Below are 60948 nucleotides of genomic sequence, written 5' to 3' on the forward strand. Positions count from 1 at the left end.
CATAGAGGGCTTCCCTGGTAGCTCAGCTGGTAAAGAATCTGCCTGCAATGCAGGAGATCCCGGTTTGATTCCTGGGGTGGGAAGATATGCTGGAGAAGGGATAGGCTACCCCCTCCAGTATTCTTGGGCTTCCCTGGTGGCTCAGACAATAAAGAATCTGCCTGCAATACAGGAGAACTGTTATCAGTTCCTGGGTTGGGAAGATCCCCTAGAGAAAGGAACAGCTACCCACTCCAGTGTTCTGACTTGGAGAATTCCATGGACATGGAGATGGAGAATTCCTGTAGCCTGGCAGACTACAGTCCATGGGGTTGAAAAGAGTCGGACACAACTGAGTGACTTTCACACACACTCTGCATAGAAGTTAAATAAACATTGTGACAATATACAGCCTTGACTTACTCCTTTCTCAACTTCCAACACTAGTTCCATGTGTGGTTCTAACTGTTGCTTCTTGACCCACATACAGGTTTCAGGAGACAGGTAAGGTAATCTGGTATTCCCATCTCTTTAAGAATGTTCCACAATTTATTGTGAGCCACACAGCCAAAGGCTTTAGCATAGTCAGTGAAGCAGAAGTAGATGTTTTCCTGGAATTCCCTTGCTTTCTCTATGATCCAACAGATGTTGGCAATTTGATCTCTGGTTCCTCTGCCTTTTCTAAACACAGCTTGTACATCCAGAAGTTCTCATTTCCCGTACTGTTGAAGCCTTGCAGCATTTTGAGCATTACCTTGGTAGCATGTGAAATGAGTACAATTGTGTGATAGTTTGAACATTCTTTGGCATTGCCTTTCTTTGGGATTGGAATGACAACGGACCTTTTCTAGTCCTGTGGCCACTGCTGAGATTTCCAAATTTGCTGGCATATTGAGTGCAGCACTTTAACAGCATCATCTTTTAGGATTTGAAATAGCTTAGCTGGAATTCCATCACCTCCATTAGCTTTGTTCATAGTAATGCTTCCTAAGGCCCACTTGACTTCAGATTCTAGGATGTCTGGCTCTAGGTGAGTGAACACACCATCGTTGCCATCAGGGAATCTCTAAAGGTTGAATTATATTTCCCTAAAATTTATATGTTGATGTTGTAACCCCTAGCACCTCAGAACATGACCTTATTTGGAAACAGGGTTGTTGCATATGTAAATTAATTAAATGAGGTCATGTTGGAGTTGGGTGGAGCTTCTAGATATGAACACCAGGAGAATTCTATGTGAAGATGAAGGCAGAGATCAGAGTGATGCTACCCTAAACCAAGGTATACCAAACATTGCCACAAAATCACTGGAACAAGTTTAGAGGCATAAAACAGTTCCATAACCCTCAGAAGGAAACAATTCTGTTGACACTGTGATCTCCTTCTAGACTTCAGAAATGCCATGATAAATTTCTGGTTGTTTTTTTTTTTATTTTTTAAATTTTATTTTATTTTTAAACTTTACAAAATTGTATTAGTTTTGCCAAATATAAATTTCTGTTGTTTAAGCCACCCAGTTTTAGGTATTTTCTTCTGGCAGACCTAGAAAACTAATATACCTGTAGCAGTAAAGTGAGCAGATATGTATTCATTTTCTGAGGTAGTCAGTTCTACAAAATATCCTGCCCTGCGGTAAAGCTTCAGGCTACTGGCCATACAACACTTTCAAAATATAAAGGGGGTAGAATCAATAGACTTAGATGCTGCTGAAAATTCATTTGTGTCATCCATCAGTAATACAGTCCTTGTGGCTGATCCATATCAGCTTGATTCCAGCAAGCGATTTTCAATGGTATCAAAAGAAGTCACCCCCTCTATTCATTTTCAAAAACATGTGTCAGTACTCCCTAAAACCCTCACTGATCTCTTTCCAATAGCCTCCCCTGCTTTAAGGACAGAGAGAAGGACCTAGTAAAAGCCAATAAAAAAGATTTGCCATTGACTGGGGCACTTTTCTGGAGGTAACTGAAAGCATCTTATATATCTTCAGTCCATTAGGGTAAGCCACACTTGCCAGAGGCTCATTGGCAATTAAAAGTTACAAGACACTGAAGGTCCCCAGTGAGTCCTGTAAACACACATTGAACTGGAAAAGTGCAGTGCATTATGATGCTCTTCACATCTGATTCAAGGCCATGGTTGAGCTCCATGGCCATTAATACATGTATTGTTTCTACCTGGGACTAGTCTCTTTTGAAGCAGTTTCCTAAAACTGTTCATCATACATAGTACACACTTAGAAAAATCTGATTAAATCAATGGAGGGATAAATAAATAAAACTAATTCCTTAGAAGTAGTTTCTGGATTCACCCATAAGCTGTAAGAGCCTTTTTTAAGAACCTTTGACTGGGTGCTAGCACTGTGTGATCACAATGTCTTACACACTAACAAAATAAAGTTCGTATATCTCCTTACCACAGGCTGCCCTCTTGCTATACCTCTTCTCTATTATTTGTCATCAAGTTGTACCTCATTCCGCAAATTATGTCAAAACTCATGTAGCTCATGATCTGTTTCACAGATATTGCTGACCATGTGTTCACTCAGTTGTAAAAAATAAGTTTTATATGTTGATCAAATTTAGTGACCACATAAGCTGCAGCACGGATTGAAGACAACTAATTTATTGTTTGTTGGGATTTAGATTCATTTAATCTCTCCTGGAGGAGCCCTAGAACCCCTTCAGTTTATGTTATTAATTAACCACTCTAATCATTGCCATATGAGTATTCAGTTATCAGCATAAACATACACACTCAGCATCATTCTCTACACTGAAGCAGTAGTAATGGAGACTGGAATTCAGAACTCACAACTGAGATCCCTAGTAAAAGTGCAGTAGTGGATTAGCAGACATGTAAGGTCAGCAATTTTTGGCTGGTTATTCTACTAAGAAGAGAAGTGAAAGGCAAAAGAGAAAAGGAAAGACATACCCATCTGAATGCAAAGTCACAAAGAATAGCAAGGAGAGATAAGAAAAACTTAAGTGAACAATGCAAAGAAATAGAGAAAAAAATAGAATGGGAAAGACTAGAAATCTCCTCAAGAAAATCAGAGATACCAAAGGAACATTTCATGCAAAGATGGGCCCAATAAAGGACAGAAATAGTATTAACCTAACAGAAGCAGAAGATATTAAGAAGAGGTGGCAAGAATACACAGAAGAACTGTACAAAAAAGATCTTCATGATTGAGACAAGCACAATGGTGTGATCACTCACCTAAAGCCAGACATCCTGGACTGCAAAGTCAAGTGGGCCTTAGGAAGCATCACTACAAACAAAGCTAGTGGGAATGATAGAATTCCAGGTGAGCTATTTCAAACTCTAAAAGATGATGCTTTAGTGCTTCACTCAATATGCCAGCAAATTTGGAAAACTCAGCAGTGGCAACAGGATGAGAAAAGGTCAGTCTTCATTCCGATCCCAAAGAAAGGCAATGCCAAAGAATGTTCAAACTACCACACAATTGTACTCATTTCCCATGCTAGCAAGATAATGCTCAAATTCCTTCAAGTTAGGCCTTAACAGTATGTGAATCAAAAACTTCCATATGTACAAGCTGGATTTAGAAAGGCAGAGGAACCAGAGATTAAATTGCCAACAGCTGTTGGATCATAGAGAAAGTAAGAGAATTCCAAGAAAACATCTACTTCATTGACTATTCTAAAGCCTGTGACAGTGTGGATCACAACAAAGTGCAAAAAATCCTTAAAGGGATATTAATACTCGATCACCTGACCTGCCTCCCAAGAAACCTGTATGCAGGTCAATAAGCAACAGTTAGAACCTTACATGGAACAACTGACTGGTTCAAAATTGGGAAAGGAGTACATCAAGACTGTATATTGTCACCCTGCTTGTTTAACTTATATGCAGAGTACATCATGAGAAATGTCAGGCTGGAATGAAGCACAAGCTGGAATCAAGATTGCTGGGAGAAATATCAATAACCTCAGATATACAGATGAACCACCCTTATGGCAGAAAGTGAAGAGGAACTAAAGAGCTACTTGTTGAAGGTAAAAGAGAAGAGTGAAAAAACTGGCTTAAAATTCAACATTCAAAAACCAAGATCATGGTATCCAGTCCAATCACTTCATGACAAATAAATGGGAAATAAATGGAAATGGTGACAGCCTTTATTTTCTTGGGCTCCAAAATCACTGCAGATGGTGATTGCAGCCATGAAAATAAAAGATGCTTGTTCTTTGGAAGAAAAGCTGTGACCAACCTAGACAGCATATTAAAAAGCAGAGACATCCCTTTGCCAACAAAGGTCTGTATAGTAAAAGCCATGGTTTTTTCAGTAGTCATGAATGGATATGAGAGTTGGACCATGAAGAAGGCTGAGCACTAAAGAAAACTGGTGCTGGAGAAGACTCTTGAGAGTCGCTTGGACTGCAAGGAGATCAAACCAGTCAATCCCAAAGGAAATCAACCCTAAATATTCATTGGAAGGGCTGATGCTGTAGCTCCAATACTTTGGCCACTGGATGCAAAGAGCTGACTCATTGAAAAAGTCCCTGATGCTGGGAAAGATTGACGGCAGGGAGAGAAGGGGATGGCAGAGGACAAGATGGTTGGATGGCATCACTGACTCAATGAACATGAATTTGAGCAAATCTGGGAGATGGTGAAGGACAGGGAAGCCTGGAGTGCTGCAGTCCATGGGGTCGCAAAGAGCTGGACATGACTGAGTGACTGAACAACCGAATAACCAGTTCTATTAAGAAGGCTATGATTAATTGAAATGCATCTGGCTAGTTCCTCTCCTGATCTAGACCGCTGGAATCTTTATAATTGCCTTCTTTGACATTGTGAATGATGATACCTTATCATTTAAAGGACAGAAAGTAACTTAAATTTATAGAAAGACAAAGGTCAAGTCCTGCTAGCCTTTGGGCACAACAAAGATGGCACGGATGACCCATCATCAATGTATCTGTTTACCCTTTTTTATCCAGGGGTCAGGATGGGTTTCTTCTCATCTAGCTTACACATTCTTATTTGGTGTCTTTTTGAACCACACTTTGGATACATAAGGCTCTGGCCTGAATTTGGACAGTGGAAGAGAGTAGGCTTTGGCTCAGAGTTAAGCCAACACAAGGTAAGGATCAACCTTATGGCTTCATCAACATGATGTTCTCATCTGAGGGAAACAAAGAGTAGAGAAACCATGGTTCTCAGAGCCAGACATACCTGGAATCGTATGTCTGCTACTCATAAGCTATGCTTATTGAAGACTTATTTATATTCTCTTAGAAACTCAATTTCCTTTTATTTAAACTCAGGATAGTAATAGAACCTTCCTCCTATATTTGTGTATATATGTGTGTGTATCATGAAATGGCATATGTTAATAGAATAATATATTGGAAAGTATCTGCCACCTTGCCTGGCATCAAGCAGGTGTTCAATTGCTAATCCCCTTTTCTTCTTTCTTTTCAACCAAACCAGGATGCTGGAAATGTTTTCTCTGACTCATATATCCCTGCTTGCAAAACACTGCCCCCTTTTAAATCAGAAACACAAATAAATAAATATCCAATTTGGACAAATTCTTTTTAAATCAATAAACTTCACCTTTATGATCAACAACAAAAACCCAGTTGTTCCATTTTTAGCCAGTCCATAATTGTTACTGCGTGATCTGGAAGAGAGGTGGGTATTTTGCTGAAATACAAATGTTGTAGGTGCTTTGAGTGCATGAATAATACATATCCTGTTACTACCTGTCTGCTAGAAAAATGTCATTTTTAGGATTTGGGGAATAATAAAAAGGTACAGGTATTGATAATGAATAAACCTCTTCCCAATTTGATGTATATCATATGTTCCCTTTTGCTTGATGTTATACATTTTCTTTGTTTGAAAAATAGAGATCATTTTATAGGTAGTAACACTTTGGCACAGTGTTTGTCAAAAGAAGGGGCTTGTTTATGTCTCTTTTGTCTGTATTTAGACAGAAGGCCTTCAAGGATCTTGGGCTATTTTGTAATCTTTCCTCTTACTTAGCATAGTGCTGGTTACACAGGAAGTAAATTTTCAGTGATTAGAACTGAATGAGTCAGAACACAGAATTATGACCAAGAATAAAAGAGCAGGATGAGTCAGAGAGGAGTGAGAGGAGCCAGAGTTTGAATGAGAAAGTAGGAGGAAGAAAAAGGAGAGACTAATGTGTAGAGACTGCAACTGCTCTGGGGGTGGCGGCTGTTTGGAGAAACAGACATCCTGGAATCCAACAATCCATGTCTGAAACATCAGCCAAAAAAATCCTGTCTTATACTGTGCTGTGAAAGTAGAGGAGGACCTCATCCTATACATTTGGCTTTTCATATTAGTCTCCTCACCGCCTTCTGGGCTTTGCTCAAGTATCAAATTACCAATTAGTTCTTCTGTGACAGCCCCACCCCTCAATCTATCCTTGGATTCCCCATAACTTTCATTATTTTTGTTTTTCTCCATGGCACTTATCATCATCCACCATATTAATGTTACTTATTTGTTGGTGTTGTTCAGTTACTCCGTTGTGTCCAACTCTTTGCGACCCCATGAACCACAGCACGCCAGGCCTCCCTGTCCATCACCAACTCCCAGAGTCCATCCAAACCCATGTCCATTGAGTCCATGATGCCATCCAACATCTCATCCTCTATCGTCCCCTTCTCCTCCTGCCCTTAATATTTCCCAGCATCAGGGTCTTTTCAAATGAGTTGGCTCTTTGCATAAGGTGGCGAAAGTATTGGAGTTTCAGCATCAGCATCAGTCTTTCTAATGAACACCCAGGATTGATCTCCTTTAGGATGGACTTGTTGGATCTCCCTGCAGTCCAAGGGACTCTCAAGAGTCTTCTCCAACACCACAGTTCAAAAGCATCAATTCTTCGGTGATCAGCTTTCTTTATAGTCCAACTCTCACATTCATACATGACTACTGGAAAAACCATAGCTTTGACTAGACAGACCTTAGTTAACAAAGTAATGTCTCTGCTTTTTAATATGCTGTCTAGGTTGGTCATAACTTTTCTTCCAAGGAGCAAGCGTCTTTTAATTTCACGGCTGCAATCACCATTTGCAGTGATTTTGGAGCCCAAAAAATAAAGTCAGCCACTGTTTCCACTGTTTCCCCATCTGCCATGAAATGATGGGACCGGATGCCATGATCTTTGTTTTCTGAATGTGGAGCTTTAAGCCAACTTTTTCACTCTCCTCTTTCACTTTCATCAAGAGGCTTTTTAGTTCCTCTTCACTTTCTGCCATGAGGGTGGTGTCATCTGCATATCTGAGGTTATTGATATTTCTCCCGGGCAGTCTCGATTCCAGTGTGCTTCTTCCAGCCTAGCGTTTCTCATGATGTACTCTGCATATAAGTTAAATAAGCAGGGTGACAATATACAGCCTTGACGTACTCCTTTTCCTATTTGGAACCAGTCTGTTGTTCCATGCCCAGTTCTAACTGTTGCTTCCTGACCTGCATACAAGTTTCTCAAGAGACAGGTCAGGTGGTCTGGTATTCCCATCCCTTTCAGAATTTTCCACAATTTATTGTGATCCACACAGTCAAAGGCTTTGGCATAGTCAATCAAGCAGAAATAGATGTTTTTCCCAATTCTGCTTTTTCCATGATCCAGCAGATGTTGGCAATTTGATCTCTGGTTCCTCTGCCTTTTCTAAAACCAGCTTGAACATCTGGAAGTTCACGATTCACATATTGCTGAAGCCTGGCTTGGGGAATTTTGAGCATTACTTTACTCGTGCGTGAGGTGAGTACAATTGTGTAGTAGTTTGAGCATTCTTTGTCATTGCCTTTCTTTGGGATTGGGATGAAAACTGACCTTTTCCAGTCCTGTGGCCACTGCTGAGTTTTCCAAATTTGCTGGCATATTGAGTGTAGCACTTTCACAGCATCATCTTTCAGGATTAGTTGGCTACAGTTCATGGGCTTGCAAGAGTTGGACATGACTAAAAAGACAGCATGCATCCATGCACGCACTGTAAAGATACCAGCTATGTAGAAAAAAGGACATCATCTACTTTGAACCCATGGTGTATTGGAGTCAGCAGTTCAGCTCACAAGAGCCAATTCTTAAACTTTCAGAAATCCTGAGCCAGTTGTTAAACATCCATTACTAAAAATGAAATTATACAAACTTTCAATTAAATATATTGAAACAAAGATGATAAGGATGCCAAACATGTTTTACTGCATTTTGCTATTAGCTCTACTCTTGAGCAGATTTGTATTTATTATCTCTGTGTTGTGGAAACACTTTGGAATGAAGTCATGAACAATCTCTTCCCCAAACCCTGGATTCAATGATGACGTGTTGATAGCTAGATGTCAGCCATGTTTGAAGTATTTACTGCATGGAAATTGGCAGGCACTAGGAATCATGTGGGCTTCCCTGGTGGCTTAGATGGTAGAGAATCCACCTGCAATGCGGGAGAGCTGGATTCAATCCATGGATTGGGAAGATCCCCTCCAGTATTCATGCCTGGAGAATCCCTATGGACAGAGGAGCCTGGTGGGCTACCGTCCATGGGGTCACAAAGAGTCAGACATGACTAAGCACAGCACAGCACAGGAATCATATGCCTCCTGTCCAAAAAGCTAGTCATTAAATGTTTTCTTGCATATCACTGCTTTGAACCCAGAGACCTAATAGTTTGAGGGTCTGAAGGCTGAGTTTGTCAGATTTGGCACACAGAGTAGACCTTCGTCCTAACTGTAGCTACTCAATACATTTTAAATGCTTTTCTTATATTTTGGTAAGTCTCTTAGGTGTATTAGAGTAAAAAATGGCTCTCCCACCTCCCACAACACTAGGCACAGGTATGTGACCTAAGAAGGGGGCGCTGCCTGGACTCTGTCTTACTTGCAGTGTTGGCAGAGTGTGAGGGAGGGGTGTGGAGAGTCAGGGGCAGTGGTGGGGCTGGTCCTATGGTACCCTTCTGGGTCTCCTAGGCTGTGAAAACTGTGCTGTCTGTTGTGCCTTGTGATGGGTAGATCACACATTCAGGGTACTAAACGGGTGATCTGGTTCTCATTCAGGGCTAATCAACCTTGGAGCCGAGCCTCAGCCTGATTTTCTGACTGTGTGCTTCTGGAGATTTTGTGATCTTCCTCTTTCACCCATTTATTTTCAGCATGAAATAACTAGATGGCTTCTGAGGTTTGAAACAAAGGGCCCCTTAATGTAGCAGCTTATTTCTGTTTTAGCACATCATAAATGAAACTATAATTGTTTAAACTTTGACATTATAGAACAAAAATTATGTGGCACAGATTAAAATCTTTATTACAAATTTATTTATATTTTTATAAAAATGTTTAAAAGTGTAAATGCACTTATTACCCATGACTCATCACTACTAACACAAAATTTCTTCCTTTCTCTTTTTGTTCACAGTATACATTCTTTTAAGAGCAAGCTCACACTGTTTATGTTGTCTTGCATTATATGACATTGGTGGCATTAGTCATATGTATTTAATAAGCATTACCTGCATTTGTCTTTCTAAATCAAAATTTTATTATAGACATTCTTTTGAATCTGTTTCTTCTGAAGCTTTGCTAAGGTTTTGATTCAGGGAGAGACGATCATATTCTGGAACAAGCTTGGCCTTTGGAATTCATTTATTCTTGTGTTCATGTATTTAATAATGATTGTTGAGTATACACCATGTACAGGGCACTGCTAATAAGTGATAGAGATACAATAGTGAGCACATTGAAAAAAAAATATCCTTGCCCTCAAGGAGAGTATATTTTGATGGGGAGATAGACAATATAACTAATGAGCATGTACATTAGCCTGTGTGGTAAAGGTGATAAGGTACTATGGAGAAAAATAAAACTGAGCAGGGAAGGTGGGAAATGCTGGGAGTAGGGAAAGTATGTTTAATTCTAAGCAGGGTAGTTAAAGTAGGACTCAATATTTTGCAACTCTACTCCTGGGCATATGTCTGGGCATAATTCAAAAAGATACACACACCCCAGTGTTCACTGAGGCAGTATTTACAATAGCTATAACATGAGGCAACCTAAATGTCCAGCAACAGATGAATGGATAAAAAATGGTACATCTATACAATGAAATATTACTCAACCATGAAAAAGAATGAAATGCCATTTGCAGCAACATGGATGGACCTAGAGATTATCATACCAAGTGAAATAAATCAAACAGAGAAAGACAAATATCATATGATATCACTTATATGTGGAATTAAAAAAAAATGATACAGGTGAACTTATCTATGAAACAGAAATAGACTCAGGGACCTGGAAAACAAACTTGTGGTTACCAAGGGGAAACATGAGGAGGGGGGTAGATTAGTAGGTTGGGATCAACATACAAGTGCGATATATAAAACAGATAATCAACACAGATCTACTGTATAGCATAGGAAACTCTACTCAATACTCTGTGTGTGTTCATCACTGAGTCGTGTTTGACTTTTTGTGATCCCCATGAACTGTAGCCCACCAGGCTCCTCTGTCAATGGGATTCTCCAGGCAAGAATACTGGAGTGGATTTCCATGCCCTCCTCCAGGGGATCTTCCCAACCCAGAGATCGAACCCAAGTCTCTTACATCTCCTGCATTGGCAGGCAGGTTCTTTACCACCTGTGCCACCTGGGAAGCCCACTCAATACTCTGTAATAACCTATATGGGAAAATAATCTGAAAAAGAATGGTACATGTATATGTATAACTGAATCACTTTTTTGTACACCTGAAATTACTACAACATCATAAATCAGTTATAGTCCAACTTAAGATAAAAATATTTTAAATAATAAAATAGGACTTGCTGATAATGTGACAATTAAGTCAGGACTTAAAAGAGTTGCTGAGGAAAAGCCTTCTAGGCAGAGAGAAGCTGGTAGAAAGGCCTGGGGTAGGATCTTGTTTGTTGTATTTGAGGAACACTGAGAAGGCCAGTGTGCCTGAAGTAGAATCAGCAAAGGGGAGAATAGTAGTAAATGAAGGTGAAAGAGAGGATTCAGAGAGTTTGGATCATTTAGGATGGTTGGCCCCTACAAGGAGTACAGCTTTTACACTGAGTGAGTTGGAAAAACAGTTGGATTATTTTGAGCCAGAAGAGAAACATGATTTCAATTGTGTTTTAAAAGCATCACTCTGACTTCTGCTATTCAAAGTGTTGTCTATGAACCAGGAACATGGTCATCACTTGGAGCATGTCAGAAATGGAAACTCTCAGGCCCCACCCCAGATCTTCTTAACCAGCATCTGTCTTTAACAAAATCCCCAGGTGATGTGTATGCATAATACAGCTTGAGAAACAGTAATGCAGACTGAGGAGGGGGGTAAGAGAAATATCCAGTGACCAGTAAGAGGCTCTTGCTAAACTTGTGGAAGAGGATGATAATAGCATGGGCCAGGATAGTGTCAGTAGAGGGGGAGAGAAGAAAAACTGAGTGTGAGTCGTAAGAGAAAGGACAAACCAAGACTGACTTTGTAGTTTTGGGCTGATGCAAGTGGAAGGCTGGAGCTCTCATTACCTGAGTTGGGGAAAGAAAACAAGTAGAGATTTGTCAAATTATGTTTGAGATGCATGAAGGTTAATTACAAGTGCTTACTTGGAGAATGTTTTGGACAAGATTAACATTTAAATTGGCAAACTTTGGATAAAGCAGATTGCCCTTCATAATGTGTGGGCTTCATCCAATCAGTTGAAGGGAATAAAACAAAAGCACTGATTTCCCCCAGCAAGAGGGAACTCTCCAGTAGACTGCCTTCAGACTTTTCTGAACAGTTGACTCAGGATATCTGCCTATCAGCCCACACTGCATATTTGAATTTGCCAGCCTCCATAATCATGTAAGCCAATTTGCCAATTCCTTATAATAAATTTCCTTTTGGTTCTGTTACTCTGGAGAGCCCTAACTAGTACAAGATGTTAAACAGTTCTGTCAGTTTAAATTTTAGGGAAAGAATAGGTCTCTGAACATTAAAAAAATTGAGAATCAGCAGCATAATCTAAAGTCACTGGATTAAATAAAATTACCAAGGAAGTGAGGTAGATAGAAAAGGGAAGAAGTCAAAAGGACTAAATTCTGGGGCCCTTCAATGTTAAGAGGTCAGAGAGGAAAGAAGAAATCAGCAAAAGCTGAAAAGGAGAAAAGTGAAATGTTTCAACAAAGAGGTTGTGAGTAATGTGTCTAATGTTATTGATAAGTGAAGTAAGATGAACACTGAGGATTACACACGTGGAAATGGAGGTCTCGGATGACCCTGATGTGCTGAGTGTCCATGCAGAGGTGGGACCATGGAAAACCCAACTGGAGTGAGTTTAGGGGAGAGTGGGAGAAGGAGTGATTAGTTAAATGTGTGTGTATGAATATTTTATTTATTTTACAATGATTTTTAAAATCAATGACTTTATAACAATAGTGGGTTTTGCAGAAAAATTGAGAAATACAGAAAATTCTATTATACTTAACTCTCATCATTTCTCCTGATAATAACATCTTAAATTAATGTGATATATGTGTTACAATTTATGAACCAATATTGATACATTATTTTTTATAGCATTTTATTCTTTTATTTTTGACTGCACTGGGTCTTCGTTGCTGCACATGGGCTTTTCTTTAGTTGCAATGAGTGGGGGCCTACTCTTCTGTTGCTTCGCTCAGGCTTCTCATTGCGGTGGTTCCTTTTGTTGTGCAGCACAGGCTCTAGGATGTATGGGCTTCAGTAGTTGCTGCATGCAGGCTCAGGAGTTGTGCCTCACAGGCTTAGTTGCCTTAAGGTAAGTGGGATCTTCCCTGACGAGAGACAAAACTGTGTCTCCTCCACTGCAAGGCAGATTCTTAACCTTTGAACCACCATGGAAGCCTCAAAACATTATTCTGAATTAAAGTCCATACTTAACATAGAGGAGAGTGGAAAAATTGGCTTAAAGCTCAACATTCAGAAAACTAAGATCATGGCATCCGGTCCCATCACTTCATGGCAAACAGATGGGGAAATAGTGGAAACAGTGGATGACTTTATTTTGGGGGGCTCCAAAATCACTGTAGATGGTGACTGCAGCCATGAAATTAAAGATGCTTACTCATTGGAAGGAAAGTTATGACCAACCTAGATAGCATATTCAAAAGCAGAGACATTACTTTGCCAACAAAGGTCCATCTAGTCAAGGCTATGGTTTTTCCAGTAGTCATGTATGGATGTGAGAGTTGGACTATAATGAAAGCTGAGTGCCAAAGAATTGATGCTTTTGAACTCTGGTGTTGGAGAAGACTCTTGAGAGTCCCTTGGACTGTGAGGAGATCCAACCAGTCCATCCTAAAGGAGATCAATGCTGGGTGTTCATTGGAAGGACTATGTTGAAGCTGAGACTCCAATACTTTGGCCATCTGATGCAAAGAGCGGACTCATTTGAAAAGACCCTGATGCTGGGAAAGGTTGAGGGCAGGAGGAGAAGGGGACGACAGAGGATGAGATGGTTGGATGGCATCACTGACTCAATGGACATGAGTTTGGGTAAACTCCAGGAGTTGGTGATGGACAGGGAGGCCTGGTGTGCTGTGGTTCATGGGGTTGCAAAGAGTCAGACATGACTGAGTGACTGAAGTGAACTAAACTGAACATTAGGGTTCACTCTGTATAGTATAGTTCCATGAGTTCTGACAAGTGTATAATGGGTCAATCCACGGTTACAATGAAACTTTTGAGTCTTAGATCAAATGCTTACTAAGCTATGTGACCTTGAGTGAGTGACTTCAAACACTGAATCTCTATAAATTATTATGCTTAAATAAGGTAAAATAGATGAAAATGCCTACCATAATTAATGACATCATTAAGTGTTAATACCCTTCCACTCTCTTTTGAATGGAAACCAGGAGGTCTTGCCAAATACTTGCAGTTTTGTTAAAATGCAACATTGCAGTTTTATAATAATGTAAATGTTTCCAGCTTAATGTGACTTTTTTTTCATCTCAGGGCATCCATCTTTCCCATATAACTGTTTAACTACCATAATTGTTAGAATTTGGTCCAGATGAGTGTTGGTTCCAAGTGATGAAGAGGTCAAGTCATCTGTTCATCTTTATATGGGTCAGTTAGTTCTACAATAAGAAATATAGTTACATTGTCACAGATAACACATCTCACCAACCCTGGCCAGCCACCTCTTGTGGACTGACTGGCCTCAGCCTGAGCATGCAGATATCCCAGTGCAATTTTAATCACTTTTAGAAAAACAACTAATGCCATAAGACTTTCAGGTGGTTTAATACATTTTTAAGCAAAAACTATTTCCCATTAGAGGTTTTGGTAGAAGGAGTTTTAACACTGTATGGAAGGTTAATTAGACAAACTGTAAGGACCCTTTCAGCCTGATTCTTAAATTTATTTAAGAGCTAGTAAAATAAGTATGAGATTCTGGAGTCAAAGAACAGTACTCTTATGGGAGAAAAGAGCATAGACTGTTGAAAGGATATCTGTTTGAAAACTTGAAATTTTGATGGGCTTCATAGAGCAGAAGGAAGGTGAATATTTCTCTAAGCTCTACTAGAAGGAGATTTGTTTTTTGTTTTTTGTTTTCTGGAAGGTATAATGATCACTCCATAGAATCAATTTTTTTATAAGATAGTATTTTAGGAAAATATCTAGTTTGTGGAACTAATGACTAAGCTGAGCTGAAATGGATTGGTTCAATAAGAACATAGAAACATTTTTTTCCTCAGTTTTTCTGAAAAGTGCATTAATTATAACCTGTCCTTTGGAATTTTTGGTGGAAGTCTGATGATACTTCTGGAGTCTCAGACTGACAATGAGTTCTGGCATGGAGGTGGAGTTCACTAAGAATGGTGAGTATGTTAGTAAAGGTGGTGGTAGAGGCTCAGAATGAGACATCTACCACGTAGAATAAATTGTCAGCAGCAGTTATTATAGCTGCCCAGAGTGGGACAAGGGAGAATTAAAGTGGGCATAATTTCAGCACTGTGGATTAGAGCTTCAGATAAAGAATAGGTAAGACTTAGGGTCAGGTTAACCAGATCAGGGTAAAGGAAGTCAGGAAAAGCAAAGCCCACGACATGCCAAAGAGAACACAAAGATGAGACCAAACCTTCTGGTTAAGCCGGGTTGTTTCATTTCGAGTGACTGTCCTGGTTTCTGAGACAGAGCCATCGACCAGATAACTCTTTACTGCCCTCACATAATTGTTTCCATTTACTTAATCATTCGTGTAACATCTTCATTAGTTTTAGTGTATTCAACTAACACTATATGATTAGCTGCTTAGTATATTTTTATATAGATTTTAAAAACCATGAACTTTATGTCTGTCTTCTTTAAAAGGGAATTTTTTTAATCACTATTTAAAATGTGGAAACTTTTTGTTATAAAAAGAAAGCCAACTATAAACATAATGGAAACAAAGCAATGTTAATTAAATAACTCATTACTCTTTCCTGCATCTTTCCAGACTCTGATATTGATATCCATTATCTCTTTATTAAATGGAAGATTACCCTAGTATTGGATCACTGATTGAGTAGTATCAAATTGAGTCTTGCTCTCTAGTTGGAAGGGCTGAAGGAAAACAGAAAAAGGCATGATCACTTTTTCACTATTTGATTCAATGTTATTTATTGCCTGTTCTAGGCATGATATGAAACCTTTTAACACAGCACCCCAAATCATCACATTTACAACTCAAATTTATTTTAAATGTCATATTTGGGGAGACACTGTGTGAGTGTGTGTGTGTTAGTCACTCAGTCGTGTCCGACTCTCTGTGACCCCATGGATTGCAGCCCGCCGGGCTCCTCTGTCCGTGGAATTCTCCAGAGAAGAACACTGGAGTGGGTTGCCATTTCCTTCTCCAATGTAAATTCTAATAGTGGTAGTTTTGTCGCTAAGTCGTGTCTGACTCTTGTGACCCCACAGACTGTAGCCTGTCAGGTTCCTGTCCATGGGATTCTCCAGGCAAGAATACTGGAGTGGGTTGCCATTTCCTTCTCCAGGGGAGATACTGCTCTAGAATAAAATTTCTAAAATCTGGAGAACAATTTCCAATTCTTAGTGTATAGACTTCTGTTGATCTATCAAAGGATTGATGATGGCCCATATTGAAATAAAATTTTAAAATAGGGTAATATGTGAATTTTTTCTTAATGCTAAAATTATTCAATTTATGATTGCTATGAGATTAATCTTATTTTTTAATTGTAAAATGTTGATTGATATGAAATGACAATAATGATAGAGGATTAATTTTATTCTGTTTTTATGTTAAAACATATATAAAGACTTATCCTTTCCAATTTCGAGGAAAAAAGTTTCCGATTGGCCAAGACCATAGTTTGGAAGCCTCGGGTCTAGACTTTTACCTTTAAAAGCCTACAGATTCTCTTAGTAGTGTGCCCCTTTTGCTCCATCATCTCAGAATGTGGATCTTATCCTCAAGGTTATCTTCTTGGTTCCAAATGGCTGCTGCTGCTCAACTGCCATATTAAAGTTTCAGGTGAGAAAGAGGAAAAAAGGAGAACACATAAAATTGGTGCCTGATGATTTATGTCCTTTTAAGCAGCCTTTCTGGTTGTCCACACAACACTTTAGCTTACATATCATTGGCCAGAACCTAATCACATGGTTACAACCAGGTGTAAAGACACCGGGAAATGTCTTTTGACTTGGTTTCCATACAAATAGAGTTAGGTTTCTTTTACTAAAGATAAAAAGGAAAATAGATGTTGAGTGGCAACTGGTGTCTGTACCACACTGTCTTTCAGTTCTAGCTCAAGTCATGTGGTTCTTTTTCTGAAACACATTGTCTCTTATAGATTCTCTCACCTAAAATAGAATCTTTGCAGGATTCATTTGTTTTTTTTTTTTTAAATCACATTCCACCTTCCTTGCTTTCTTGTCTTTTCTACCCAACTATATAATAAGCTCTTTACGTGCAGGAGTTATTTTTATACCTCTTTAGAGTTACATGAAGTATCTAACCAGTCTTATATATGCTTGATGATTAATAAATTTTGTCAATTATTTTATTAGGGTATCAAAAATGAGTAAAGAGGCTGGGTTGGAAGGATAATAAGTAAATCTCAACTCTCTGCACCAACGTACCTACCCTCTCCCCAAAGTTTTTCTAGGATTGACCCAGTCTGTACTTCTCATCTGGTGGGTCTTCCATGCAATTGTTACCTTTTCCCAGGGCTACTTCCCCACATGTAAAACTTCCTTTCAGACTTCATTTGTTTGTGTGTGTGATTCATGGCCAAGAGAAAACTCTTCAGGAGTATAGATGGTTCTCTGTGAAGCAGGAGTTGGTAGCCATCCAGCTTCCCTGGGCAGAAATCCACACTACAATCTGTGAGTGTCTAGCTTGGCAAGAATTCTCTGGATTCAGCAGAAAGGACACTACCTGGACAGACAGCAGAATTTGAAGTCCAAATTGCCTTTTCTGGCTTGAGTGACTCCCTAAAGCTCATTGCCAGCAGGGATGAGCTTTGCGTGTTCCACTGACTCTAGACTCTTCATGTCCTGGCCCTCCAGTCAAGAAAGGATTAACCTGGATCTTTCTCCCAGGGCTATATTTTGAAAAAAGAAGAAAAATGAGAAGAGAGCCTTTGTTTCTCAGTCACCTGCAAGTATATCATTATAGTCTAAGAGAAGTAAAACATGGATAGTTTCCTGTAATTATCACCATATATTTACATATATACACATTATATATTTACATATATAAACATTAAAGATGAATGCTAGACTAGGCTGTGTGTCTGTATGTGCATATGTACAAATCAGTATGTTAAATATATCTGGTAAATTTTTTCATGTTTTTTGATCAGTGTGCGTGTGCATGCTAAGTCATTTCAGTCATGTCCAACTCTTTGCGACTCTATGGACTGACTATAGCTCGCCAGGCTCCTCTGTCCATGGTATTATCTAGGCAAGAATACTGGAGTGGGCTGCCATGCCCTCCTCCATGGGAACTTCCCGACCCAAGGATTGAACCCAAGTCTCTTAGGTCTTGTGCATTTGAGCAGGTTCTTTACCACTCGCACCACCTGGGAAGCCCCTTTGAGGCTGTGTGTGTGTGTGTGTGTGTGTGTGTTAGTTGCTCAGTCGTTTCTGACTCTGCAATTCCAGGGACTGTAGCCCACCAGTCTCCTTTGTCCATGGAATTCTCCAGGCAAGAATACTGGAGTGGGTTGCCATTTCCTTCTCCAGGGGATCTTCCTGACCCAGTATTTTCCTTGAAATGTTTTAACCTAGTTAGCCTTTATTACTTGGAAAGAACAGCTGAAAAAAAGGAGTATGTCAGATAAATACATGAATCTGTGAAGGTTACAGTGAAATAAAATCATGAAATAAAATATTCAGGGCAACTGAAAAATACCTATTACAGACTTTCTAAGAGACAGCTGAAATTTCCAAAGAAAATACACTGGGATCAGAAATCAGTGATGCAACTATTAAAAACAATCTCAGCCATGTTCTTCTGCCTTTTTTTTTTTTTTTTAGCAACTTGAAAATGTAGCCTTTATGGTGTGGACAGAGAAATCAGTGATTCCTGACCCGACATGTTTAGTGAATTGTGCTATCCTGATGACCCGGACTAAGATTAGAGTATTTGAACTGTAAGGAGGTAATTTTTGCTAACCCAGACCACTGAAGGAGGATGTACAAAATAATGTTCAGATACATACTTTCTTAATCTCTTTAGGCTTTGGTTTCTTCACCTGGCACCCCACTCCAGTACTCTTGCCTGGAGAATCCCATGGATGGAGGAGCCTGGTGGGCTGCAGTCCATGGGGTCTCGAAGAGTTGGACATGACTGAGCGACTTCACTTTCACTTTTCACTTTCCTGCACTGGAGAAGGAAATGGCAACCCACTCCAGTGTTCTTGCCTGGAGAATCCCAGGGACGGGGGAGCCTGATGGGCTGCCGTCTATGGGGTCACACAGAGTCGGACATGACTGAAGTGACTTAGCAGCAGCAAAATGAAAGAACTGGACCAGACTATCTCAGAGGCTTGTTTCAGCTCCATGTTTTATGGTTCTACAGAATCCACTGTGTAGAATCAAGATGGTGCACTAAGTTCATGCCGGGTTTGATGAAATTTCTGACACCTTTAGTAAGGTTTTGCTGTCTGAACCAACACAATAACATTGAACACTGATTACATTATGCTTCCTAGCTCTTCCCATTTCCTCATAAACATGGGTTGTTGCAAACAGTTTTCCTCAGGCTTAGACTGTGGCTCGGTTGAATTCTTACTGACTCATTTGGGTACTGTATCATTATCTAATTTTGATCATTGCTCACTTAATCAGGTGCTTCTATGGAATGCAGTCTCCAGAATGTAAAAAGCAAATTGTTAGGCAGAGCAAGAAGTGGAAAGCAGGTGCACTATGCTCAGCACTTCTAACTTAATATAGCAGAAAACTATAATCTGGTTTCTGGGGGGCACCCAGCCCTACCTATCAAAACCTGGGTCAAGTTATTGCTTCACCCTCATAGCTTAATCACTCACCTTCATTCTCAATATAGATGAAGCAATAACAACATCAATACCATCTCCCCCTCAGGCTATTACAGCACCCGTAGCTTGTGTTTTCTGATTGCTTCAGACTTCAGTGAAAATAAGGCATATATTACTTTTTAAGTCCCTCTCCTTTTCCATTTATTTCACTTGAAAGTTGTGACTTTCTTTTTAATTAAAACAGATAACTGATCTTAAATGGCTTCACTGCCTTCATCTACTTTTGTTCATTTCTCCCACTGATCTCAAACTATCCCTGAAAATAGTATATTTCCTTTTAAATATTGAATGCAGAGCTAGGCATGTAGTAGGCCTCTGAAGAGTTTTTTGTTGTTGTTGTTGTTGAATAAATGAAATGTTTCGAGATAAGAATAAATGCAGATATAGATAAATCTGGACCAGGGAGTCCTGGCAAAAGACTATAATAAAGATTTAAAATAATAATGCTGAAGATGGGGAGAAGAGTATGTATTTGAAAACTATTAAGGAAGTTTAATTGATGGAAATTGGTGATTTTTTTGTAGGTTGGTAAAAGACAAATGAATTCAAAATGACAACCAAGTTTATGATTTAGAGAACTGGGTTGAGAAGCCTATGACATTCAAATTTGGACAAGTTGGATTTGAGATATAGTACAAATTGAAACATTCATTTGGATGTTTAAATCAGGAACTCAAGAGATAAGCTGAACATATATAGTTATCAGTGAATAAGAAATAGTTAAAATCATGGAGCCTAAGTGGAATAGAATAACATGAGGACCTAAGATAAAGCTGGGAAAAAGATGGGGACTTGAGAATGCCAATCATTTTGATGGATTTTCCTGCTTCCCCATTAGTTGTGAATTGCTCTCCCATCCATTGAGTTAGCTGAAACATACTGATGAAAATTTGGGTTTCTAAATGTGAATTTTATAATGAGCCTGACCAGCAACAGAACATAACAGAAAAACAGTGAATGAAAATAATAACAATCTGTACAGATAAGTAGGAAGATAATAATTGTGGTGGGCATTTTAAGTAAGAAAACTGATTCGAGGGAGACTTGTTTTGGGAATGAAACTCGGGGACATGTAACTTGGCGCTCAGTTGTTGCTAAAAACTAGAATTACATCTAGAGTATAACAAGATGCAGTATCCTTAAGAACTCAGGCTAAGAACTGGCTGACCAGCCTGAGAATGAAAGTGATTGGATTTATAAAATTCACTTTTCTGAATTATACTGTGGTAAGCTGGATGTTATGGTTAATTTAACTGTATGAATTCTTCATCCTAGAGGAAGGCAAACTCTATATAACACGGCTAAATAAAAAAGCCACATGCTGACATTCTACCTCAAAGGCTGTAGAATACAAAATTAGACTGTGACCCCAACGTAAGTTTGTTTCCTTGAACAGCAGAATTCAACAGAAGGTCTCCCAGAGGATTTGGTATAGTAATATGGTCTAGGGTTTCACTAACCTTTGAGTTAAGAGATTCTTTTAAATTTAATCATTTTGGTTAATAATAAAGCACTTGTTCTTCCCTTAATAGGAACAGAAAATAATCACCCACTATCAGTCCTACAATATCCAGTGATATATTAAAGATTAACCAACCCTTCCTACATTTTTTTCTGTAGAACATGTAATCTCAGCTCCTTTGGGGTTTCATACTGGTACTCGTTTCACTAATCTGGAATCATTTTTGTTTCTGTCGTCTTGAATTCCACCAAGGGCCCCACATCACACTTCATTTGTGTCACCAAAATTTCAACAGTTTTCTCATTAAAGATAGACAAATATTAAGAGTAGAAAGGAAATTCAAATCCAGTCTAATATACTGTGCTTCAGTCTTTGAAAGCCTAGTAGCTTTTGTTCACCGGAGAAGGCAATGGCACCCCAATCCAGTACTCTTGCCTGGAAAATCCCATGGACGGAAGAGCCTGGAAGGCTGCAGTCCATGGGGTCACTGAGGGTCGGACACGACTGAGCGACTTCACTTTTACTTTTCACTTTCATGCATTGGAGAAGTAAATGGCAACCCACTCCAGTGTTCTTTCCTGGAGAATCCCAGGGACGGGGGAGCCTGGTGGGCTGCAGTCCATGGGATCACGAAGAGTCAGACACAACTGAGCGACTTCCCTTTCACTTTTCACTTTCATGCATTGTAGAAGGAAATGGCAACCCACTCCAGTGTTCTTGCTTGGAGAATCCCAGGGATGGGGGAGCCTGGTGGGCTGCCGTCTATGGGGTTGCACAGAGTCGGACATGACTGAAGCGACTTAGCAGCAGCAGCAGCTTTTGTTCACAGCATTCCATTGCTGAGTGGTATTTAGCTTGTGCTGAATATAGCATTCTAACCTAGTAAGTCAGGCTCGGGAAACAAAACTATATTTTCCATGTCACTGAGGCAAGCCTATTTAATATCCGTTTTATGTTAAGACTACAAAAATAATCAAAGGAATTGGGAGGTGATGATATTGACATTTAAAGGATACAAGTGTATTCAGATTTTTTTTTAATAGAGGCTTACAATGGGGATTTTTTTTTTTCTTTTAATGAACATAAAGGAGACAGGGAAATTTGAAGATGTTGATAAGTGGAATGAACTAGCATGGCTCAATCCACGGGTGGAAGAATATTGAGAGAGAAATTTTAATCACCCTTGGTTCATTCTCTTCTCCACCAATTCTTGCTCAGGAACCCTGTCCAAAGCTTCAGTTCCCTTTCCTTCCCTCTCTCCTTTGTCTCTCTCTCCTCCGTCTTTTTTCCCCTTCTGCTTTCATCCTACCTCTTTCTTTTTTCCTTTATTACTGAGGTTTGTGACAGGAAATATAGAAAACATGCCAGTCTACACACAAGTGTAAAGAATAAATAATAGCAGGGGTAAATAGGAGCTAGAATAACTGGGAAACATGCCACATAAATTCCACTATTCCATAAAATTAATCCACTTCAACAATAATTTATAAAGCACCTCCTACATACAAGGCACCGTGGTAAGTAAGCACTGGGGACATAGAGGTGGAAGCTATCATGTCATCGTATTAAAGGATGTTCCAGGATATTAAATTCAGAAATTCATTGTTTTCCTTTGACTGAAGAGAATTGTCATCTTTCCACTTTTCATTTACTGTTTTCAACGGAGTTACCGAATATAGCAGCATCTGAAGACTCAACAACAAAGTTCTGGGAAGGATGATGGTTTGCTGTTGTGTTGCCTGGCACAAGTGTTCATCAGAGGAATTCTTTATGTGCATAACCGGCACAGCCTTGATATTTAAGACTCTAGCATTATGCCATTACTTAATTTTATCCACCTGGAATCAAGAACAGAAAGATAAAACGAAGTCCTAGGCATCTGTTTTTGTCTTTATTGTAAATGTGTTAGAACTATTTCATAGTGAAGCTTCTAAGCTGAAAGCTCCAGGCTGGCTTTGCTGTGTTTGGACACCTTTCCGATGCACAGAGGGAGGCGCTTGTGATGGTGGCTGGTACTAATCAGAGGTTTCTCTCCTCAGCCCTCCGTTCTTTTCTTCCCACTTTCCATTTCTTTCTTAAACATCTCTTGACTCTGTACTACTACGAGCTAGGTACTATGCTTTAGTAGTATTCCCTGACTCTGCTCTTTCTAACCTAAGCTTAGACATCTCAAGGACACCTATGGCATCTGAAAACATAAGGTATATGAATCATGGAAGTTATGCAGCATTTGTTAATTTTCACATACAACTTTAACATTTCATTATTCTTTTTTTTAATTTAATTTAATTTTTAAATTTTACAATATTGTATTAGTTTTGCCAAATATCGAAATGAATCCGCCACAGGTATACATGTGTTCCCCATCCTGAACCCTCCTCCCTCCTCCCTCCCCATACCCTCCCTCTGGAAATGCAAATCAAAACCACTATGAGGTACCATTTCACGCCAGTCAGAATGGCTGCGATCCAAAAGTCTACAAGCAATAAACGCTGGAGAGGGTGTGGAGAAAAGGGAACCCTCTTACACTGTTGGTGGGAATGCAAACTAGTACAGCCACTATGGAGAACAGTGTGGAGATGCCTTAAAAAACTGGAAATAGAACTGCCTTATGATCCAGCAATCCCACTGCTGGGCATACACACTGAGGAAACCAGAAGGGAAAGAGACACGTGTACCCCAATGTTCATCGCAGCACTGTTTATAATAGCCAGGACATGGAAGCAACCTAGATGTCCATCAGCAGATGAATGGATAAGAAAGTAGTGGTACATATACACAATGGAGTATTACTCAGCCATTAAAAAGAATACATTTGAATCAGTTCTAATGAGGTGGATGAAACTGGAGTCTATTATACAGAGTGAAGTAAGCCAGAAAGAAAAACACCAATACAGTATACTAATGCATATATATGGAATTTAGAAAGATGGTAACAATAACCCTGTGTACGAGACAGCAAAAGAGACACTGATGTATAGATCAGTCTTATGGACTCTGTGGGAGAGGGAGAGGGTGGGAAGATTTGGGAGAATGGCATTGAAACATGTATAATATCATGTATGAAACGAGTTGCCAGTCCAGGTTCGATGCACGATACTGGATGCTTGGGGCTGGTGCATTTCATTATTCTTAATCAAAGTTTAAAATGAACTTTATTTAAGGAATCAAAGAATATATGACATTAAAAAAATCTAACAGCACTCTGTATCCCTATTTCCTGCTCTGCCAAGGAAAATTCTTCCGACACTAAAACTTTCTTTTGAAATATACCTCTGTATTGCTAATGCGTCTAAATTGCTGCTACTTATTTCTTTTGGTTGTTTGTTTTAGGCATTACCTATTAATTGGATGCTTTGGAAGATAAGCGTGCAGCTCTCTTTTTGTTGCTTCTCCTTAACACCTTTGCAGTTCTTAGATGGGTCAGAGTATAATCCTTCACAGTGAAGATGGAAGAAAAGTCCACTGGGATGTGTGTTAGACATCATTATGGGACCTGGCTCACTTTCAGCTCACCTCTGTGCTCTGGCCACTGCTGCAACAAGCAGGCATTTATCTCAGTATAGCTCACAGCACTTTATCAATTTCTCATTTTCTGCCTTGGACCATCTCTGTGAGGTACAGACATATTCATGCATTCATAGAACAGAAGTACAACAGGGTTAACTTCCTGGGTCAACCCTTGTCTAGTGGGGGACAGGAGCTGAGAGATAAGTGTTCCCTTCTTCTGTGTCCTGAATGGACAATACTGAAGGATGGCCTACATTGTTCTTCAGAGGCCTCTGAAGACACAATTGCCTATGACAGTAGCCAGCTTAATAATGTATCTATACACTGACTTTCCCTCTTCTCTTGTTTCAGTCATCCTAGCCCTTCTCCCCACAAACACTACCTCTGTGCATCTCTTATTCTAGGCTGTGTGTTTTGGGGAAATTCAGAATAGTATGGAGGTTTTGGGGAAAGATGATCCTCCCTGATTAAAAAGGAAGAGCTCTATATGGAGAAAGATTTGCCCTTTGATTTCACTTTTGGGCATTGCATTGAGAACATGATACTTGGAGTTATGAAAAGAAAAGTCAGAGAATCACAGAAGATTGAATTTGCCAAAACAAACAAACAAAAAAAACCAACAACATAAAAGAGGAACTCTGATATTGTTAAACTGCTTAATTAGTCAATTCTAGAAATACCTTCTTTTGGATTTCCTGTTATGTGAAATAATAATGCTTTTAAAATGTTGCTATCTAGTAATTTTTAAATTCTAGCTAAAAGTGTACAATACAAATTGTGATCTCTTTGGCTTTATGCTCATGTTGGTGGGTACTGAAAGCAGCTTCCTCCCATGTCTTCACATTTGCACATGCTATTCCTTCTACCTGGAATGACCTCCCATTTTCTTCCTTTTATTCCTATTTTCTCTCTTCTCAGCTACCTAATTCTCATTCTTCTTTCAAGATTCAAGATTCACATTTAGTTTGGATTAAACACCCCTCCTCCATGCTTGCCTAACACATTGTGTGTGCTTCTTTCAGAACACCTAAAAGAATATGATATAATCTTCTACTTGTCTTTATGTTTCCTTTATAGATTATAGTATCCTGAATACAGGAAATCCACTCCAGGGCTTAGGACAATGCCAAACATTTAGTTATATACTTACTGAAAGATAGGCCTTGCTTGGTGGAGGAAATATTGGCAGAGATGGACAAACTCATATTGGACACAGAATCAAGGTCATTTGGTCCAGGATTCCTATTTCATAGAAAACAAAAACAGGTTGCATATAGTTAGTCAAGAATTCCTACTGTAAAAAAAATTACTAAGATACTATACAAAACAAATGAATAATATTAGATGGCCCTTATGATGCCTCACAAAAGGCAACAAAAATATATTATTTATTTTTCCTTAAAGAAAATACCATATACTGGCAGAGTAAGTCCAGGAGTCAAATTTTTTTGACATTTAATCTTTTTTGAAAACTCTCCCTTGTCACTATTTCAATGGATACATGAATAGATATCATTATTGAAGTTGACCCAAGACAACTATGAGCAGAATCTATGGGTAAATAACAAATGATTAAAAACAAAATAACGTGCTGGTTATCAAGGTACTGATTTTCAGATTCAAACTTAATCTTCTATACTCTGGTCTTGCTGTGTCTGGGACTCCACAGACTGCATTGCTGCTTTGCCAGCTGGTTATCACAAGGTTCTGTCAACAGAGAATACTAGAGGGATTCTAGAAGGCAGGAGGAGGGAAAGAAAATGGTCGCTCTTCTTCCTATTGGCTTCCTGTTCTCACCCGAGCCATGTCTTGGCCCAGCAGCAATGGCTTATAGCAGTTTGTTTCTGTTTGCAGTTTTTTTCTCCATTTGCCCATACTCAGCCTTCTTCCTCACAAATATCTGCACCAGCTGAGTCCTGCTTCCTGGGAACTCTTCTCTGAGCATCAGAGTCATCAGCATCAGCCAGGCAGCGCTTCTTCAGGATCCTGGGTCTCAGTGTTGTAGGGCCATTCTCCAAACTTCTTTGTTCTAGTAACTCATTTCCCTCCCTAACCCCAGCCCTAGTGGGTCAGGGAGAGAATTGTGCATGTACTAACCATTTTGCATATATTTGCTCTAATTCTTCCATAAAATCTTACTGATTAGTTATATTTTTTTCATTTTACAAATTAAGAGACAGACTGTTAGAGTCTAAGTAAATTTTCCAAGATTACATAGCTAGTTAATAGCTCTATGATTTAACCAACCCCCCCACCCCCCGGGCCCTTTTTTTTTTTTTTTTTTAACTCCAATGACCATTGTCTATTATGATGTCATCCCAGGGCCTAAGTTTTGGACTTGTTAAACTGAGATTAGAAAAAATATTTAGTGTTTTTATATCAAGAGCAATGTGCTCTAATAAGCACTTGAAATTATTGTGGGCCAGTATGACAGAGAAGAGTTTTAAGAAAACTTACAAGTTTGAAGTTTTTTTCTTCAAAATAATACTTTTCTTACACTTTCCTAATGATCATTAAATATAATTAAATCTACCACTGAGCCAGTGATAGGCTTTAGTCAGATTATTCCCCTGAATCTGAATCCGGTTCTCTGTTGAAATTTGAGATTTAGTTTTGCTTATCTACCACTCCCTGGTGGCTCAGAGGTTAAAGCGTCTGCCTGGAATGCAGGAGACCCAGGTTCGATTCCTGGGTCAGGAATATCCCCTGGAGAAGGAAATGGCAACCCACTCCAGTACTCTTGCCTGGAGAATCCCATGGAGGGAGGAGTCTGGTAGACTACAGTCCGTGGGGTCGCAAACAGTCGGACACAACTGAGCAACTTCACTCACTTTTGCTTATCTTGTATCAAAAGTCCTTGGGGGCTTTTTCTTGTAAGGGTTGGTAGTTTTACCTTCTCTGTCTAAGATGATAAACTCTGTGTCATCATTAGAGAGTTATCTCTATTAGCCATTGGTCTTATTTTCAATCACTGATCTTAGTTTTTCTGTTTTTATTTTTCTCTCATCAGTTCAGTTCAGCTCAGTTGCTCAGTTGTGTCATGTCTGACTCTTTGTGACCCCATGGACTGCAGCACACCAGGCCTCCCTGTCCATCACCAACTCCTGGAGTCTACCCACACCCATGTCCATTGAGTCAATGATGCCATCCAACCATCTCATCCTCTGTTGTCCCCTTTTCCTCCTGCCTTCAATCTTTCCCAGCATCAGGGTCTTTTCAAATAAGTTAGTTGTTTGCATCAGGTGGCCAAAATATTGGAGTTTCAGCTTCAGCATCAGTCCTTCCAATGAATATTCAGGACTGATCTCCTTTAGGATGGACTGGTTGGATCTCCTTGCAGTCCAAGGGACTCTCAAGAGTCTTCTCCAACACCACAGTTCAGAAGCATCAAAGAAGCACTCAGCTTTCTTTTTAGTCCTACTCTCACATCCAGCCATGACTACTGGAAAAACCATAGCTTTCACTAGACAGACCTTTGTTGGCAAAGTAATGATGTCTCTGCTTTTTATTATACTGTCTAGGTTGATCATAATTTTTCTTCATAGCAAAGGCCAATTCTGTACTAGAGATAAATAAGATAAAACTACTGATCTTGTCAGAACTAAATCCTCGGTTTGACCAACACTACAGGAATTTCCCAGTGTGCATTTCTGCTGAATTTATTGCTCATCCTTTCTCACCCTTTAGAAGAATAGAACAACTCCTTTAGCTAGAACATGTATAAATTGATTCACACATGTTAATAGAAAGGCCCTTAGCCTAGCAGATTGCTGCTACCAGCAGCTGATTTCACATTTATACTACCTCCTCTCAAGGGCCCTTTATGTCTTACACAAAATATTCTGAACAAAAAAACAGAATTTCTGAAACAAGATTTCCATAGATAGAAGAGAATTAAGTTTTGACAACACTGTATGTGGGGGAATACATGTTGAGCATAGACCCAGAGCTAGTTTAAGTGAGCTAACATTAGAGAGACTTTAGGAAGCCAAGGGAAACTATAACCCCTCCCCTAGGAATTCTCTGAGGGATGATATCAGAGGAGAAATGAGCTTACTGTTCAAGGCAGGATTTATTGACCTCCTAATGTTTTCCTCGGAGAAGGCAATGGCACCCCACTCCAGTACTCTTGCCTGGAAAATCCCATGGGCAGGGGAGCCTGGTAGGCTGCAGTCCATGCTAAGGTTCGGACACGACTGAGCGACTTCACTTTCACTTTTCACTTTCATGCATTGGAGAAGGAAATGGCAACCCACTCCAGTGTTCTTGCCTGGAGAATCCCAGGGACAGGGGAGCCTGGTGGGCTGCTGTCTATGGGGTTACACAGAGTTGGACACGACTGAAGGGACTTAGCAGCAGCAGCAGCAGCAGCAATGTTTTCTTAGGACTGACCCTGTTAGTAATCTGCATTTCCTAGAAAAGTGCTAAGTGAAGATTTTCTGGTTTCAAAATTAAAAATGCAAAGTGACATGTAACCCATGTATAGAGTCCATTTCTTCTAATTTGAAAAGGGAAAGAGGTGCTAGTGATTTATGGAGAAATTTCAAAGCAAGAAACAAGATTAAATATAGGAATTGCTACAAAAATTAAAAGAACCCTAATGAAGATCCTATGATCCAGAAGACAATTATTATAATTTAGTGCACATTCTCTTACTGCTTAATTGCTGTTTTTCAAACCAGTCTGCTAGAGATGTGGGAATGTAACACTAATTTAACCTTTGCCTGAGAAATATATTTATGAATGCAAACTGAAGAATACCTGTAAGAATTTATGTTAAAGAATACAAGGAATCTACTATGTATCAGACATTGCACTAGGTATTTAAAAAAAGAAAATCTTTAATTTTGAAGTAATTATAGAATCACATGCAGTTGTAAGATAAAAATGCAGAAAGAGTCTATGTATCTTTCACAGTTTCTTTCCTCCAATGGTAACATCTTGCAAGATTATAGTATAATATGAAAAGCTTGTTTACTCTAAAAATCCAATTCTATCCCATTTGAAGTAACAAAATTTGGGGGGAGAACTTAAAATAATGCTGAACTTCACCTAGAAAAACAAATCAAAGATTAAAATTGAATGTGTTTTAGATTCACATTTTAGCTATTCACCCAAAAGCAAAAGATATCTGTGGAAAATAATGTAAAAAATAAACATTACTAATAAACATGAGTGAATAGCTTGGGAGATTCTAAAGAAAGAAGATAACTTAAAAGGAGTTAAAAATTAGAAGGTTTAGTTCCTATGAGCTATTAAAAGATGATAAATCTACAATAATAAAGAAGTTTGGTATCCAGGAAGGCTACCAAAGTAGATCAGTAAAATAGAATACAATGTTTAGAAATAGAACCAAATAGATACATAGCTTGACTTTATTATAAAAGAAAAACCTAGAATTAGCACAGAAGAGATGGAATATTTAGAGACCATGAGGATAATTTGGCAAAAGAAAAAAAGCTGAAATTCTACTTCATTATATCAAAATTGCAGATTAAACCCAAATTTTAAAGGAAAAAATATAAAAATATTATAATTAGATAAGGACTTATTTTGAAAATATTACTAGAGCTGAGAAGAGCTTTATAACCATGACACAAAACCCAGAAGCTATATTGGAAAAAAGATAAATTTGACTTCATGCAAATTAAAACTATTGAATAAGGGAAATGCCATTAAAAATTTAAAAATCAAACCACAAACAAGAACAAGTATTTGCAATATTTATGGAAAAGAGTTAATTTCTTTTACAAAACACTCCAGCAAATCAATAAGAAAAATACCAACAACCTAGTATTAAAAAGGCAAAGAACATAAAGGGGAAGCTCAGAGATAAATGCAAATGATGAGTAAGATATAGAGCAATTCTGAATATACTCGGAATGATGAAGTTGTAAAATAAAGCATTAGTAGAATGGCACAAATTAAAAATTAGATATTGAACAATATTAGATAGAAGGTGGAGAAAAATAGGCACCCATGTATATATGTTTCAGTTTAGTTTAGTCATTCAGTCGTGTCCGACTCTCTGTGACCCCATGAATCGCAGCATGCCAGGCCTCCCTGTCCATCACCAACTCTCGGAGTTCACTCAAACTCATGTTCATCGAGTCGGTGATGCCATCCAGCCATCTCATCCTCTGCCGTCCCCTTCTCCTGCCCCCAATCCCTCCCAGCATCAGAGTCTTTTCCAATGAGTCAACTCTTCGCATGAGGTGGCCAAAGTACTGGAGTTTCAGCTTTAGCATCATTCCTTCCAAAGAAATCCCAGGGCTGATCTCCTTTAGAATGGACTGGTTGGATCTCCTTGCAGTCCAAGCATATATGTTTAGGGATGATAATTGCTGCATAGTTGTTAATAGCAAAACAGAGCAAAGCAAAAAGTAACTTAAATGTAACTTAGATGTAACTTAAATGTGCCTTAGAGACATGTCAGTTGAGTAGAAATGGGTGGACCTTGTACCACAGTTTAGCTCAGTCACTGATGGAACCACACTGTTGGCTCAAAAATTGAGGTCACCCTTAAAAGAAGGAGGCCAGAGGCCTCAGTTCATTGCATCCCTTGAAACTAGGCAAGAAGTTCTTTCTTGAAAGGGGTCTGAGTGGTTCAAAAGAGTAAGCTAATATGTTACTACTTGTATATAAATGTTACTTATATACATGAATTTACATATACGAAGATAGGAGTTTTTTAGAATACACAAGATAATATTATTATAATGTAAAATATTATATATATTGATAATATTAATATCTCCCTGAGTAGTAGGATTGAGAGGAGGATATTGGGTTTTTTATATCCTGTTGTTATTGTTGCTGTTCATGTGCAACTCTTTGTGACCCCATGAACTGTAGCATACAAGGTCTCCCTGTCCCTCACCATCTCCCAAAGTTTGCCCAAATACATGTCCATATCCTACTATGCTCTAAAAATGTTTTAGTAAGTGCATTGTATTGCCTTTATACTAGTATCAAAAAATCTTGATGAATTTAGAAATAGTTTCCAAGATTCACTGAAACCCTCTTTAGTTAAAGGCTATGACCAACATGCTTAGAGTTTCTTATATCCTCACAGGCTCACAGATTCTCCTGCCTAAGGTATTTCCCGTGCCCTGTCTCAATCATTTTCTATTCAATTATCCTGCTTTAATTTTCTTTGTATACTTCATTCCAATATGGGGTTTGGGTCCCCCCCCATTTACAGTTGCCATTTGCAACCCCAGGTTGTAACCTCTGCATCTGACCAACTGGCTTCATAGTGGAAGTTCCCATGGCCTCTTTCTGGGTTTTCACTAATTTGCCAGAGTGGCTCACAGGAATCAGAGAGACATTTTACTTACTAGATCACAGGTGTATTATCAGATCAGATCAGTTGCTCAGTCGTGTCTGACTCTTTGCGACTCCATGAATCGCAGCACGCCAGGCCTCCCTGTCCATCACCAACTCCCAGAGTTCACTGAGACTCATGTCCATCGAGTCAGTGATGCCATCCAACCATCTCATCCTCTGTCGTCCCCTTCTCCTCTTGCCCCCAATCCCTCCCAGCATCAGAGTCTTTTCCAATGAGTCAACTCTTCGCATGAGGTGGCCAAAGTACTGCAGTTTCAGCTTTAGCATCATTCCTTCCAAAGAAATCCCAGGGCTGATCTCCTTTAGAACGGACTGGTTGGATCTCCTTGCAGTCCAAGGGACTCTCAAGAGTCTTCTTCAACACCACAGTTCAAAAGCATCAATTCTTTGGCGCTCAGCCTTCTTCACAGTCCAACTCTCACATCCATACATGACCACAGGAAAATCCATAGCCTTGACTAGATGAAACTTTGTTGGCAAAGTAATATCTCTGCTTTTGAATATGCTATCTAGGTTGGTCATAACTTTCCTTCCAAGGAGTAAGCATCCTTTAATTTCATGGCTGCAGTCACCATCTGCAGTGATTTTGGAGCCCAGAAAAATAAAGTCTGACACTGTTTCCACTGTTTCCCCATCTATTTCCCATGAAGTAATGGGACCGGATGCCATGATCTTCATTTTCTGAATGTTGAGCTTTAAGCCAACTTTTTCACTCTCCACTTTCACTTTCATCAAGAGGCTGTTTAGTTCCTCTTCACTTTCTGCCATAAGGGTGGTGTCATCTGCATATCTGAGGTCATTGATATTTCTCTCGGCAATCTTGATTCCAGCTTGTGTTTCTTCCAGTCCAGCATTTCTCATGATATACTCTGCATATAAGTTGAATAAGCAGGATGACAATATACAGCCTTGACATACTCCTTTTCCTATTTGGAACCAGTCTGTTGTTCCATGTCCAATTCTAACTCTTGCTTCCTGACCTGCATACAAATTTCTCAAGAGGCAGATCAGGTGGTCTGGTATTTCCATCTCTTTCAGAATTTTCCACAGTTTGTTGTGAGCCACACAGTCAAAGGCTTTGGCATAGTCAATAAAGCAGAAATAGATGTTTTTCTGGAACTCTCTTGCTTTTTCAATGATCCAGCGGATGTTGGCAATTTGATCTCTGGTTCCTCTGCCTTTTCTAAAACCAGCTTGAACATCAGGAAGTTCATGGTTCACATATTGCTGAAGCCTGGCTTGGAGAATTTTGAGCTTGTGAGATGAGTGCAATTGTGTGGTAGTTTGAGCATTCTGTGGCATTGCCTTTCTTTGGGATTGGAATGAAAACTGACCTTTTCCAGTCCTGTGGCCACTGCTGAGTTTTCCAAATTTGCTGGCATATTGAGTGCAGCACTTTCACAGCATCATCTTTCAGGATTTGGAATAGATCAACTGGAATTCTATCACCTCCACTAGCTTTGTTCATAGTGATGCTTTCTAAGGCCCACTTGACTTCACATTCCAGGATGTCTGGCTCTAGGTCAGTGATCACACCATCGTGATTATCTGGGTCGTGAAGATCTTTTTTGTACAGTTCTTCTATGTATTCTTGCCATCTCTTCTTAATATCTTCTGCTTCTGTTAGGTCCCTACCATTTCTGTCCTTTATTGAGCCCATCTTTGCATGAAATGTTCCTTTGGTATCTCTGATTTTCTTGAAGAGATCTCTAGACTTTCCCATTCTGTTGTTTTCCTCTATTTCTTTGCATTGATCGCTGAGGAAGGCTTTCTTATCTCTTCTTGTGTATTATAACAGGTTATAACTCAGGAACAGCCAGATGGAAGAGATGTATAGGGCAAGGAATGGGGAAGGGGATGGAGCTTCCATGCCTCCTTGGAGCATGCCGTTCTCCCCACACCTCCCCATGTTTATCAACCCCTGCAGCCCTCCAAACTCATCCTTTGTGGCTGTTAGGGAGGCTTCATTATCATAGGCATGATTGATTAAATTCTTGGCCACTGATGAATGAACTCGGTCTCCAGCCTCTCTCCCAACCTGGAGGTCAGGAGGTAGGACTGGAAGTTCCCACCCGCTAATCACAAGGGTGGCTCCACTGGCACCAGCCCCCGTCTGTAGGTGCTTTTAACAAGTGGTCTCATCAACATGTCAAAAGAGACCTTTATCACTTTTGCAACACTTATAAAATCTGAACTGTGGAGGAAGAACAAATATATGTGAGAAGTATTAATATCTTGTGGTCATCTGAATAATCAAATATGTATTTTTTGTTACAAATCACAAATCAAAATGTTATTTATAGCAATTCTCATTATCTGAAATTCCTATTTGTTTGCATTTTCACTCCATGCCTCCACCAATATGTACTCAACTCCAAGAGGGTAGGACTTACTACCTGACTTGTTTACTGCCTCAGCTTCTAATAGAGTGCCTGATACATAAGTAAGCACTTTTCAATAAATATTTGTTGAATGATTTAATGAATTACAAGCAATAGAAGAACGGGCTACATGTTATCTCATTTTACCTAGAAGGCAAGTTGGATTTCTCCACCTTGGAAACTTGGCTTCATTCTCTATTCTTCAATTAATACAATGTACAGTTAGAACCCACTGTCTAGAAGAGCCATGAGCTGTAAGGCATAGCAAAGTAAGGTCTGTCTTGTCTTCATAAACCTTAAAATTGATGACAGGTTATTTCTATCCAGCAACCATCAGCAAAGGGGTCCCTGAGACAGAAAACACCACGCAGGGTGAGAATGAGAGAAGCAATTCTTGTCTCATTAACTGGTGGGGTACAGAGGAGTTTTTGCCTCCCAACACCAGAAGATCGGGGCCTGGAGACCACTAGCACATCAAATCTCCTGGGATTTACCCCATGTGGAGACAATTCTGATATACTATCCCTCCTCTGCCAGTGTTTCTCACACATATGGTTTCTATGGTTGCCCTGAATCTCCGATGCCTGGGAGGGACCCCTGCCATGTATGCCAGCTGGCTTGTGGGCCCTGTGTTCTCACCTCATTTCTGCCAATCCTGTTTCAGAGAGCTGGGCCTTGTTCCCAATTTATCCAGCCTATCTCTGAGAGTGTTTTTCTGAACACAGTTGTCCTCAGAACAGGAAAAGAAATGTAATCAGGATACAGCAGCATTTCAATACTCTTTGGATTTTCTGTCTGAAAATTTGCGCTATTAGAGACTTCTTGGAGTTAATACATTAGCCTCTTTTGGGAATAAAGAGGGGCACCTTCAAATATTAAAGCAATAAAGAAGTAGCAAACAAAACTACTAAAACCTTAGTGTGAAAATGTAAATTAGACATTTGGATTATATCAGTAGTGAAAGATTATATCTTTCACATATATATGTGTCTGTGAGTGTGTGCGTATATGTATATATACTTTCAAAAATGTTTTTTCTTCCCTCTCATTTTCACAGCATGAGGACACAATCCTAGGAAAGCACAGAGGCTTGGCTAAGGTCACAAAAAAGTTTCTTGAATCCCTGCCCTTTTAAGAATTCATGGGGAAGAGCTTGTCAACTATTAAGTGGAAATCCTTAGGACAGCCATCAACAGACTCTGACACTGAGTACCTGGGTTAGTATCATAAAGAACCATGTTTCTGGAAGCCCTTTTCAGTTATGTAATAGTTAAGGGCTTGGGTTCTGGTTACAGCAACATAGATTTAGCTCTTGCTTCACTATGCAAATTGGACAAGTAATACCATCTGTAAGTTGCAGTGTATTCACCTGTAAGAGACAGATGGTGATAGTATCTGCTTTGTAAAGGTGGTATAAAAATTAAATGAGCTGAAGAAGGAAAAGCATGGAGGAAAGTCCTTGGCTCATAGTAGGTACTTGATAAACACTGGCTGTTCAAAGTAAATGATTAAAGACAAGGTTTAACTACTTCACAGTGTTGTGAAGGGCTCTCTCAACTAGCCTCTCACCACACTGCTTCTCTGCATCTCAATTTTCATAGCTGCAAAATGGAGTTGATGATTAATTTCCCCTACCTTCCCCCAAGAATATCTCATTTTAAAATAAAACTGTTAACTTTAGATAAGACAGTGTGCACTTGGGCATCTTCAAATCCATACTGGAGAATATGGAAGAGCTAAGGAGTGTAGAAGAAGCAATGGAAATAGTAGAGTTTTGAGATACTTAAAGTTGCCGTCCACCTTTTTCCTCTGTTATCCATTGGCAGAAATGTAGTATGGATTGAAACTTGGAACATTTGGAAGGCCACTGTTCCCTGGAAATTCTACTCTGAGGTTTAGAAATTAGGGGAAAGTTCCGTGTGGTTCTAGTATGCTCCGTCCAACTCTGATTCATCTCAAAGATCCAAGAGGAATACAGAGTTTATCTAGCTAGCTTAATCCAGTAATGGAGGTGGGCTCAGACCTTACTCCAAAAGAAACCAACTTCTTTAAAAAAAAAAAAAAAAATCATGCTCTTATAGGAAAAGCAGCCTTAGGCCTTAAACACTCAAGTGAAAAGACAGAGTCTTTTTCTTCTTCTTTTCATAATAGCCTAAGCTTCTCTGAAGGCCCATGGAATCACCCACTAGTTTGAAAATGCAGATTCTTGACCTCTACCCTACAGAGAATTTGATTTGGTAGATTTGGAGTGGAGCTTGGGAATAAGAATTTTTAGTGAGCGCACTTACCTGATTATGAATTGAGGGGCCATCTGAAGCACACTTAGAAATATATTAAGTGAAATACTTGCACATAAATTCCTATGCCAGTTAGAAAATTAACACAATCCTCATCTCTTTCATGTTCTTAGCTTCTTTTTTCAGGAACCACTCATTTTAGCTGGAGCCAAGATACAATTTCATTACCTGAGAAGTTGAATAGAACAGAAGGAAGGAATTTAGAAAGATGTGTCTAATTTCAAATTTTCATATTGAAAAGAAAAAGAACAAGGTAAAAATGGTCTGCTACCATTTTTGTAGCAAAAGGAAATCTGAACACACATACATATAAATAAACATTTTCGAAGGGAAGCACAAGATGGTTAACACAGAAACTAAGGTAATTGGTTGTCTATTGGAGATGGGTGAAAACAAAGTGATAATAGAGGGATTGATATTTTCCAAGTTTACATTTCAATTTATTTTTGACTTTTAAACCACATTAATGTTTGTATATTCAGAAAACATTATTAATTTATCAAGCATATAGTAAAATCTAGAAATTGAATACAAACACATGAATTGAATTCTATGTAGAAGAAGCAAAGCCAGAATTAATTCCAGTAAAAGCTTTGAACCTTACTCTGACTGCATCCCACCTTCAGTGGTATATTTTCTAAAGATGAAAAGAAACTTTTGGTGGTTGAATAGTTTGAAACAATTCTGTGGGTATTGCACAACTGAGCAAACAAGCAAATATATTGATGTTTGGGGGGCATGGAATTCTCATGGTAGGAGAGTGGCAAAAAATGGGGAAAGGGGGAAGGAGAACTCTGCTGTATTGGATTAGACTTGGAAGTATCAGTACAAACTCAAACAAAGAGCTTAAAAGTAATTATACTTAAGTAGCAATGAATGTATTTATCAATGCCAAAGAATGCTCAAACTACCACACAATTGCACTCATCTCACACGCTAGTATAGTAATGCTCAAAATTCTCCAAGCCAGGCTTCAGCAATATGTGAACCATGAACTTCCTGATGTTCAAGCTGGTTTTAGAAAAGGCAGAGGAACCAGAGATCAAATTGCCAACATCCGCTGGATCATTGAAAAAGCAAGAGAGTTCCAGAAAAACATCTATTTCTGCTTTATTGACTATGCCAAAGCCTTTGACTGTGTGGCTCACAAGAAACTGTGGAAAATTCTGAAAGAGATGGGAATACCAGACCACCTGATCTGCCTCTTGAGAAATTTGTATGCAGGTCAGGAAGCAACAGGTAGAACTGGACATGGAACAACAGACTGGTTCCAAATAGGAAAAGGAGTACGTCAAGGCTGTATATTGTCATCCTGCTTATTTAACTTATATGCAGAGTACATCATGAGAAACGCTGGACTGGAAGAAACACAAGCTGGAATCAAGATTGCCGGGAGAAATATCAATAACCTCAGATATGCAGATGACACCACCCTTATGGCAGAAAGTGAAGGGGAACTAAACAGCCTCTTGATGAAAGTGAAAGTGGAGAGTGAAAAATCTGGCTTAAAGCTCAACATTCAGAAAACGAAGATCATGGCATCCAGTCCCATTACTTCATGGGAAATAGATGGGGAAACAGTGGAAACAGTGTCAGACTATTTTTCTGGGCTCCAAAGTCACTGCAGATGGTGACTGCAGCCATGAAATTAAAAGACGCTTACTCCTTGGAAGGAAAGTTATGACCAACCTAGATAGCATATTCAAAAGCAGAGACATTACTTTGCCAACAAAGTTTCATCTAGTCAAGGCTATGGATTTTCCTGTGGTCACGTATGGATGTGAGAGTTGGACTGTGAAGAAGGCTGAGCGCCGAAGAATTGATGCTTTTGAACTGTGGTGTTGAAGAAGACTCTTGAGAGTCCCTTGGACTGCAAGGAGATCCAACCAGTCCATTCTGAAGGAGATCAGCCCTGGGATTTCTTTGGAAGGAATGATGCTAAAGCTGAAATTCCAGTACCTTGGCCACCTCATGCGAAGAGTTGACTCATTGGAAAAGACTCTGATGCTGGGAGGGATTGGGGGCAGGAGAAGGGGACGACAGAGGATGAGATGGTTGGATGGCATCACTGACTCGATGGACATGAGTCTCAGTGAACTCTGGGAGTTTTTGATAGACAGGGAGGCCTGGCGTGCTGCGATTCATGGGGTCGCAAAGAGTCGGACAGGACTGAGTGACAGAACTGAACTGAACTGATCTGATCACCTTATCTTGGTTTCTAACTGCCAACTTCTATTCAAAGGAACCAGGACTCCCTGGAAAACTGACAAACCCTAAATCTGGGGCAGTGAAGTACAGGGTGAGCCAAGAACACTGAACTGAATCAAAAAGTAAAGAAGTGCTCAAACACTGATAAGACAACGTCAAAAAATCATTGGTGCCAGATTAAAGAGGCTTACATTGAACAAATCTGTGACAACTAGAATATTATTATAAATATTGGCCAGAATGGATTACAGTAAACCTCTCTGAGGCCATAGTGGTAGCAAAAATAATGGAGGTGAATGGAGAAAATAAAAATAAACATTTATTTCTACAAAAGAATAACAACTCTTAAGTGTTGAAAGAATGTAAAGTGATTTTCTAAGGCTATCAATGACTATTGTAATAATTGATTCAAACAAAAATCATCAAAACATGCTAAAACTATTGTGTAAAACATTGATCTTACAATCACCCAGTTTCAGAATTATTAATAACAGAAGGAACAGGCTCTATTTACAATGGAGAAATTTGACAGCATCACCTTAACCAAATGGTGAAACTTAACAATCACCAAGTTTGACAAACTGGCAGCATATGCCTCCTGAAGTGATGTACTATGAGAGACACATCCTGCCAGAAATGTTTAACCTTATTCTAATCGTGAGGAAGCAATCAGAAAAATCTAAATTGAGAAATGGTCTGCAAAACAACTAGTCCAGACACTTCAAAATGTCAGTGTCTTAACAGTTAGAAAAGCTAGGCACAGTTCTAGAATATAAATTATTAAAGAGATATGATTACTAAACAATGCATTTTTTTTTTATCAAATCCTGGATGTTTAATAAAGCTATAAAAGACATTGGAACAACTTGGGAAATTTGAACATAGATTGTATGTTGTATAATATTACTTGTGAAAGCTAAAATTTCCTGAAAATGATCAATTCCATTGTGAATATGTAGGAGAATGACCTTGTTTGCAGAAAATACATACCACCACAGCATTTTGATGTCTACCACTTAATAGTTCACCAAAAAGAGAGAAGGAAAATGAAAGACAAAGCAAATGTGGCAAAATATTAGCAACTGGTGAAGCCTGCATAATATTATCAGGTGCTCATTTTATTACCAGTGCAACTTGCCAATGGCTTCCCTGGTGACGCAGCGGTTAAGAATCTACCTGCAATGCAGGAGACTCAGTTTCTATCCCTGGGTCAGGAAGATCCTCCAGAGGCGGGCATGGCAACCCACTCTACTACTCTTGCCTAGAGAATCCCATGGACAGAGGAGCCTGGCAGGCTGCAGTCCATAGGGTCGCACAGATTCGGACATGACCGAAGCAACCGAGCAGCAGCCGCAACTTGTCAGTAGGTTTGAAAATTTTCAGAATAAGAAGCTGGAGGGTCTGCAGGGGGCAAATAAAGCGAGCAGTATTGGTTGCAACCAGCATTGGTTGCCAGAATGGTGTGGTGTATATACTTCTGTTTATCTCTTATCATGTGGGGCATGCACCTGCTAACCCATTCATTAATTCATTTCCCTCTGCTGTCTGGCTGTGTCCCATCCCCCTCCTCTCACCAGGATGTGCTTAGGTACAATAGTGAGGGGAGGAGGCGTATGGAGAGCTTTCTCTGTATTACCATCTCAGAGGGATATTCCCACTTCTAGCACCTCTCCAAAGGGCTAATGGCCTACAGAGCCTTATTACCATCCTGGGATAAGTTCAATTTTTTTTTTTTTATGATAGCAATTTGTTACACCAGTTTGCCACTTGCCTGCTGCTTCCTTGTTAATCCAATAATCTATATGAGAAAAGCAATTTGACGTACCTCCTTCCCATCTGCCGCCCATCATCCAATCTATATCTTAACTATCAGTGATTTATTAATGGTGTCTACATTAAGCACGTCTCTGCTCCGTTGGCGCCCTCCTTCTCAGTCTCTCACTTGGATACCCTCTCTGGGTGTGTCAGGAGACAAACTCAACATGGAGATTAAAAACAACAGAATAATAAACTGAGCCTCAGTTCCAGGAGTTGCTCCTTTCAGACAATTTAATTTACACACAACCATGAGCTTATCAGATCCATTTCAGAGCCAGTCATAAGAAATGTGAGAATCTAGGATATTTCTCATCATATTTGTCACTCTGTCTTCAAACTTGATTTTTTAAAACTGGTTGAAGTTAGCCATTGGAACCTGCAAATAAACATTGTTAGTATTGCCCCTGTGCTGTAACTGAATGTTTCATTCCTTATCCCCAACTTCCTGGATGTCCATTCACTTGAATTAAGGGCCCACATGAGCCCTGGAACCTGACCTCTTTCCTGCAGAGATCCAAGGGGCAGGTAGCTATGGGCTAGCTGTACTGAAGCACCTCTGAGAAAGGCCTTTATTCTCGAAGGTGTGAGCCTGGTTCTCTGCACATCAGGGCATTACTTGCAATTGCCAAGCTTCGTTTTTCTCCATGTACTCTGGCCTACCCAGAAGAACAAAGGCTCAAGGCTGATACTTCCAGAGGAGGGACATAATGGAGTCAAGTGATTGAAAATGGCACATATAGCAATGTCTGCAGTCTGCTGTGGGCTGAAGATGCCATTCACTTTGACTTTGTGCTATCCTTTACCTATAGAAGCTAGATGCACACGGCCCAACCTAAAGCCCATTGTAAGAGAAGAAACATGGGCATTGGATGGAAATTTCCAGAATCCACTGCTATTGGTATCTACTTGCAGTTTCCCGAGTCCAGCGAAACTGAGAGTCCAGATGCTGTAGTGGTTAGCTCATCAGCTGATACGTTAATTCTGGCTCTGCAGATTCCTGTCTCTCTGCTCCATAGCAAGTTTCTGAATCTGGAAAATGGGATTGCTATCACCACTTCATAAGGTGGTGATTATGATTAACAGTGATTAATCAGTAAATTATTTTTATTGTCCTTTTTCATCAAATGTGATGTGAATTTTAATTCTGTAATGGCTCCTCTCCCTCGCTCTCTCTTTTTTTTTTTTTGTAAGCTACTGTTTTCCATTAAGTCCCTCAAGAGTCCTACTTGCATTGCCTTTTGTCCTTGCTTCTGTTTGCACTGGTCTAACTTTTACCTGCACTGTTTGGCTGCTCTTGGGCTTGCAGTGCCTACCATTCCTGTTTCTTCCATTCTAGGCAGTGACCTTGAACTCTCTGCTGGGTAAATAACATGTAGCTTGTGGTGGGGGTGAGCTGCTAATAAGTAGAGGGGTATTTTCTTGAGTTGATGGATTTTAAGAAAAGAAAAATGAAAAAAGACAGTCAACCTGGCTCTGCAACCTACATTTAACACATCTGTTCTTCCAAAGTCAATGGTGGCATCTCAAGTTGTCATCCTTTTAAACTCATCCTAGCAATGTGCTTATAATAAGGCAACAGTTCTAAACAGCTGGTATGTTCCACCTCATAAGTGACCAAAACTTGTAATTTTGCATAGCAGTTGTTGGTATAAACTTTTTATCCTTGCAAATAAATGCCAATTGCTGAAGAATAGAAACTAATCCCATTTCTTTTCCCCTCATGAAATTCAGCATTTCTCAGTAAGTGCGGGATAAATGCATGAGGAACAAGCAAGTGTGGTTTCACCTTGAAGAGTGATAACCTATTTTACTTTGATTTATTTTCCTTTGAGTCCTTGTCTTTCAAAACTCTCTATTAAATTTTTCCCCTCTGTTCAGGAGTTGTATTGCTTTCTAAAAACACATCCCCGTCCATCTTTTCTTAATTAACAGGCTTTTCCAGGACCTTTTTGGTTCTCGGTGACAGTTTCCCCTATTGTCTGTCTGCAGCTGTTACATGGTTCAGAAGCCGAGGAGACATGCTAATGAGCGCCTGGTGTGTGGGAGGAACACCTCTAAATTCTCCTGGACTGGCCTTGCCGCCTGTTCCTACTTACTTTTCCTAAAATAAGCATCTAGTTGGCAGCCAGGGGATGGGTTATTTGCAGTTTCTTTCTGTGGAGGAAGTTCTTGCTTGGACTAGCTATCTGTGTTTCTATTTAAGCACAAATAAACATATTGCTGCTCCCACACTCCTTAGGTCTACACCACACTCCAAATTGTCAGAGCTAGCCCTCCTCACAAACTCCGTCTGATGACTGGAAACCAGCTGTGGTTTCTGTGTTTATTTCAATTAATCAGTTAATTTAGCAAATTTTGTGTGTGTGCGTTTTTCTTTTGTCCACATCCAGTCTCTTCCTACATTGGTCTTAAATACATTCTCTAGAAAATTGAGTCATTATGACACTGAATGGATTTGGTCCTTGTGATTGTCTTTGGAACTCTTGTGGCTTAAAGTGAAGTCCATTGAGGAATTTTGAGCACTTCATTGCTTATTCTCTCCAGGAGCCTTGAGGAAATGATACAGATAGTTCCTTTTCCAAGAGGGGTTACATAGGTATCTGAATTTCCTGGCATCTGGGATGACAATCCATAGTATTAATCTGAGATTCTCATTCTGAGTCATGTATTTTAGTCAGTAGGCTGGAATCAAGCTAGTTAATCCCCCTTCAAAATGTTTTGCAGCTGTTAGGATTCCATGACCTTTACGCAAAGACACAGAGAATCTTACTGATCAGAGAGCAAGCTGGAGGGGAGGAGTTGGAAGCCTGCAGAGATGGCAGGCTTTGAACAAGGCACAAGGTGATTGCCAGCCATCCTGCTAATGCAGTCAGGGTCTGAATGGCAAAGATGCTTTTAGCTTTCCAGGCTGTTCTACGACTATTCTTCTTTTCTCATCGAGCTTCTAAGGTGGCTTTTCCTTTGAAAATAAATGTCTGAAGTGACCATGCCTAGAGAAGTGGCCCTCATTAAAGACTTAAGACAGCAGGTTAAGTTCTTTCTATTTTTAGGGGCTCTTTGGAACATAACCACAGTGTCCATTAAAGACCAAGAAGCCATGTAGAAACTGGAACTATGAGGATTCTTTGACAAATCTTTTACCCTACTGCCCTCTGAACATAGAAGGGACCTATGGAAAAACAAAATCACCTCTGAGTTTTTCTCTCAAGGGAAGAAAAACTTTCTCTGAGGAGGTAGGAATAAGGGCTAGACAAAGTAAGATTATATGTTCTTGTGAAGGGGACTTATCTTACTCATTTTCATTTCCTACTTCTTTGTCAATTTGTTCTTACTCTTACCTCTCCAGGACATAAGTGAATACATCTTGGGCATGTTCCTAAAGTAATCTCATCTGTTTTCATAGATTCATATATACCGCCTGCAGTAGTAATGAGATTCAGTTGAAATTAGCACCAGTTTTATTTACATGTGCCAGGAGCTGTGGACTTCCTCAGTGCCTCAAAATACAGCGGCACAACGCATTCCCTGAATTCTACCCCTCGGCTCAGTTGTACCACTTACGCTGCTCTAAATAAGTCGTCAGGATAAATTGCTGGTGGGCATTACCACTTTACTCGTCATTTGTCTCAGCTGGGGGAGTTTTTTTAATTGAAAGAGTCAGTATAAAAAGTAACTCACAGCTGGAGAAGTTGAAAATATGTGATGAGATCATCAGACTAATTGGCCAGGTCTGCTAATCAGTAGGTAACCCAATAATTTTGACATAGAAAACAAACAAGAGATTGAGTGGAGTACCTTAAATTTTCCAACTATGAAGAAAACAGTCTCCCTTTAATGTGGGGAGACTATTCTGACTAGAGACGCTAGGATATTTTAATTTCTTCGTATTACATATTGATTTCACTCACACACTGTGAAACTCAGTACTGACGGTTAGCTGAATCAGCACTGCAGTTTGGTTAGGATTCCTCCTGACATGGAGAAAGTGTAGAGGCAGAAAGCTTGAGAATATATATCAGGCCTGCTGATAGTGGACATTTGTTTTTAATCCATTGGGAGTGTGAATATAATGGCACTGCTATCACCAACAGTAAAATGAACAGTAAAATGAAATCAAACAAACCCTGCTCCCCTCTTGATGCCATGCCTCTCTGTCATCCACTGTCTCAACCATCTGTCACCAAAAGAAGTCATATCAGTAGTTCTTCCTGTGTGGTCCCACCCACCAGCAACATTCTGCATCCCATGGAGTCTTCTAAGAAATGCAAATTCCCAGGCCCCACTTTGGCCTACTGAATCAGACACTCTGAGGGTGGGGCCCAGAAATCTGTTTTATCACATTTAGCAGGTGATCCTGATGCACAATAATGTTTGAGAACCACTGGTCCACAACTTTACTACTCAGAATATGGTTTACAGACCAGCAGCCAGGCAATCACTAAGAATTTGTATGTAATAAAGAATCTTGAGCCCCTGCTCATAGTTTGCAATTTTAAGCAAATCCCCAGGTGATTAGGATGGCTATTAACATATGTGAAGCTCTAGTCATTATCCCAACTTGAAATAAAAATTACATTTTTGAGCCTACCTTGCAAGTAGGTTTAGCAGTTTGGGCTACTGAAATCTAGGCAGGAGTCTTCTAGGAAGACTTCCTGTCTTTCAAGACAGGAAGCGTGAACCATTTAGTCCTTCCTCCACTTTTCTGCCTGTAACACGGAGGTGCTGGTCAGTCACTCACAGCAGATGACTTCTACTTTAGTATGTATTTTACCACCCCTCATTTCTTTTGTTTCCATTTCCGAGGAGGAGGTTCTGGTCTTCTTCCCTGCCGAACCCACTGAACCTAGTTCTAGGCCTCCTGCCTCAAGATGGCATTTGTTGTCATAGAGAAAGCACGGCCTTTGGCCCCTGCCACACAATGGCTAGAATTTCAGAGCTATTGTGGATATAGATGTATGTCCTGGAGCATCTTGTTTAACCTCCTTGCACCTTGTATTTTCATCTATAGTAGATAATAACATCTTTCACACAGCGCTGATGAGTACCAAATAAGAAAACGTAAGTATATCTTGCATAGTAGGGCTTTCCTGATGGCTCAGCCGGTAAAGAATCTTCCTGCAATGCAGGAGATACAGGAGACATGAGTTCAATCCCTGCGTTGGGAAGATCCACTGGAGGAGGAAATGGCAACCCATTCCAGTATTCTTGCCTGAAAAATCCCATGGACAGAGGAACCTGGCGGGCTACAGTCCAAAGGGTAGCAGAGAGTCAGGCATGACTGAGTGAGCATAACTTGCATAGTGTTGGGACAAAGTAAGCATGGAATGAATGTTAGTTTATTCCTTTTCCCTTGTACTGTGTTAATAATTCTTATCCTGTTTTTGGTTTTTACATAAGCTCTCTAGCTCCTTTCCCTTTGTGTACACATGTGCTTATACACACGCTACTCGAAACAAGCTTTCCTTCATCACTAAGAAATAAATGCCATGATCTTTTGTTAGTTCTAGGAAATTTAGTTCCTTTTCTTAGTTCCTCAGTCCCAGGGATATATCTGATGCTAATGACTATGCTTTTTTCCTTGTAACTGTTACCTCCCTTGGTTTCCATAAGTAAGTTGCTATCCTACCTCTTACTGCTCCTTATTTCTTAACATTTCTGGTTCTTTCTCCTGCTGCTACTAACCAAAAAATTAAAAAGTACCTCTAAAATTAGACCCCTGCTTTCTGCCCTTTTCTTTCTACAGTTATTTCCCCAGTGTTTTGATTCTCTTCCATGGGCACAATTCTCACCTTTGAAATGATTTCTACTAGCAAATCTCCCACGAGGTCCAATCCCAGATTTCCATCTACTCATCTCCACCTGCCTGTCCTAGCAATACCTTAATATTTATTAAACTGAACTCTGCATTTGCTCTTCCTAATAACTCATCCCAAGAGGTGCCATTATTATTAAAAAATAATCTTTACATTTTTCTCTACCTTGCCTCACATCTAATCAATTGCCAAGATCCCTTAAGGATACCATCACAAGTTTGTGTTTCTTTTCAGAAATTATGGTTCCTAGTGCCATTGCTTTACATCTCAGACATTCATGATCTCTCCTCTGTACCTTAGAAGTACATTCCAAGCCAGTCTCCACCTATATCTACTTCCTCCCTCAATGCTAGATATACTTAGCGATATTTCCCAACTCAAAACCCTTTGGGAAATCCCACTACTTTCCAGCATTCCAGTTTCTTCATAATGTTGACCTGGCCTGTTTGACACCATCTAACTACTTAGCAGTCTTTACCCCTATGACCTGCATTTCAACCAATCTGGAGTATCTATCCTCCAAACCTGCCTTTCCTCTTTTTGTCTTCGTTTACTTATTTTTACTTTACCTTCGTTCTGAAATGCCTTCTGGGTCTCTTTTTATAGTTTGCAATCCTACCTTGCTTTTAAGACTCATTTCAAATCATTCCTCCTTCCCAGTACTTTGGCCACCTCATGTGAAGAGTTGAGTCATTGGAAAAGACTCTGATGCTGAGAGGGATTGGGGGCAGGAGGAGAAGGGTACGACAGAGGATGAGATGGTTGGATGATATCACTGACTCAATGGACATGAGTCTGAGTGAACTCCGGGAGATGGTGATGGACAGGGAGGCCTGGCTTGCTATGATTCATGGGGTCACAAAGTGTCGGACACGACTGAGCGACTGAACTGAAGTAATTTATATTCCTCATCTAATGTCTCTCAATTTTATGAGATTTTTTTTTGAGAAATTAATTTCTTCCTCATATTATTGTTATTTGTACACTTATCTACTATACACATAGTATGTTGTCTAAGAGCTAAACAGTGTTTGCTCATCTTTTTCTCCCATTTTGTGCTAAAAACATTATCTTGCTAATAATATTTAGGCCACAAATATTTGCTGAATTGATTTAATTAGAAGTGCACACTGGTTTATTATGTGCAAACCAAAACTCTGATTTAAAGAAAAAAGACAGACTAAATTATTGATTGTTAGGCTTTTTGCCCAAGACAATATAGAAGTCCACAAAACAGTCTATAAACACAAAAAAAATAAATAGCTAACTAAGAGTGGATAATCAGGTAACAAGTAATAGAGCAAGAGAAAGAGAATGACTATTTAAGACTTGGCTTTAAAGGATTACCATAGGAGCAAAAAAAAAAAAAAGCATTCAATTTGGTAAGCTGGCTTCATTTTGTAGAGGATTCAGTTTAGCATTTGGGAGACAATTATTTGCTTGCTCTTAACAGTCATTTCCAGGGTAGGTGACAGCTATCAAAATAGTAACCTTTAAAGTCTGCTACTAAACATATACACAAAGGTTAAACAAATGTCATTACCGTCTACACCTCCATGGATTTGGAAGTGTGTGCTACATGCTTGTGGCTCAATTCATTCAATTTTCAAATGTCACCTCCTTAGAGAGGCCCTCCTCGTCCCTTCTACCTAAGTAGCATTTATCTATCATATGACCATCAGCCCCTTTACCTTTTGTTCTTCGTAGCAGCTGTGTGACCCGTGTGTCTTCCTCACTGGAATGTAACCACCATCAGGGCAGCGGCTCAACTATTTTGTTCTCAGCAGCCTCTCTACTCTAGAACAACCTGCTATGTGCTAAGAATTCAATAAAGAAATATATTTTGTATGAACAGAAGTGCCAAAAATAATTGACCCTTCTATGATATGTTTATTACAACATCCAGTTTTTTAATAAGACAATGCTTTATTTTGTATCACTCAGGTTTTGCTCACCTAGGCAATACAATTGTAAAGCTCTCTAATCCTTTCTAGAATTACTCTTTCCATTCACTTTCCATGATTTATTTTGCTTATTACATGAGAGAAGTTGGCTCAAATTTTCCCAGTAAGTGAAAATGGGTCTCTAATTTGGGCTTTCACTCATTATCCTTCCCTTTTAGTTCATGGTCCTCCTTGTTCCCGGCTAGTCCCTGCTGACCTACTCAGCATCGTTACTGGGAACCAGAAAATGGTATGTAATTGAATTGGTATCGCTGCTGTCACCATCAATTTGTGTAGGAAAAAAGGCTGAGGAAACACAAAGGCCGAAACTATAATTGAATTTGGTTGCTCCAAAGGTAAAACACAGTTGCAATTTTCAGAGAGCATGGCAGGTCAGATGGTGAATGTGAAGGGGCTGAGTGAGATGGATTATCCCTAGGGGATATGAAAACCAAAGAAATGGACTTCAGCCAAAATGGATGGTCAGATGTCACTAAACCCACAGCTTTCACAAGGTCAATTCTTTTTCTAGGCACTCAAGTACAACGAACACTGGATTATGAGGTGGATAGGGGATACCTGGGGATATGGGTTCTAGTTCCAATTTCTTCAGTGGAGGTAAAACAATAAACAAATTATTTAACTGCCCTGGACCACAGTCATCTCACTTATAATATTGGGACAATAAGATAATTCCTGGCTCTCGGGGCTGCTGAGAGGACCCAATAACATGGTATCTTTGATTGCTTTTGAATAGGGCTTCATGCTGTTTGAAAGCAAAGTCATCTTATTATATGATCAATACCTTATTTCTACAGTGACTAATCATTTCAGTTAGCTTTTTATCCGTTACAAAAAGCATACCACAGAGAATTGACTTGCTCAAATTATGTTTATTTAACTTCCAACCTCCCATTAATATGTATTATCATGACTAGGAATTTAACAGCCTACAAGCCAGGAAATATGGAAGTGATATTTGCATAGCATCGTTACATATTAGTACTTCTCTTGTCACAGTGAGGGATGATATTTACCTTGAATATATTTTATCAAAGTCATCCACTTATTCTGATGCCTAAACTACTATTTTTGTGACTTTGTTATAAATACTTTTTGGAGGGGACCATGTGACTAGACAGTATGCCCATTATGGATCAGTCCTTTATCCTCTCTTCTATGCACAAGTTTTACCTACCATTGTTTGGCTTCTTGAAAACTTACCACATTTGGTAATTCTAGAACTCATTTATTGCCTTGTTCTAAGCCTGGCCCCAATCAGTCATTGAACAGAAAGAGTGCAAGCTGCTTAAATTTTGCTTCCCTGTTTCATATGTCTCTAAAACTGTTTAAAAGTTACCAACAGACTAAATCTTATTTCCTTTTGTAGCACCTATTACTCTCAAAAATACTGGCAACTGGATATAAAGTTAAAAGTTTGAAATCCTAGTAAGGGTCTGGAAAGTGGTTGTCAATTAAGGACGGGTCACCATAAAACCCAGTGTACCTAGAGGATTCTGGGTTATACCTGATGTCTAGGAATAATTGTTAATTGTACTCCTCTGCCAATCACAAAATGTCTTATTTTAATCAATAAATAACATGACCTCCCAGTTGAGGGCAGTATTTCCACTGAGGACAGTGTAGCTCTAGGTGTGATCTGAGGAAGAGGTGTCCCTGTAACAGCGGTGGATGCCATGGAGGGCTGTGCTCCTTACAACGTTTTTGTGCCTTATGGCTCTGCCATTCCTAATCCAATGAATATACATACCCCTTCCATCTTAGTTCAGCTTGACTTTATGGCTTGATGGGTCAAAAAGACCCAGTTCAGGATGGGCAGTCTTGGCTCCATAATCAGTTGACATCCCATGATTTTCCTCTATCAGTTCCCAGGAACATAGCAAGACTTATTTTGCAAATGCTATCTTGATCTCTAGCAGTTTCCTGCAGATGTTATAGCCTTACTCTAAAATATTAGAAGTTCACTTTAAAATTTGCCTACTGGGACTGATCACAAACTAAAACTATCTTTTCCCATCGTAGATAACCATTAGTGTTGCAGTACCGCAGGCCCATATATGTCAGCCGTTCAGGCTACACAGCCTTTCTGACCTGGGTCTTAATCAAAGCTCGAGTCTTTCTGTGTCACATTGGTGAATGGGATGAAGCAAACTTCTGAGTATTAAATATGTCACTCCAGAACTCAAAGAGGACTTAAAAGAGTCGAGCTTCTTCTTAGGGGTTGTCGTAGTTGTTCAGTTGCTCAGTGGTGTCCAACTCTTTGCAACCTCATGGGCTGTAGCCTTCCAGATTCCTGTGTCCATGGGATTCTCCAGGCAAAAATACTGCAGTGGGTTGCCATTTTCTCCTCCAGGGGATTTTACTGACCCAGGGATTGAACCCTTGCCTCCTGCATTGGCAGGCAGATTCTTTACCACTGAGCCACCTGGAAGGCCCATGAATACATTAGGTTGCTCACAGCTATGATAGTAATCTTGGATGGTTGGGGAAGGCATGTGCCTTCCAAAGGCCAAGGAACCAATACAGAAATTCTGCCAAATATGAAATGTGCCTGTTCCAACCTTACATTTGGGGATTAAGGAAATGATTACATGCTGAGTCCATGAACCTAGTGAACTCACTGAAATGGAATTAGACCAGGTTTTTATTATTTGGTTCTCATATGCTTTTACTCTAATTAATGCCACATAATTTTTCAGGTCCCTTATCACTGTTTACTTAGAACCTATGTATCACAGTACTTGAAATGACTGCTGCTGCTGCTGCTAAGTTGCTTCAGTCGTGTCTGACTCTGTGCGACCCCAGAGACGGCAGCCCACCAGGCTCCGCCATCCCTGGGATTCTCCAGGCAAGAACACTGGAGTGGGTTGCCATTTCCTTCTCCAATGCATGAAAGTGAAAAGTGAAAGTGAAGTCACTCAGTCATGTCCGACTCTTAGCGACCCCGTGGACTACAGCCTACCAGGCTCCTCTGTACATGGGATTTTCCAGGCAAGAGTACTTGACTGGGGTACCATTGCCTTCTCTGACTTGAAATTACTGGATATTCCCATTTTTATTGGGGCATGATTATTAAAATAGTCATAGATGCCTTGAGGAAGTACTGAGGGAATTCTCATGTGCACTTAATATGTGGTTTCAGATCTCTTCCTCTTGAAGACCTGACTTCTTCAAGTAGTGGGATCTGGGGCTGAGAATTGGCTCAGAAACTGAACAAGGGATTTTGACTTTTTATTGGACTAAGTTCCCTTAACCTCCTGAATAGATCAAGCATACCCTTGTTGACTGCCTAGAGATACACTGTGTTCTATTAACCATCTCTTTGGCCCTATGTGGGTTAGGTCTTCCTGGCTCTTATTCAGACTGTCCATTTATGATGATGATTGTGATCTTGTTTTAGATAGCTAGGTGCTACCACCTAACCTGCATTATTTTGGCATTCTCTTCATTACCATCAGGGTTCCCAATTCTATAATTGCATCTTCTATCTTCAGCACTAGCCTACAGAGGACAGCAAACACTGAGCGTCTTATTTATGCTGGTGATTTTCTCATCAGTGCATTTTTTATCATTATGGTAAAGGGAGTGTCCTATGGGCCCTTAAGTGAAACACGGTTAGTTGGTGGGTTTCTGCTTCACATAGTACATCCTCTCTAGCAAGCCTTCTCTGAACCTTTTGATCTCTTCTTTCACCATGTGCCATGGAAGTTCAGGTATTTTTAATTAGCAAGGGCCAAGCCTTTGACTGTGTGGATCACAATAAACTGAAAGAGATGGGGATACCAGACCACCTGATCTGCATCTTGAGAAACCTACATGCAGGTCAGGAAGCAACAGTTAGAGCTGGACATGGAACAGACTGGTTCCAAGGAGGACAAGGAGTATGTCAAGGCTATATATTATCACCCTGCTTATTTAATTTATATGCAGAGTACATCATGAAAAAAGCTGGGCTGGAAGAAGCACAAGCAGGAATCAAGATTGCCAGGGGAAATATCAATAACCTCAGATATGCAGATGACACCACCCTTATGGCAGAAAGTGAAGAAAGAACTAAAGAGCCTCTTGATGAAAGTGAAAGAGAAGGGTGAAAAAGTTGGCTAAAAGCTCAACATTCAGAAAACCAAGCTCATGGCATCCAGGCCCATCACTTAATGGCAAATAGACAGGGAAACAGTGGAAACAATGGCTGCCATTATTTTTGGGGGCTACAAAATCACTGCAGATGGTGATTGCAACCATGAAATTAAAAGACACTTACTTCTTGAAAGAAAAGTTGTGACCAACCTAGACAGCATATTAAAAAGCAGACATTACTTTGCCAACAAAGGTCCATCTAGTCAAGGCTATGGTTTTTCCAATGGTCATGTATGGATGTGAGAGTTGGACTATAAAGAAGGCTGAGCACAGAAGAATTGATGCTTTTGAACTGTGGTATTGGAGAAGACTCTTGACAGTCCCTTGGACTGCAAGGAAATCCAACCAGTCCATCCTAAAGGAGATCAGTCATGGATGTTCATTGGGAGGACTGAAGTTGAAACTGAAACTCCAATACTTTGGCCACCTGATTCGAAGAGCTGACTCATTTGAAAAGGCCCTGATGCTGGGAAAGATTGAAGGCAGGAGAAGGGGATGACAGAGGATGGGATGGTTGGATGGCATTACCGACTCAATGGACATGAGTTTGGGTAAACTCTGGAAGTTGGTGATGGATAGGGAGGCCTGACGTGCTGTGGTTCATGGGGTTGCAAAAAAGCAGACATGACTGAGTGACTGAACTGAACTGAATAGCTTTCCCCAAGCTTCTAAGGACCATTCAAGCAGCATGTAAGCACTGTCTCCTGGGTTGCTGACAGGGTGTTCAGAGGATAATATTCCCTGCATCAGAGGATAATATTCACATATAAATAAATTCTCCCTTATCCAAATTTGTTTTGCCTTCATTCCCCTCCCCTACTACCTGGACCCTGGATCAGGCTCAAGTCCCATACATTCTTTCCTGGTCCTGTTGACACATGTTGGCTGGGGCCTGCAGCTCTCTGGGCGCATAGTTCCTTCCTTCTGCTAATAGACAGACCAAACATTTTGCAAGCCAGTTATATTGTGACCCTAGTTATTGTTCTGGTGGCCAAGAGGGAAAGTGGTAAAGTGAAGGGGAAAGGAAAGGAGGTGTAGGTATGTATCTTATCTTGATGTCTTGCAGAAAAAAGAATGTGATAGCTTTTAACCTGAAGAACTACAGCATTTCTAGGGGTTCAGAGGAGACTAGAGATTCAAGATTTTCAAGGGTATCAACCCAAATAACCCCATCCCAAGCCTCAGAGCTTTACTCCTTTTCAGTTAAGGCTGTAACCTTGGTGAAGCAGATTTTCCAGGTCAACAAATCAATGTTCTCTGGAATCTACTATACTTTAAATCACATTCTGGGTTTGGTCCTCTGCCCTTCTGCCCTCAGGCCCTCTGGCTTTTTAATTTTGTTCTGAATTTGAGATTAATTGCTCTCAGTCCTTCATTGTCTTTCACTAATGCCTTGGTAGAACCCAGGCAAACCCACCTGATTCCATGGCTTTTATAATCATTGCATTCCCAGAACCTCTTGATTATCTGAAGCAGTGCACCTGCAGTATATTTTCTTTTAGTTTCCATTCCAATTTACCATCAGTGAAAGATGTAACTTGCATTGTGACAGTATTCTAGGAATTACCCAAATTCCATTCGATGTACCACCAGTAACAGGTTTCTCATCGTCAGCTATTCAAAGACTAATATAGCTCCAAAAGCGCACTTCAAAGACAAGTCTTGGTATCAACTGTTTCCCAGGAAACAGACTATGAAGCAGAGATTTGAATGCACTATTATGGAGAGGGCTCTTAGGAAGGAAAATGCTTATAAAAGAGTAAGGAGAGCAGGATTAGGCAGAGGGGGAAGCTGAACAGCAATGTGGTACCAACAGAGGACTCAGCGCATCCTATGGGGAAGCACTGAGTTGGAATAGCATTCAGAGGTCTCCCCTTTTGAGTACTTGGCTTTATACACCTCCATTGACCAGTCATGGGGTATATGTTGCTTCTGGATTGGGGTGCAACTTTGTGCATGGTATCTTCCTTTGATGTAAGGCAGTTCCTTCAGGAACTCTCAGCTATGTGTCGGCAACAGCCAGGACTTCTGGGAGTTGTGGAAATGTATGTCTCGATCCCAAAGGAAAGATACACTTGGGATAACACAGGAGCCATTACACTATGTGCTTTTGTTTTTGCCGAACTGCAAGTAGTTCAGTAGGTCTCAGGTGTGGAGTATGAGAGGGAGAGGGGATAAGTGACAAGGCCTGATGGATAAGCAGCTTTCAGATCAGGGAGAGTCTCTGTCTTGCAGTGTCAACCTCCAAAGGGTAGTAATGCCCAACAGGTACTTAGACATACATTCTGGAGCTCAAGAGAAAAATCTTGATAGAAAATTATCTTATATCTGAGATATAGAGTTGAGGGTCATTAGGGGAAGCCAGTTCACCTAAGTTTGAATTCTAGCTCCACCCACATCACTTCAAGTCCTCTGAACCTGTTTTCTCTTCTGTAAAGGCCTGACAGGGTTATTGGAAAGAGCAGGTGGGATGACTCATACAAAGCACTTAAGCAGAACTCTTTGCAAATGTTAAACCTTTATATGGCACATTAAACCATCCAACTTTGTTCTCAAGTCAACCCAAAGATTAATCCTGAACTGACAAAACTTCTGTCCCCATTTTTCCTTTAAAAACACTTATGAAATGAGTGTGTGTATGGTGGGAGGGGAGCTTTTATGATGTTATTATTTGTCTTTCATAGCTGGAAAAAATTGAAGGCTGAACTGTTAAGCTCTTTGGCTGTTATATCACAGCAGGATGAGTCAGGATAAACAATTTTGATCCTTAAACTCCTTGTGCTACTTGGCTCTGTAACTACCCAACTCATAACCTACTGGGAAAAGAAAAGGACATTGATGTATAATGCTAATCCTATAACCAATGAAAAGAGCTTTAGGGTCATCTTTTTGAGATCATTGCTCCGAGGTTAGGCCCCAGGTGTTGAGAAGCATAGACATTATAAGGTCTATTGAGAAGATTCTGACAGGGCTTCATTATCAGGTGACAGGGTGATGAGGTGGGTGATAAGATTGCACCTCAGCTCAGAGGTCGGCCTCAGATTGAAGAAGGCAATGTATTTGACTCTCTGGTAGGGGAGGTGAATTTTCAGTGACTTCTCTCTGGAGTGAAGATATGCGAGCTAATGAACTTCTAGTCTTAGATAGCAGACTTCCTCTCCTGGGTCTGATCAGTTCTTTAAGTTTCTTACTTTCTTATGGCCCCTTTTTATGTAGATATCATTTCAAGAAGGGAAGGCAGAGAAGCAGCCCTGGAAATCCCAGTTTTGTTTGTCGTGTTGAAAACAAAGCTACAAACACAATTTAGGGGGAAAAGTGTATCCCTTCCTCCCACCTACTGCTGTGGGAGGAAGGGATACATACTCTGCAAAGAGATGGATTAGCTGGAGGGAGAAGGGGAGAAACAGAGGAAGAAAGGTGTGACTGGCAGCAACTATCAAACAGGAAGATTTATCTGTTTTCTGAGACGAGAGGAGGCAAGGTGAAAGCAGAACTTGCTAAATATAAATGTCAGCTGCAAGCCTGATCTATAGAGTAGTGAAAATAGTCCTTGGTAAAAAATAAAATCACCAAAATTCCGCTTTATTGTCATCAGATTTGTTAAATAATTCTTCTAATTTCCCTATTTGGAGTGGAAGAGGAGGAATCAGTGAATAATATACATCAGTGCTGCTTCTTTACCCACCCCCAACTCAAGAGGCAATAGGGTAAACATTTAGGAGCATACTACTGATAAGGATCATCTGAAAAATGTGTTGAATATCCACACAATATTTACAAAAATAAGTAATGTGGGCCCATCTACAAAGACTTTTAGCCAACTCCATAGTAATGCTGATGTGAGTGGTCTAAGAATCAGACTGTAAAAAACACTACTTTTCTACATGACCAGTGCCCATCCCAACTTTAACCCAACAATCATGGACATCTACAGCAGATAAATAAACATTTGTTTGACCAACCCAAATAAGAAAACAGGATAAGAACATTACTATTAGTGTAGACACTTCTTCCCCCTGGCAGGTGGCAGTGGGGGTTCTTCTAAAATAGGAATCTTCAGAGGACAGCTCTTTCCAAAACAAAGGATATTCTGCTCAAAGTTAATTCCCACTTCTTCCTAGAAGGCAGAAATTGCTCGTAACTTTTAATTCATTTTTTGTTTGCTTTTTACCTTTTAAAAAATGCTAAAACCTAGTCTATATTCTGTTATAGGTATAATATCAAGTCCTAGCCCCAGACCGCTTTCCTCATTTCCCAAAAGCACCTGAAACAAAAAGGGTAAACTATTTTTACACCAAAATAATGGGAAATGGAAAGATAAATAGGATTGCTTCGGCAGGGATTACTTTTCATTGTTATTTTTCTTTTTCTATTCATTTTTCTGTTAAAATATTAATATTAGGCTAAATTTAATTTCTGCCTTTTCCATTTATAGCTACCCAGGAGAACTTTTCTTTGATTTGATGACTAAAACTAATGTTGCATTAGCAGTTTGACAAAGAAACTGATTCGGAATTGGCTTCTTAATATCTGAGACTTGTAAAAGTCAGGCAACAACAAACCAAAATATAATGATCTACTGGGGCACATGATTGAGACTGCAATATTTGGGACCTGCGAGGGTTCTCAGAGAGTACTTATCTATCTTTGTTCATCCAAGCCCTTTGAATTTGGGACAGGAAGTTGGAAGTCTCATGCTAAATCATTGATTTAATATTAAAAAATGCTCTTATCTCCAACCTTTGGAAGTAGAGGAAACCTCTTGAACTCAAATCTTTTTCAAGTACTACACCATTATTTTCTTTTTTTCAGCCAAACTTCTTGAAAGAATTGTCTTTGGTTGATGTCTCTCCTTATTGCTACCTATTTAGTCTTCAGCTCTGTTCAGCCTTGCTTCCAGCCTACCATGGCTTTGAAACTCCTCTTGGCAAGGGAACCAATGTTACCAAATCTAACAGTTACATGTCTGTACACGTCTAACTTGACATCTCAGCAACAGTCAATGCAGCTTACTCTTCCCTTCTCTGATTGTTTGGCACTATACTCTTGTTTTTCTCCAACTTTATGGATTTTCATTACCAGATTCTAATCGGCAGCTCCTCCTCTGCTTGCTTAGCCTCTTTTATATGTGGGAATTCTTGGGCCCTCTACATGTTTCCAGCCACCCTGTCCCCAGGTGATTTCATTTAGTCTTTAATTAAAGTACTATCTATAGCCCAATTAATCCTAAATGTATATCTCCATCTCTAACCTCTCTCCTGTATTACAACCTAATGTATTCAACCTGCTACTTAAACATATCTAAATAAAGCTCTTGATTGCCTCAAATATTATACTTTCATGTCTTCCTTCAGTACCATATCCCTGTTTTTTCCAAACTCTTGAGTTCATTCTCTCCTCAGGGTTTACAGACTTTTTTTTTCTGTCTAGAACCACCTCCCCACCATGTCTTCATACAATCAACTCCTTTTCATCATTGAGATCTTGGTTCAACTGTCACTTCCTCAAAGAGGCCTCTTGGCCACACTAGCTAAGGTGGATCTCAGACATCCCAGAAAACCTCTGTCACATCACCCAATTTTGTATCTGTGTAGCAAGTCTTGTTCACTTGTTTATTATTTACTCACTCCCCAAGCCCACTAGATTGTAAGTTCCATGAAGGCACCACCTATTCTTTAGATTAATGCCTAGCAGATAACAGGGGTTGGAGAAGGCAATGGCACCCCACTCCAGTACTCTTGCCTTGAAAATCCCCATGGACGGAGGAGCCTGGTGGGCTGCAGTCCATGGGGTCGCTGAGGGTCGGACACGACTGAGCGACTTCACTTTCACTTTTCACTTTCATGCATTGGAGAAGGAAATGGCAACCCACTCCAGCGTTCTTGCCTGGAGAATCCCAGGGACGGGAGCCTGGTGGGCTGCCGTCTATAGGGTTGCACAGAGTCAGACACGACTGAAGCAACTTAGCAGATAACAGGGGTATAAAAATTATTAAGTTATAAATTTTAGGATTATATATAAATCATGAATTATTCAAAACCATAGACTGTTGACAATGATTGAGCCCTGTAGAATTTCTTATATTTTGCTTAGAGTAGTGGGTCCTGAAACTGAGTTATGTCTGAAGGACTGTAATAAGTTGGTGGGTGAGAAGCTTCTTGGTATCTGTTTTATTGATTTGTGTTCACTGATGATATCTTTAAGAAGGGAGTTTGGGTGAAAATTCAAAGAATCCAAGAGCATCTATGGAATGGGGGTAAAGATGTGAAAGAGAGAAAAACTCTTTTTCAGTCAAATCCCAAGTACTAGAGACCACATCTATGTGGAAGGAAGTTTCCAGAAGAAGCAAACAGAGCCATTAAAAAAAATTAATTTGGTAAGAGACAAGCAACATTGATTCAATTATCAGGTAGAAAAGTAAGACACTGTATTGGGAAAAAGGCATCTCAGCATCTCTGCACACCTGTCACTCCAGTGCAGCATGGGACCCGCTGATGCTGGTTCCTGTGACCTGGCGGGGGTGGGCTGCTTTGGGAGACCTTGGGAACAGTCCTCTGGGAGGAGAGTTGGAGTTCTCACTTTTTGACTCTGCTCTGTTAGGATTAGCTCTTGTCTTAAGCCACCGTGATGGCAAATTGCTGAGGCAGAAGCGGATGCTCCGTATTCTCTCATTCACATCCAGTGGGAAGACAGTGAAAGTTTCTTGCTAGAAATTCTAAGAAAAATTCTCACTCTGTCCCATTATCTCTGACTCATCCTAGACCCATTTTTTAATCAATCCGCCTGATGAGAGAGGAGGTACTCTAATAAAAAGCTGAATCCTGGGTATTCCATTTGTAGAGGTCAGGGCTGGGCTCCCTCTAAATTAAAATTGGAAATGGTAAGATGACCCTGACCCAGGAAGTTGAAGTGATTTCTTTTCTTTCATTCATCAGCACTTACTGAGCTCCGACCGTGTTCTTGGTGCCTATCTAGGTGCTGACGATACCACGGTGAACAAAGCACACAAAACCCCTTCAACTGTAGCAAAATTCCTAAAGTGTCAAGGCCACTTAATTACTTTTGGCACTACCTTGGCTGACCCACTCATTTTTTAGAAACGGGGGATGAGGCCAGGGTAACTCTCCTCCATACCACAGGAGAGGCGAATGTTCATCACGGCTGGCAGTTCTTTTCAATTGTAAGTTTTATATAATATGACTCCCAGGCTACCAAAAGCTACAATCACCCAGGGCAACCATCACCTGTTCCCTGAACTCAAAGGTTGTCAGCTGCTGAAGTTGTCTTCACGCAATAGCCAAGCATAGGCATGGATGGAAGCTGTGAGGGCAGAAGCATGGATGATGGGGTCATGGTCTCCCCTAGATGCTGGAGAAACTTCACCTGTGTCCTCCTGACAGGGAGCATTCACTGCATTTTAATATAATGTTATTCTTTGCAGTGATTTTACTTTCAGACTAGTGGAGAAATGAGGCCTCAGAAGAAAGAATGCAGACGGGGGTTTGGTAAGTGACAGAGAGCTAATAAACATTTCTTTTCCAACCCAATATGAAAACACCCACATTTAAGGATATGTAGTTTGCATGAGAAAACTCAAAATGAATTATGAATTATTGATGTTTAGTAAATCAGGAACTAACATTCTACCGTTACCCCACCCCATGCTCTTTCACTTTTGGTAGTAATCAATGGAAGTCTGCCCTTCAAATACCACCCAATATTTTCATTTTACCCTCCTTTCTCATTTTCATTGTCTTTCTTATTTTTTCTCTCTCTCTCTCCCCCTTCCATTCTCGTATCTCTCATTCTCTTACTCCCCCTCTTTTCTCTTCTTTTTTGCTTTAGGGTGTATCCTAGCAACAGCTATTTCAATTAAAAAAGGATGGGAAGGGCCACCAGTGTTGCCAAGGTTACCAGTATTTCCTGCTGTCACCAGAGGAAGTTAACTTGTGCATCAATCATAAGGGAATCAGATGCTCGGCACTTTGCTACTCTGCCTTTCTCCTCAAGATAATCTCTTTCTCATTCAGAGATAATGAGGGTTCTCCACATCAAAGTTTTACCAAGTTTCTCACAGTGTCATGGGTGTTATTATTTAGTAAGAAATTACTCTATGGCCCAGATGTTAATAGAAAAGTTTGGGGAAACATAAAATACCAATAATAACACTAGATTTTGACATCATTTAAGGGAGCAACAATTCTATTCATTTGATATGCCCTCCTATTTCCAATAAGATAACAGTTTTAATTGCCAACAGAGCCATACTGTAATAATGCCTCTAAATCAGATATGTTTGATTATTTTTTGGGCGGGGGAGCAGTTTAAAACCATTTTATTGAGGGGCTTCAGTGGGCTGAGAGGACAATGAGACCTGACATCGTTCTCCCAGCTGGGATCTCCCCAGCTTCACAGTTGCTGAAAGATACTTTTGCTTTTAAAAATAAAATCACCATAGTACTTTGTACGTACATACCATTATTTA

General features: G+C 39.9%; 2 long non-coding RNA genes and 1 other non-coding gene across 4 annotated transcripts; 1 reads left to right on the forward strand and 2 right to left on the reverse strand.

Annotated features, from left to right (window-relative positions):
* Positions 1-21923: 21923 nt before the first annotated feature.
* Positions 21924-57340, reverse strand: LOC129643549 (uncharacterized). 2 transcript variants are annotated; one of them, XR_008710363.1, is made up of 6 exons: positions 57204-57340; positions 56456-56580; positions 45138-45255; positions 36515-36691; positions 25646-25737; positions 21924-22823 (listed from the first exon to the last, which is right to left on the reverse strand). It is a non-coding gene; the product is annotated as an uncharacterized LOC129643549 (long non-coding RNA). The 2 variants fall into 2 exon arrangements; XR_008710362.1 differs by lacking the exon at positions 45138-45255.
* On the forward strand, positions 27124-27196 carry TRNAS-GGA (transfer RNA serine (anticodon GGA)). Its single transcript has one exon. It is a non-coding gene; the product is annotated as a tRNA-Ser (tRNA).
* LOC129643550 (uncharacterized) lies at positions 42938-45127 on the reverse strand. The gene is made up of 2 exons (XR_008710364.1): positions 43888-45127; positions 42938-43291 (listed from the first exon to the last, which is right to left on the reverse strand). It is a non-coding gene; the product is annotated as an uncharacterized LOC129643550 (long non-coding RNA).
* Positions 57341-60948: the final 3608 nt, after the last annotated feature.

The sequence above is a fragment of the Bubalus kerabau genome, chromosome 2 (genome assembly GCF_029407905.1).
Source record: "Bubalus kerabau isolate K-KA32 ecotype Philippines breed swamp buffalo chromosome 2, PCC_UOA_SB_1v2, whole genome shotgun sequence".
In the NCBI taxonomy this organism is placed as follows: Eukaryota; Metazoa; Chordata; class Mammalia; order Artiodactyla; family Bovidae; genus Bubalus; species Bubalus kerabau.